This window comes from Bos indicus, chromosome 15 (genome assembly GCF_029378745.1).
Source record: "Bos indicus isolate NIAB-ARS_2022 breed Sahiwal x Tharparkar chromosome 15, NIAB-ARS_B.indTharparkar_mat_pri_1.0, whole genome shotgun sequence".
Taxonomy (NCBI): domain Eukaryota; kingdom Metazoa; phylum Chordata; class Mammalia; order Artiodactyla; family Bovidae; genus Bos; species Bos indicus.
This window is the reverse complement of record NC_091774.1, coordinates 25,531,850-25,603,938: the sequence shown is the minus strand read 5'-3', so window position 1 is coordinate 25,603,938 and position 72,089 is coordinate 25,531,850. Positions and strand designations below refer to the sequence as shown.

Genomic DNA, 72,089 nt, shown 5'->3' with positions numbered 1-72,089 from the left:
CAGGAGGAGGGAAATGGGAGAGCGGGTTCTGGTCACCCATGGCCAGAACTCACCCTGGGCACCATGGGTGGCCGCTGGATCTTGCGGGCTTCCTCCTTTGTCAGGAACGGTGCAGAGCCATGGGGTGGGGGTGTTCAGACTCAGGGCACGGGCTCCCTCAGAGCTGTCCCAGCCAGGCTGTCACATTCATGAGGGGACAGCCACTCGGGTACCCATGAGAATTGCAGGGCTTCCAGGGACACCTGGGGAGGGAGTGGCATCAGAAAGGGCCAGAGTCCCATCCTACTTGTCTCAAGAGGCTCCCAGCGGAGGAACAAGGCCAGGAAAAGGCTTGAGAGGAGACATGTGGCACTCGTGCTGTGACTTGGGACCATCAGCCACCACAGCCACCAAACGCAAGCTGAGCCCCTGGGTCTTGCCAGCACTTGAGGCTGGCTGCAGTCACTCTGCAGGCCCTCCGCCAGGCCTGGAGAGGCAGAGACTGTGTGTAAGTCTTCTAAACACTTCCCCTGACCAAATGGATCCAGTGGTTCTGAAGGGCACTGCCACTTCTGACTCATACCAGGGGCCTGTAGTGAGAGCAGAATGGACAACAGTCCATCCAAAGTAATGAGGAGAAGAGTAAAGGCTCAAATAGGCGGCTTTCTTGCCCCCAGGGTCCGTGGCATCCAACCTCCTGCTGCATTAAGCTGTGCTTCCCATTCTGCATTCTCAGCAGTGACCTTATTTTCTGACTTCCAGAAACTGCTCCAAATTTCTCATTGACCCTTGGTTCTCTTCCTTGCTTCCTAAAACTGTTATTCATTCATTCATAAAAGTACTATTTCTACCATTTCCTTGGTTGGGTGGGAAGAGAGGTGAAAAGCAAGAAGTAGTGCAGTAGTATTATTTATTGTACCCACTGGCAGTGAAGACACAGTGACTACAGGTGATCTAACATGAAATAAAGGTTTGGCTGTGTTAGATAAAGCAATAAAAAACACAATCCACAGAAGCACTAAAAGTAGTAATATAAGGCAAAAATCTTACCGTGGCAGAGAGAAGCTGGAAGTGATCTAGATTCCTCATATTCCCCAATGACAACTCAATGAATTCCATCTAATGTCTGTATAGTCAATAAGAAGTATGAACCTAAATTGATAGAATACTACCTGCCAACCTAAAATAGAAATAATTAACTCTGGAGGGAGTGGTATTCCATGTGATATCGTTCTATTGTACTTGGCCTTGCTTTTAACGTGTGTGTGTGTGTGTGTGTGTGTGTGTGTGTGTGTGAGGGCTTCCTCGTGGCTCATCGTGCAATGCAGGAGCTGCAGGAGACACAGATTCAATCCCTGGGTCAGGAAGATCCCCTGGAGGAGGAAATGGCAGCCCACTCCAGTATTCTTGCCTGGAGAATCCCATGGGTAGAGGAGCCTGGCCGACTACAGTCTATAGGGTCACAAAGAGTTGGACACAACTGTACAACTGAGCACAAATGCATATGTGTGTGCTTAATCACTCCAGTCTTCGTGACCGTATGAACTGTAGCCCACCAGACTCCTCTGTCCATGGGACTCTCCAGGCAAGAATACTGGAGTGGGAGGAGGGCCATGCCCTCCTCCAGGGGATCTTCCCAATCCAGGGATCGAACCTGTGTTTCTTACGTCTCCTGCATTGGCAGGCAGGTTCTTTACCACTAACACCACCTGGAAAGCCCGAGCACATACACACATATAAATTAATATATGTTATACATTTTTTACTTTACAGATATCTTGTTATATATATGTATATATCTTATATGTTACATTTCTTATTTCAGATTTTTTAAAATAGGATTTGTGATTTAATTTTTGTCACAGATAAATGAAGCCTGAACATATTGGTTATACTAATGACAATACATACTTACATTCACAGCAGTTTCATTGAAAATTCTACCAGGTTTACTATCCTTATTGTGGATCTCAACTGACCATAAGAAAAGAAGCAATGATGGATGTGATTTCACCCATTTCTTTATTACAGAGGAATTCTGGACCCTCACTTCTTTTACACTTTTTACTGAATGTTTTCAAACATTTTTATCAGTAGGTAGACTGGAATAACATAATTAATTCTCAGTTACCTATCGTCTGATTTTAACAATGAGTAACATTTTACTATATTCTTTCCTTGTTTTGGTGGGGGGGTGCAGAATATTTTAAAGTAAATGTCAAACAAATGAAACTTTATCTCCAAATGTGTATATGCCTCTCCTTTCTAAAACATGGCATTTCTTACTTAAAGTTAATGCCATTATCATTTTCAACAAGATTTACAGTATTGTCTTAATTCCATCAAATATTTTGTTCATATCTTGTTCAAAATTCCCCAGTTGTACCCAAAACATCTTTTACAAGGTCAAACCAGGATTCAATAATCATATGTTTTAATAATTGGATATTACATCTCTTAAGTTTAAAAAAAAAAACAACTTTATTGAGGTATAGTTGACATACAAAACTCTGTATGTATTTAATGTGTATAGTTAGGACATACTGTTGCTGAATTCTGGCCTCTGTACACTGGTACTGAATTGAATCTTGGAGACAGAGTTTTGGGTGAAGCAGAAAAGACTAGCTTTATTGCTTTGCAGGGCAAAGGGAGCCACAGCAGGCTAATGCCCTCAAAACAGTGTGTCCCAACCCAAGGAGGTTTTTTGTTTTTTAAAAAAAGTAATTTATTTTTTATTGAAGGATAATTGCTTTACAGAATTCATAGTTTGAATGTGGCTGAATTCCGGTCTCTGTCCATCAGCACAAAATTGAATCTCAGAGATAGAGTTTTTGGTGAAGCAGAAAATAACTTTACTGCTTTGCCAGGCAAAGAGGGCCACAGCAGGCTAATGCCCTCAAAGCTGTGTGTCCCAACCCAGGGTGGGGTTGAGGAATCTTACTGTATTATCTTACTGTATTATCTTACTGTACTTATCTTACTGTGGGGTTTAGGGAGCAGGGTTGTCAATAAGGATCTACGTGCAGGCAGGGCCCGCATTCCTTCCATCCAGATATCATCTGAAGACCAGCAGTGTTGGCATCAGCTGGGCCTGTGATATGCTTCTGTGGTTCTGGAGGTTATTGAACTGTGCTCTTCTCTCAGAAATGAAGAACGCTTACAAAGAAGGGTGTGTAGAAGGAGTGTTCTCAACAGAGAAAAACACCAGGTGTGAATATGAAACTAAGTAGAAAAGCAAGTCATCTGTAAAATGCAAGTCAGAGTGAATTAAAACAGATTATCATTCCCAACAAGATTTACAGTATTGTCTTAATTCCATCAAATATCCTGTTCATATTCAAAATTCCCCAGTTGTCCCCCAAACATCTTTTACAAGTTCAAACCAGGCTTCAATAAATAATCATAAATTTAATACTTGGATGAGACATCTCTTAAGTCTTTATTTTTTAAAAACAGCTATATTGAGATATAATTGATATACAAATATCTGTATGTACTTAATGTGCACAGTTTGGACATACTGTTGCTGAATTCTGGCCTCTGTACACTGGTACTGAATTGAATCTCAGAGACAGAGTTTTAGGTGAAGCAGAAAAGACTAGCTTTATTGCTTTGCAAGGCAAAGGGAGCCACAGCAGGCTAATGCCCTCAAAACAGTGTGTCCCAACCCAAGGAGGTTTTTTGTTTTAAAAAAAAATTAATTTATTTTTTATTGAAGGATAATTGCTTTACAGAATTTTTCTGTTTTCTTCCAAGGAGGTTTTGAGGAGTCTTGCAGTAATGGTTCAGGGAGCAGTTTTGCTGATAAGAATCAGGACACACGCAAGGCAAGGCCTGCATTCTTTTCATCTAGAAATCAAATGGAGACCAGCAGTGCTGGCATCAAGTGGTCTTGTGACGGGCTTCTGTGGTTCTGGAGGCTACTGAACTGGGATCTCTCAGGAATGAAGAATACTTACCAAGAAGGGTGTGTAAAAGGGAGAGTTCTTAAAAGAGGAAAATACCAGGTATGGATATGCAACTAAGCAAAAAGCTCTGTAAAAAGCAAGTCAGAGTGAATTAAAAGAGATCAGAGCATGATGGGGTCTGTTTCAACTAAACTTTATAAATTTATCGGGAACAAAATGTGTAACACTCATGAAAACATCAGCACAATCACCATAATAAACATTACTACTACTGCTAAGTCACTTCAGTCGTGTCCGATTCTGTGCGACCCCATGGACTGCAGCCTACCAGGCTCCTCCATTCATGGGATGTTCCAGGCAAGAGTAGTGGAGTGAATAAACACATCTAATCACTTCTAAAAGTTTCCTTGTGCAACTTGGCTATTTTTGTTTAGTTTGTGCGTGTGCTAACATGAGATCTGTTCTCTCAATTTTTTTTAACTGCACATTGTAGCATTAACTATAGGCATGATATTGTACAGAAGTTTTCTGGAATTCATCTAGTATAACTGAAACGTTATACTCAGTGAAGAGCTCCACATTGCTGCTGACAACCACCATTCTACTTCATAAATCTCTTTCAGTCTGGATCAGTCATCTCACAACTCCCTTGGTCTTTTTGACATTGACTTGTTGAAAATTGAGGCAGTTCTGCAGAATAACCCATCTTTCGAATTTTCTTCTTGTTTCCTCAATGTGTTAGTTACTTTGTTCCATTACCCTTCTAGAAATAGATCTGAAGGCTCCATTAGACTCTAGTTCAACATTTTGGACAGAAACAGTTCAGACCGAATCGTCAGAAGGCATGTAGTTGCCGACTCTCCCCCTTGTAGTGATTCTGAGTGGGTTCTGGTGATGGTAGACTGACTTCCCCACTATGTGGCTGCACTTTCCTCTTACATCCGGGAGATAATCTGTAGGGCAATGTTTGAACACTTTGTGAATACCTGTAATTACTTCAGCATCTATTAATGGTTATTATCTAATAGACAAATTCACTAGGAGTGTTAAAACTGGTAATTTTTTTCGAATTATTTCCACATTTATTCCCTGAAACACTTCTGCTAAGAAAAAGTTTCCTTCATCAGTTCAAGCTGTTTGGTTTCCCTGAATATAATTCACACAGGACAAGCAAGGTGAATGCAAATTCTTTAACTTTAATTATCGACATTTAGAGTAAGGTGTTTCTGCACTTCTGCCTCCAATAATGATAAATGAGATTTCTTCTCTCTCTCACTCCCTTGCCTTCTCTCCCATAAGCTTAGAGACTTTTATATATTCAACATGTTTCAAACAATTGCAGTCTTTTTTTCAGTGTTCACATTGCCCCATATTTGGCCAGTAAGAGCACCTTTGAGTTTCTTTTCACATGCCTAAAAGGAAGGGGACCTCAGTTTTCATTCCACAATTTCTGTTTATAAAAATAGTTAAGTATTACATGTGAAACTTTAACCATGGCTGCTAGAAGCCTGAAAAAAAAAAACAAAACAAAACAAAAAAAACCCCACCAGGACAGAAGTGAATTCAGAATCACCTTCCAACGTAAAAAGAAAAGTGTGTGATGTTAAGTGTAGGGGTCTCGGGGAAAAATTGTTAAGAAATTTCGGACATTGCAGGGATGGAAAAGTATTAGATGTAAGTAAATAAAAAAGCAACCACAAATAGCCTCAGGACCATTTTCAGATTGCAGATGAAATTTTGATGCAGTTATTCTTAAGCTACATCTTCCCATTTACATATCCCTGTCCACCAAAAGGGAGCAGAGAGTCAGAGAGATGGAGAGAAACAAAGAGAGGGTAAAGGGAGGGAGGGAAGAAATGTGGAGGGAGAAAGAGAAACAGAGGCAGACTAGCTTGGTTCTTCCAAAAGCTTTTAGATATGAGTAAAATTGCCACCAAGTCCATCCATCACTTGCACCCCATCTGCAAGTCCCACCTCTGCAAGTTACTTTGTCTTTACTTTAGTCCATGTCTGACTCTTAATTCCTTTGTTTTGAAAAGGCCTTTGATTTTTTTTAATGTTTTTCATACCAGTGACATCAGCAAGGACTATTTCTTCTATTTATATGGATAAAAATTTGAAGGATTATGCCACATTCCCCAGAATATCATCTACCATTTTGCTAATGGAGCAAGGCAATTGTCCCAAGCCAAAGTGATTCAAAGGGCTTCCCTGGTGACTCAGGCAGTAAAGAATCCTCCTGCAATGCAGGAGATCTGGGTTTGATCCCTGGGTCAGAAAGATATCCTGGAAAAGGGAAAGGCAACCCACTCCAGTAATCTAGCCTTGAGAAGCTCATAGGCATAGGAGGGATTTTAAGGAGCCTGGGAGGCTACAGTCCGTGGGGTCACAAGAGTCAGACATGACTTAGCAACTAAACCACAACAGCCCGAAAGTGATTCAAGACACAGGATATTTTAATGTTGATGGTTGTAGCACAAGGTACAGCTCAACTCAAAAGCAAGAAAGCCAAAAATTTAAGCCCCAATCTAAATCCGGCTACTTAATTTGAAACCAAAGATTAGTTGAAGGATTTAACAGCAAGTTGTCCACAATAAAGCTGATACTAGTAAAATATTTGGACTACAGGTCAGGAATGAGATTATGTCCAGGGGCGGGGCAAGACTGGCCGTCATGGGAGAAGATTTGTTTTTCACGTTAGTTACTTACTAAAAAATAATAATAAAGGCTAAAAGGTGAATGCTACCCATACCACTGCTTCCACAAAGCATCAGAATGACCAAATCATATTAATTACAGAAAAACCTTCAATTTCTTAACTGTTATTGCCCCTATATCTTATCCAAGGTATAAAATCTAAGAATTAGGCACAGTGACATAGATGAGATAGGAGAGGACATTTCTGTGAGGCAGAGAACATTTCAGAGGCAAGAGGGAACAATAGTACTTAACATCTTTTGCTGATGTTACTTTAAACTTGTTTTGATTTCATTGCAGCATTTGCTTCTTTAATCTGATGAGCATGGGAGTCCCAAAGAACACAAATATTCGGCTATGATGAATTTGGTTTATTAAAACCAAGCATCTTATGAGTGGAGAGAGTAGCGTGGAAGCATATACACTACCATATGTAAAATGGATAGCAAGTGGGAATTTGATGTATGACTCAAGGAGCTCAAACCGAGGCTCTGTGACAACCTAGAGGGGTGGAATGGAGTGGGAAGGAGATTCAAGAGAGAGGGGATCTGTGTATACCTATGGCTGATGCATGTTGATGTATGGCAGACACCAGCACAATATTGTAAAGCAATTATCCTTCAATTAAAAATAAGTCAATTAGTTTTGTATTCTTTTTAGTGGCTGAGTAATATTCCATTGTGTATATGTACCACAGCTTTCTAATCCATTCATCTGCTGATGGACATCTAGGTTGTTTCCATGTCCTGATATACTAACACATATATATGGAATTTACAAAGATGGTAACGATAACCCTGTATGGGAGACAGCAAAAGAGACACAGATGTATAGAACAGTCTTTTGGACTCTATGGGAGAGGGAGGGGGGGGATGATTTGGGAGAATGGCATTGAAACATGTATAATATCATATAAGAAACGAATCGCCAGTCCAGGTTCGATGCAGGATACAGGAAGCTTGGGGCTGGTGCACTGGGATGACCCAGAGGGATGGTATGGGGAGGGAGGTGGGAGGGGGGTTCAGGATTGGGAACACGTGTATACCCATGGCAGATTCATGTTGATGTATGGCAAAACTAATACAATATTGTAAAGTAATTAGCCTCTAATTAAAATAAATAAATTTAATTTAAAAAATAAGTCAATTAAAAAAATAAAACATTATACAAGCATAAAAATGTTTTTAATAAAATTAAGCATCTTGCCATATTAGAGTGGTACCATTGTATTTTGACTTCCTTTCCTTGAAATGTTACACCAACTAATATCTTAAAACAAGAGCATGAGGCATAGTGGATATCAGTGAGTGTTAGTTGTTAACATTGATTTTGATGAAAAATATAATAGGTATTAATAATAAACAAAAATAACAAATAAAAAACACTGTTGCATACTTATATTGTTCCAGACTTATTTTACTAAATACTTTAATAAATCAGTCCTAGAAAGTAGAACAGTTCAGTTCAGTCGCTCAGTCATGTCCGACTCTCTGCGACCCCATGAACTGCAGCACACCAGGCCTCCCTGTCCATCACCAACTCCCTGAGTCCCCAAACTCATGTCCATCGAGTCGGTGATGCCATCTAGCCATCTCATCCTCTGTCATCCCCTTCTCTTCCTGCCCCCAATCCCTCCCAGCATCAGAGTCTTTTCCAATGAGTCAACTCTTCACATGAGGTGGCCAAAGTACTGGAGTTTCAGCTTTAGCATCATTTTTTCCAAAGGACACCCAGGACTGATCTCCTTTAGAATGGACTGGTTGGATCTCCTTGCAGTCCAAGGGACTCTCAAGACTCTTCTCCAACACCACAGTTGAAAAGCATCAATTCTTCAGCACTCAGCTTTCTTCACAGTCCAACTCACATCCATACATGACCACTGGAAAAACCATAGCCTTGACTAGATGGACCTTTGTTGGCAAAGTAATGTCTCTGTTTTTGAATATGCTATCTAGGTTGGTCATAACTTTCCTTCCAAGGAGTAAGCGTCTTTTAATTTCATGGCTGCAATCACCACCTACCGTGATTTTGGAGCCCCAAAAATAAAGTCTGACACTGTTTCCACTGTTTCTCCATCTATTTCCCATGAAGTGATGGGACCAGACGCCATGATCTTCATTTTCTGAATGTTGAGCTTTAAGCCAACTTTTTCACTCTCCTCTTTTACTTTCATCAAGAGGCTTTTTAGTTCTTCTTTACTTTCTGCCATAAAGGTGGTGTCATCTGCATATCTGAGGTTATTGATATTTCTCCCGGCAATCTTGATTCCAGCTTGTGCTTCTTCCAGCCCAGCGTTTCTCATGATGTACTCTGCATATAAGTTAAATAAACAGGGTGACAACATACAGCCTTGACGTACTCCTTTTCCTATTTGGAACCAGTCTGTTGTTCCATGTCCAGTTCTAACTGTTGCTTCCTGACCTGCATATAGGTTTCTCAAGAGGCAGGTCAGGTGGTCTGGTATTCCCATCTCTTTCTGAATTTCCCACAGTTTATTGTGATCCACACAGTCAAAGGCTTTGGCATAGTCAATAAAGCAGAAATAGATGTTTTTCTGGAACTCTCTTGCTTTTTCCATGATCCAGCAGATGTTGGCAATTTGATCTCTGGTTCCTCTGCCTTTTCTAAATCTAGCTTGAACATCAGAAAGTTCATGGTTCACGTATTGCTGAAGCCTGGCTTGGAGAATTTTGAGCATTACTTTACTAGCATGTGAGATGAGTGCAATTGTGTGGTAGTTTAAGCATTCTTTGGCATTGCCTTTCTTTGGGATTAGAATGAAAACTTACCTTTTCCAGTCCTGTGGCCACCGCTGAGTTTCCCAAATTTGCTGGCATATTGAGTGCAGCACTTTCACAGCATCATCTTTTAGAATTTGAAATAGCTCAACTGGAATTCCATCACCTCCACTAGCTTTGTTCATAGTGATGCTTTCTAAGGCCTACTTGACTTCACATTCCAGGATGTCTGGCTCTAGGTGAGTGATCACACCATCGTGATTATCTGGGTCGTGAAGATCTTTTTTGTACAGTTCTTCTGTGTATTCCTGCCACCTCTTCTTAATATCTTCTGTTTCTGTTAGATCCATACCATTTCTGTCCTTTATCAAGCCCATCTTTGCATGAAATATTCCCTTGGTAACTCTAACTTTCTTGAAGAGATCTCTAATCTTTCCCATTCTGTTGTTTTCCTGTATTTCTTTGCATTGATTGCCGAGGAAGGCTTTCTTATCTCTCCTTGCTATTCTTTGGAACTCTGCATTCAGATGTTTATATCTTTCCTTTTCTCCTTTGCTTTTCACTTCTCTTCTTTTTACAGCTATGTGTAAGGCCTCCCTAGACAGCCATTTTCTTTTTTGCATTTCTTTTCCATGGGGATGGCCTTGATCCCTGTCTCCTGTACAATGTTATGAACCTCCGTCCATAGTTCATGAGGCACACTATCAGATCTAGTCCCTTAAATCTATTTCTCACTTCCACTGTATAATCATAAGGGATTTGATTTAGGTCATACCTGAATGGTCTATTGGTTTTCCCTACTTTCTTCAGTTTAAGTCTGAATTTGGCAATAAGGAGTTCATGATCTGAGCCACAGTCAGCTCCCAGTCTTGTTTTTGCTGACTGTATGGAGCTTCTCCATCTTTGGCTGCAAAGAATATAATCAATCTGATTTCGGTGTTGACCATCTGATGATGTCCATGTGTAGAGTCCTCTCTTGTGTTGTTGGAAAAGAGTGTTTGCTATGACCAGTGCATTCTCTTGGCAAAACTCTATTAGCCTTTGCCCTGCTTCATTCCGTATTCCAAGGCCAAATTTGCCTGCTACCCCAGGTGTTTATTGACTTCCTACTTTTGCATTCTAGTCCCCTATAATGAAAAGGACATATTTTGGGGGTGTTAGTTTTAAAAGGTCTTGGAGGTCTACTATTATGTATTTCACATACGATGAAACTGAAGTCCAGAGAGGTTAAGTAAGTTGTTCAGAGTTACAGAGCTAATAAGGGACAAAGCTGGGATTCAAATTCAGGCTGTCAGAACCCAATCTCTTAATCAATATTTGATCATGATTGCATTCATTTATAGGTAGATACAATCATCATTCATTCACTCATCCAGCAATCATACACTGAATGGCTCCTATTTCCATACAATTGTGTCAGGCGTAGTAGATACAGAGCAAAATAAGACCAGAACTCAGCTCTTAAAGTGGAATCCAGTGACTGTCTTCTTTGACAAACATCCCCAGAGCAACCCACTCAAAGTTCTGTGTTTGTCCTGCTTGTAAGATCCCGGCCAACTCTCTCAGACCTCAGGCTTTTCCTAAGGTCCAAATACCTCAAACAGACCCAGAAGGTGGATCCCCTGGACTCCCATCCAGTCCTGACCTAAGCAGAGAGGGCAGCAGAGAAGATGGAGGAGAAAAGAGGAAGCCTGCACCCTGCCTGCCATGGGGCCAGCGGAGAAAAAGTAGGGAAGGGGTGTCCTAAGCACTGTGTGGTTTGTTTGCTTCTATCTGATCTCAGTCTTCCCAGATCCTTTTTTTGAGATAATCAGTTCAGTTCAGTCACTCAGCTGTGTCTGACTCTTTGCGACCCCATGAACCACAGCACGCCAGGCCTCCCTGTCTATCACAAACTCCCAGAGTTCACTCAGACTCATGTCCATTGAGTTGGTGATGCCATCCAGCCATCTCATCCTCTGTCATCCCCTTCTCCTCCTGCCCTCAATCTTTCCCAGCATCAGGGTCTTTTAAAATGAGTCAGCTCTTTGCATCAGATAGCCAAAGTATTGGAGTTTCAGCTTCAGCATCAGTCCTTCCAATGAACACCCAGGACTGATCTCCTTTAGGATGGACTGGTTGGATCTCCTTGCAGTCCAAGGGACTCTCAAGAGTCTTCTCCAACATCACAGTTCAAAAGCATCAATTCTTCAGCACTCAGCTTTCTTTATAGTCCAACTCTCACATCCATACATGACCACTGGAATATTGAGATAATAATGTACCATTATTTCAAATTTATACATGGAAAACCAAGATCATTGACATTAAGTGCTGCATTCAATATGTTAGCAAATTTGGAAAATCCAGCAGTGACCCCAGGACTGGAAAAGATCAGTTTTCATTCCAATCCCAAAGAAGGGTAATGTCAAAGAATGTTCAAACTACTGAACAATTGAACTCATTTCACATGCTAGCAAGGTAATGCTCAAAAATTTTAAAGCTAGGCTTCAATGGTACCTGAACCAAGAACTTCTGGATGTATAAGCTGGAGTTAGAAGAGGCAGAGGAACCAGAGATCAAATTGCCAACATCCATTGGATAGAAAAAGCAAGGGAGTTCCAGAAAAATATCTACATCTGCTTCACTGATTATGCTAAAGCCTTTGATTATGTGGATCACAACAAACGGGAAATTTTTATTTTATTTTATTTTTTGGGGGGAGGGAGGGATTTTTAACGAGATGGGAATACCAAACATGGAACAATGGACTGGTTCCAAATTGGGAAAGGAGTACGTCAAGGCTGTACATTATCACTCTGCTTATTTCACTTACATTACTTATTTCACTTATTTCAAAGAGTACATCATGTGAAATGCCAGGCTGGATGAAGTTCAGGCTGGAATCAAGATTGCTGGGAAATATATCAATAACCTCAGATATGCAGATGATACCACCCTAATGGCATAAAGTGAAGAGGAACTAAAGAGCTTCTTGATGAAGGCAAAAGAGGAGAGTGAAAAAGTTGGCTTAAAACTCAACATTCAAAAAACTAATCATGGCACCCAGTCCCATCACTTCCTGGCAAATAGATGGGGAACGAATGGAAACAGTGACAGATTTTATTTTCTTGAACTCCAAAATCACTGTGGACAATGGCTGCAGTGCTGAAATTAAAAGATACTTTCTCCTTGAAAGAAAAGCTATGATAAACCTAAACAGCATATTAAAAAGCAGAGACGTCACTTTGCCAACAAAGGTCTGAAAGGTTGTCGTTGAATCACTCTAAGACGCTGGGATTCTTGGCCCCTGGAGGAGAAGAATTCAATCCAGGGCCAGAGACAAGGCCTGATCACTCAGAGCTTTTGTGTAATAAAATTTTATTAAAGTATAAAGGAGATAGAGAAAGCTTCTGACATAGGCATCAGAAGGGGGCAGAAAGAGTACCCCCTGCTAGTCTTCAGCTGGATGTTATATAGTCACTAGCAGTCTGTTAATGAAAGAAAGGAATGTCTTAAAACTCTGAATGGCACCAGGCCCCTCACCCATAAGATGCATTTTGGGATAATCTTTGCACCAAATGGTTCATCCTGGGCCATAAAATGATTAACTTGAATCTTGAAGAAGGGCAGATCACCATACAAATAATTTTGTTTACATAGATTAGAGGAACAATATCTGAGTATAACATACTGGTTTGTCAAGTAGGTTCTGAGCCAAGAGGTGGAACCGACTTGAAGACAGAGTCTGGGGTAAATGCATAGTACATTACGTAGCTTAAGACAAACATTTCCATAAGGAAAAGGCATTGGTTATCTCTAGGCTTGAGAATAGTTAACTTCAGGTGAACCCAGGTGTCATTATGGCAACACGGTATTTTAAGAGAAACCTCCTTTTAAATTTGTATAGAGAAGGAAAAAATATCGCTAGTTTGTTTCCTCCTGCCGCTTAAGAGAGATAAAAATGTCTGACACTTGCAGGCTATTTCCTCCATTTGGAGACCCCTGGCCTTCCTGCCTGTTACCCTCACAGGTCCATATAGCCAAAGCTATGGTTTTTCCAGTAGTCATTGAGACTACAAATGAGAGTTGAAACAAATAAGAGTTGAACCATAAAGAAGGCTGAGCACTGAAGAATTGGTGCTTTGGAACTGTGGTGCTGGAGAAGACTCTTGAGAGTACCTTGAACAGCAAGGAGATCAGACCAGTCAATCCTAAAGGAAGTCAACCCTAAATATTTATTGGAAGAACTGATACTGAAGCTGAAGCTCCAATACTTCGGCCATGTGATGTAAAGAGCTGGCTCATTAGAAAAGACCCTGATGCTGAGAAAGATTGACGGCAGGAGGAAAAGGGGGTGATAGTGGATGAGCTGGTTGGATGGCACCATAGACTCAATAGACATGAGTTTGGGCCAACTCTGTGGGATAGTGAAGGACAGGGAAGCCTGCAGTTCATGGGGTCACAAAGAGTCAGACATGACTGAGTGACTGTACAACAGCAACATCCGGAGAAGTAATGATTTAATTTGAATTTAAGAATATTTAACTGGCAAATGATTCTCTTTCCACTATGCCAGCTGCCTCACACTTCTCAAGATCGGGCAGTGGTTGCAGGAGTTAACTCCTACCATCTAGCAAGATCTGATTGTGTGCATTGCCCCCCAATTTTGTGTTCAGTAACATCATTGTTACAGCTTGAAATTGTTGACAGCTTGAAATCAGCTGTGGAGGGGAGTATTTACACCACAGAAATTGGCAGATGCTACAAAGCAGGGCTTGTTTGTTCCACTTGCTGGTTGTTGACTGCTGCTACTGCTGCTGCTAAGTTACTTCAGTCGTGTCCGACTCTGTGTGACCCCATAGACGGCAGCCCACCAGGCTGCCCCATCCCTGGGATTCTCCAGGCAAGAACACTGGAGTGGGTTGCCATTTCCTTCTCCAATGCAAGAAAGTGAAAAGTGAAAGTGAAGTCGCTCAGTCTTAGCGACCCCATGGACTGCAGCTCCCTCGTCCATGGGATTTTCCAGGCAGGAGTACTGGAGTGGGGTGTCATCACCTTCTCCAGATGGTTGTTGAACACTTACCCAAACACAAATGAGACTGGGTGAACCGAGAACAGGTACATGAACTCGGTCAGAAACAACTCTTAGTTGGTCTTCATGATGCAGCCAGAAAGAGTCCAATTAAGAGGAGAACCAGACAGGAAGTTACCAGGTACATGAGTCTAAAAGGACTCTAAGCCAAATATCAGCAAATTTTTCTGTAAAAGGCCAGATGGTAACTATCTTAGGTTTGCTGGTCACATATTCTTCTTTGTTTTATTTTTACAAACCTAAAAAGACGAAAACCATACTTAGGCCCCACCCCTCAGGCTGCATAAAGGTAGGCTGCCATCTGGGTTTGGCTGGTAGCCATTCATTTGTTGACTCCTAAACTAGCAGCAGATCTGCAGAAAGGCAGAACCTATTTATTTATTTCCATTCTCCTTAGAGAAAGTGCTCTTTGCAAGTGGAATGAACACTTTCATCAACTGCTTCAAGTATGGAATACTGAAACGCCACCTGCCTCCTCCCTACAGTGTATATCTAAGTGACAATGGCCTGATACCAAATAACTTTCTGAGTAGGGCAGGTCTTTTCAATCACAGAGCTCTCATTTGGCTTAGTGGGATATGCAGCCTGGGGATCAGAGCTGAATTACTCAAGACAATATAAGCAGCACTGATCATTCACTGCTTTGCCCTCAGCTGACATCTCAATATATGCTGGCCAAATCCTTAAAAAGAGCCACACACTTATTTCTCTGCCCAGGTCATACTTTGCAGGAAGGACATATTGTGTAATACATCCAAGACCCAGATAATGGAGACAGAGATAAATAGAAGAGACAAGAAACATACTCACCTGCATTTCAGAGCATTTTTATTTCATCCCTCATCATGCCTCCCCTATTCCTAGGGTAACTTCTATGCCATAAATGGAGTGACCTTCCTTGAGCACTGGAATTCCTTTTTTCATGAAGTAGAGTAGAAGTGGAGATGTAGACACTGAGCTTTATTGGATCCAGAGCAGGTGAGGATAGAGACAAACTGCTGGTAAGCAGGTCCCATGAAGGCTGCTTTTCTTGTCCTACCTGCTGGTGAAACTTCCACAAGGATTATGAGTTACCTGTCTTGGGAGCTGTTTCCCATAGTATCCCGTGGTGAGGACTCAGCCATGTGATAGGTTTAGATGAGAACTGCTACTGCTTCTGCTGCTGCGTCGCTTCAGTCGTGTCCGACTCTGTGCGACCCCATAGACGGCAGCCCACCAGGCTTCCCTGTCCCTGAGATTCTCCAGGCAAGAACACTGGAGTGGGTTGCCATTTCCTTCTCCAATGCATGAAAGTGAAAAGCGAGTGAAGTCATTCAGTTGTGTCCGGTCTTAGCAACCCCATGGACTGCAGCCTTCCAGGCTCCTCCATCCATGGGATTTTTCCAGGCAAGAGTACTGGAGTGGGGTGCCATTGCCTTCTCCAATAAGAACGGAGGAGGGATATAAACAGGGAAAACGGACAAGTGTAAGCTGCTTGACCTCAGGAAATAGAGTAGAGAGAGAATACTGTAGAATATGATTCCTAAATTGATCTTATTGCAAGATGCCAGAATGGGTATGTTAGAGTTACACTGGAAGACCATTTAAAATAGAGATTTCTGAGCATTACACAAGGAAGGTCTTATTTGGCTGGCCAGAAGTTGGACATGTCAATCAACGTCTTTTATAAGCTTCAGAGGTAGTTGTGGTACCCAGGCTGTTGGAGGAGCTGACTTTGAAAATATGCTTGCAGACACAGAGAATGGACTTGTGGAAATAGCGGGGGAACGAGAGGGTGGGACAAACTGAGAGTAGCATGGAAACATATACCTTAGCGTGTGTAAAATAGATAGTCAGTGGGAATTCGCTGTATGACTCAGGGAGTTCAAACTGGTTGGTATTGTTCAGTTGCTCAGCCGTGTCCGACTTTTTGAAACCCCATAGACTGCAGCATGCCAGGCTTCTCTGTCCTTCACTATCTCTCAGAGTTTGCTCAAAGTCAGGTCCATTGAATCGGTGACGCCATCCAACCATCTCATCCTCTGTTGTCTGTTTCTGCTTTTGTCCTCAGTCTTTCCCAGCATCAGGGTCTTTTCTAATGAGTCAACTCTTTGCATCAGGTGGCCAAAGTATTGGAGCTTCAGTTTCAGCATCAGTTATTCCAATAAATATTCAGGATTTATTTCCTTTAGCACTGACTGGTTTGATGTCCTTGCTGTTCAAGGGACTCTCAAGAGTCTTCTCCAGCACCACAATTTGAAAGCATCAGTTCTTCAGCACTCAGCGTTATTATGGTCCAACTCTCACATCCGTACATAACTACTGAAAAAAAACCATGGCTATGACAATACAGACCTTTGTTGGCAAGGTGATGTCTCTGCTTTTTAATATGCTGTCTAGGTTTGTTATAGCTTTTCTTCCAAGGAGCAAGCATCTTTTAATTGCAAGGCTGCAGTCACTGTCCACAATGATTTTGGAGCCCAAGAAAATAAAATCTGTCACTGTTTTCATTTTTTCCCCATCTATTTGAAGTGAAGTGAAGGGACCAGATGCCATGATCTTAGTTTTTTTTTTTTTTTTTTACTGTACAATATTGTATTGGTTTTGCCATACATCAACATTATACAGAGTGAAGTAAGCCAGAAAGAAAAACACCAATACAGTATACCTACGCATATATATGAGCTTAGTTTTTTGAATGTTGAGTTTTAAGCCAGCTTTGTCACTCTTCTCTTTCACTTTCATCAGGAGGCTCTTTAGTTCCTCGTCACTTTCTGCCATAAGGGTGGTGTCATCTGCATATCTGAGGTTATTGATATTTGTCCCAGCAATCTTGATTCCAGCTTGAACTTCCTCCAGCCTGGCATTTTGCATGATGTACTCTGCATATAAGTGAAATAAGTAGGGTGATGATATACAGCCTTGATGTACTCCTTTGCCAGTTTGGAACCAATTCATTGTTCCATGTCTGGTTCTAACTGTTGCTTCTTGACCTGCATACAGAAGGTCTGGTATTCCCATCTCTTTAAGAATTTTCCACAGTTTATTATGATCCACACAGTCAAAGGCTTTAGCATACTCAATGAAGCAGAAGTAGATGTTTTTTCTGGAATTCTCTTGTTTTTTCTATCATCCAATGGATGTTGGCAATTTGATCTCTGGTTCCTCTGCCTCTTCTTGCTCCAGCTTGTACATCTGGAAGTTCTTGGTTCACATACTGTGGAAGCCTAGCTTAAAGGATTTTGAATATTACCCTGCTAGCATGTGAAATGAGTGCAATTGTGCAGTAGTTTGAACATTCTTTAACATTGCTTGTCTTTGGGATTGGAATGGAAACTGACATTTTCCAGTCCTGTGGCCTGGAAAACAAGTACTCTGTGACAGCCTAGGGGAATGGGATGGAGTTGGAGGTGGGAGGGAGGTTTAGGAGGGAGAGGACATATGTATACCTATGAGTGATTCATAGTGATGTGTGGCAGAAGCCATCACATCATACTGTAAATACTGTAAAGCAATACTGTATTGCAATCATCCTCCAATTAAAAATAAATTAAAAAAATTTTTTTTTAGAAAAGAAAATACCCTTTTAGGAGAAAGCACTAAACCTCAGAGTGTGACCTACAATAGTTTATCAAGGAGTCAGGAGGTATTTGGGTAGTTCTCAAAGAAAAACATGTAAATATTTTGTACTTATATTTCATAGAGTTGAAATGAAATGCATTTCATCGTACCCCTTCTTAGGTTAGTTTGATGTTGATTTCTATCACCTGCTAAAAAAAGTCTCATCTAATGCAGAGGACTAAAGCCGTCAAAGATTTTATGTAATTGTCAGAGAGAGCACTGTAACCTCTCTGCTAAAGCAATCTACTTTTTTTTCAGAGCAGGAACAAAAGATTTCCTTCTAGTACAAACTTGATGAGTTCTATCAGTAAAGCCAAAAGAAAGATTAGAATTACTAAGATATCATTCAGCATTGCACTCCTGATAATGAAAAAAGGTACATGTCAAACAACAAAGCCAACCACAAGTTAATGACAAATATGGTTACTGCTAAATCAGAAGGAACTACTGGTAAAATTCCTTTATCAAATGATACTGTTGTGCAAACACAACGTCAATAACATAGGACGTGGATTGAAAGGTGTGTGCTAGACTACATTTTGCTTTACAATAGGTTGAAGTGATTGATATGAGGGTATAAATAAGCTCTTGGCATCTGTGCAGCATTTATAAGAAGCTGAAGCACTTGATTTTTTGCTTCTGGTTGTCACTGAAAACTCATGCTGTAGAGGAAGAATTTTCATATAAGTTACTTAGTGTGCTATGGTGTAGAATGGAAAGGAGCGTTGGGATTACTCCCATTAGGACAGCAGCTATGTGTGCAGCAAGACTTATACCTGAAGCCAATTCACATGCTGCTTACTAACAGAGAACAGTCAGGGTGTTTTTTAAAAAACAACAATATGCCTCCTAATGTTGACTCATTATGAAAGAAAATTAAGAATTCAAGACACTAACAGCTACTGTGCAACTGTGGTTGTTTCATTTTAACATGTTGAGCAAAGAAATGAACTGCTTTGGATTTCAACACTGATGTTTATTTGCTATAATATGGAAAGAACACACATCATGTAAAAAACACATAATATTACATTTACCACCTTAACTATTTTTAATGCTCATTTCAGTAGCATTAAGTATATTCACATTGCTCTCCAACAGGTCTCTAGAACTTTTGTCTTGCAACAGCAAAACTCCACACCCACTCAATACTTGTTGCCCTTCCCCCACATTGATAACCACATTTGTACTTCTTGTTTCTATGATTTTAACTACTTTAGATACTTCATATTAGCGGAATCATAACACTGTTTGTCCTTTTGTGACTGACTTATTTTGCTTAGCATAATTTCCTTGAGGTTCATCATGTTATAACATGTGACAGGGTTTCCTTTTTTCCCTAAGACTTCCATTATGTTCCATTACATGTATATACCACATTTTCTTCATTCATTCATCCATTTTTCAGTGGGCATTTGGGTTGTTTCCGTATCTTGGTTATTGTCAATCTTGCTGCAATGAACATGGGAGTGCACGTAACTCTTTGAGATCCTGATTTTAGTTCTTCTGAATATACCTAGAAGCAGAACCAGTGGGTTCCATGGTAATTTTATTTTTAACTTTTTGAGTAACCTCCATACTTTTTTCCACAATAACAGCACCATTTTACATTCCCACTAACAGTGCACAAGAGTCCCAACTTCTCTACATCCTCACGAACGTTGTTTTGATTGTGGCCCGTCTGATAGGCATGAAGTGATGTCTTATTTTGGTTTTGATTACTTTTCCCTAACGATCAGTGATGATGAACATCTTTTCATATGCTTATTGGCCATTTGTATATATTCTTTGGAGAAAACCTAATCGATTCCTTTGCTCAGTTTTTTCCTCTGTTGCATGTCACTAGCCTGGTGACTGACTACGCCAAAGCCAGTGATTAAGGTCAGCAGTTACTCTTCAAGGACTCTAGCACACTAAACCAATAGCTGATACTCAGGTGGCTCAGATGGGAAAGAATCTACCTGCAATGCAAGAGACCTGGGTTTGATCCATGGGTCAGGAAAATCCCCTGGAGAAGGGAATGGCTACCCACTGTTCTTGCCTTGAGAATTCCACTAGAATTGACTCCAGCCTCAATCCTTTGCCCATAGTTTCAATCAGGTTGTTGTATTACTATTGTTGAGTTGTAGCTCTTCCTTATATATTGTGGATATTAAGCTTTGCCAGATGTACAATTTAAAATTCTTTCATCCCATTCTGTAGGCTGTCTTTTCATGCATTTTCCCCTTTGACATGCAAGTGTCTGAGTTCATGGCACAGTCCCATTTGTGTTTATTTTCTTACTTGTGCTTTTGGTGTCATATCAAAGAAGTCATTGACAAATCCACTGTCTTAAAGAGTTTCCCCTATGTTTTCTTCTAGAAGTTTAGCAGTTTTAGGTCTTCTGTTTAGTTATTTCATAAATTTTGAGTGAATTCTTATGTACAGTATAAGGTAAGGGTCCAGCTTCATTGTGTTGTATGTGCATACCCAGTTTTCCTGACACCATTTGTTGAAAAGACTGTTCTTTCCCCATTGATTAGGCTTAGCACCCTTGTTAAAAAAATCATTTGACCATATATGCAAGGGGTTATTTCTATACTCGCTATCCTGTTCCATTGGCCTATATATCTATCTTTATGCCTGTACCATATCACATTACTTGGGCTTCCTAGGCGGCTCAGTGATAAAGAATCCACCTGCCAATGCAGGAAATGTAGGAGATGCAGGAAACCTGGGTTCAATCCCTGGGTAGCGAAGATCCCCTGGAGAAGGAAATGGCAACACATTCCAGTATTCTTGCCTGGAAAATCCCACGGGCAGAGGAATCTGGCAGGCGACAGTCCAAGGGGTTGCAGAGTTGCAGACACCTGCCTGACTAAACAACAAGAACACTACCTTCATCACTGTTACTTTGTAGTGTCATTTTGAAATCAGCAAGTCTGAGTCTTCCAACTTTGTTCTTCTTCAAGATTGTTTTGGATATTCAGGTTCCCTTGAGAGTTCATATGAATTTTAGAATTTTTTTTCTATTTTCACACACACACACACACACAAAAAACCCACTGGAATTTTTATAAGTATTGCATTGAGTCCGCAGATTGCTTTATTTGGTATGTATGAACATTCTGATAATATTAAGTCTTCCAGTCTACAAGTACGTGAATGTCTTTCCATTTATTTGTAACCTCTTTGATTTTAAAAGTATTTTTTGTATCATTTAGTGTACAAGTCTATAATCTACTTCATTAAGTTTATTCCAAAATATTTTATCCTTTTTGAGGCATAGTAAATAGGACTGCCTTCTTAATTTCTTTTTTGGGTTGGTCATTGTAAGTGTATAAAAACGCAACTGAATTTTTTTTAATCAAAGTACAGTTGATGTTCAATACTGTGTAAGTTTCACATGTGCAGCATAGTGATTCAGTTATTTTTTCTGATTATATTCCCTATAGTTTATTACAAGATGTAGAATATAATTCTCTGTGCTATACAATAAAGTCTAGTTGCCTACCTATTTATGTATAGTGGTTTTTATCTGTTAATCCCACACTCCTAATTTTTCCCTTCTTCCCTTCCTCACTCTCCCCTTTGGTAACCATAAGTTTGTTTTCTGTCTGTTTCTGTTTTGTATACAAATTTATTTGTATTATATTTTAGATTCCACATTTAAGTAAAATCACAGAGTATTTGTCTTTCTCTGCCTGACTTACTTCACTAAGTATAGTATTCTCTAGGTTTATCAATGCTATTGCAAATGGCATTATTTCATTCCATTTTTACTGCTGAGTAACAGGGCCTAGAGGAGCTATCCCATGTTGAAGGTCAGGAAGGGAGGCGGTGAGGAGATACCCCTCATCCAAGGTAAGGAGCAACAGCTGCGCTTTGCTGGAGCAGCCGTGAAGAGATACCCCACACCCAAGGTAAGAGAAACCCAAGTAAGACAGTAGGTGTTGTAAGAGGACATCAGAGGGCAAACACACTGAAACCATACTCACAGAAAACTAGTCAATCTAATCACACAAGGACCACAGCCTTGTCTAACTCAATGAAACTAAGCCATGCCCGTGGGGCAACCCAAGATGGGCAGGTCATGGTGGAGAGGTCTGACAGAATGTGGCCCACTGGAGAAGGGAATGGCAAACCACTTCAGTATTCTTGCCTTGAGAACCCCATGAACAGTATGAAAAGGCAAAATGATAGGACACTGAAAGAGAAACTCCCCAGGTCAGTAGGTGCCCAATATGCTACTGGAGATCAGTGGAGAAATAACTCCAGAAAGAATGAAGGGATGGAGCCAAAGCAAAAACAATACCCAGCTGTGGATGTGACTGGTGATAGAAGCAAGGTCCGATGCTGTAAAGAGCAATATTGCATAGGAACCTGGAATGTCAGGTCCATGAATCAAGGCAAATTGGAAGTGGTCAAACAAGAGATGGCAAGGGTGAATGTTGACATTCTAGGAATCAGCGAACTGAAATGTTCTGGATGGGTGAATTTAACTCAGATGACCATTATATCTACTACTGTGGGCAGGAATCCCTCAGAAGAAATGGAGTAGCCATCATGGTCAACAAAAGAGTCTGAAATGCAATCTCAAAAATGACAGAATGATCTCTGTTCATTTCCAAGGCAAACCATTCAATATCACAGTAATCCAAGTCTATGCCCCAACCAGTAACGCTGAAGAAGCTGAAGTTGAACGGTTCTATGAAGACCTACAAGACCTTTTAGAACTAACAACCAAAAAAGATGTCTTTTTCATTATAGGGGACTGGGATACAAAAGTAGGAAGTCAAGAAACACCTGGAGTAACAGGCAAGTTTGGCCTTGGAATATGGAATGAAGCAGGGCAAAGACTAATAGAGTTTTGCCAAGAAAATGCACTGGTCATAACAAACACCCTCTTCCAACAACACAAGAGAAGACTCTATACATGGACATCATCAGATGGTCAACACTGAAATCAGACTGATTATATTCTTTGCAGCCAAAGATGGAGAAGCTCTATACAGTCAGCAAAAACAAGACCAGGAACTGACTGTGGCTCAGACCATGAACTCCTTATTTCCAAATTCAGACTGAAATTGAAGAAAGTAGGGAAAACCACTAGGCCATTCAGGTATGACCTAAATTAAATCCCTTATGATTACACAGTGGAAGTGAGAAATAGATTTAAAGGCCTAGATCTGATAGACAGAGTGCCTGATGAACTATGGAATGAGGTTCGTGACATTATACCAGAGACAGGGATGAAGACCATCCCCATGGAAAAGAAATGCAAAAGGGCAAAATGGCTGTCTGGGGAGGCCTTACAAATAGCTGTGAAAAGAAGAGAAGCAAAGAGCAAAAGAGAAAAGGAAAGATATAAACATCTGAATGCAGAGTTCCAAAGAATAGCAAGGAGAGATAAGAAAGCCTTCCTTGGCAATCGATGCAAAGAAATACAGGAAAACAACAGAATGGGAAAGACTAGGGATCTCTTCAAGAAAATCAGAGATACCAAAGGAACATTTCATGCAAAGATGGGCTCGATAAAGGACAGAAATGGTATGGAACTAACAGAAGCAGAAGATATTAAGAAGAGGTGGCAAGAATATACAGAAGAACTGTACAAAAAAGATCTTCACAACCCAGATAAACACAGTGGTGTGATCACTGACCTAGAGCCAGACATCCCGGAATGTGAAGTCAAGTGGGCCTTAGAAAGCATCACTACGAACAAAGCTAGTGGAGGTGATGGAATTCCAGTTGAGCTATTTCAAATCCTGAAAGATGATGCTGTGAAAGTGCTGCACTCAATATGCCAGCAAATTTGGAAAACTCAGCAGTGGCCACAGGACTGGAAAAGGTCAGTTTTCATTCCAATCCCAAAGAAAGACAATGCCAAAGAATGCTCAAACTACTGCACAATTGCACTCATCTCACACGCTAGTAAAGTAATGCTCAAAATTCTCCAAGCCAGGCTTCAGCAACATGTGAACCGTAAACTTCCTGATGTTCACGCTGGTTTTAGAAAAGGCCAGAACCAGAGATGAAATTGCCGACATCCGCTGGATCATGGAAAAAGCAAGAGAGTTCCAGAAAAGCATCTATTTCTGCTTTATTGACTATGCCAAAGCCTTTAACTGTGTGGATCACAATAAACTATGGAAAATTCTGAAAGAGGTCGGAATACCAGACCACCTGATCTGCCTCTTGAGAAATTTGTATGCAGGTCAGGAAGCAACAGTTAGAACTGGACATGGAACAACAGACTGGTTCCAAATAGGAAAAGGAGTTTGTCAAAGCTGTATATTGTCACCCTGTTTATTTAACTTATATGCAGAGTACTTCATGAGAAATGCTGGACTGGAAGAAACACAAGCTGGAATCAAGATTGCCAGGAGAAATATCAATAACCTCAGATATGCAGATGACACCACCCTTATGGCAGAAAGTGAAGAGGAACTCAAAATCCTCTTGATGAAAGTGAAAGTGGAGAGTGAAAAAGTTGGCTTAAAGCTCAACATTCAGAAAATGAAGATCATGGCATCCGGTCCCATCACTTCATAGATGGGGAAACAGTGGAAACAGTGTCTGACTTTATTTTTCTGGGCTCCAAAATCACTACAGATGGTGATTGCAGCCATGAAATTAAAAGACGCTTACTCCTTGGAAGGAAAGTTATGACCAACCTAGATAGCATATTCAAAAGCAGAGACATTACTTTGCCAACAAAGGTTCGTCTAGTCAAGGCTATAGTTTTTCCTGTGGTCATGTATGGATGTGAGAGTTGGACTGTGAAGAAGGCTGAGCACCGAAGAATTGATGCTTTGCAAGTGTGGTGTTGGAGAAGACTCTTGAGAGTCCCTTGGACTGCAAGGAGATCCAACCAGTCCATCCTAAAGGAGATCAGCCTTGGGTGTTCTTTGGAAGGAATGATGCTAAAGCTGAAACTCCAGTACTTTGGCCACCTCATGCGAAGAGTTGACTCATTGGAAAAGACTCTGATGTTGGGAGGGATTGGGGGCAGGAGGAGAAGGGGACGACAGAGGATGAGATGGCTGGGTGGCATCACTGACTCGATGGACGTGAGTCTGAGTGAACTCTGGGAGTTGGTGATGGACAGGGAGGCCTGGCGTGCTGCGATTCATGGGGTGGCAAAGAGTCAGACACGACTAAGCGACTGATCTGATCTGATCTGAACAGTCCATTGTATATGTACCACATCTTCTTAATCCAATTATCTGTTGTTTCCATGTCTTGACTATAAATAATGTGGCTATAAACTTCGGGATGCATGTATCTTTTTGACTTAGAAGCTTTTTTTCCTGAGTATGTATCTAGGAGTGGGGTTGCCAGATCATATAGTAGGTCTATTTTTAGTTTTTTAAGGAATATCTATACTGTTTTCCATAGTAGCTGAACCAATTTTCATACCTATCAGCAGTGTACAAAGGTTCCCATTTCTCCACACCCACTGCAGCATTTATTATATGTAGATTTCTTTAATAATAGCTATTCTGACCATTGTGAGGTGACACCTCATTGTGTTTTTTATTTAAAAGTGCAACTGATTTTAAACGTTGATTTTGTTTCTGCAAATTTGCTGAATTTAATAGTTCAAACAGGTATTTTTGTAACATCCTTAGGATTCTAAATATAAGATCATGTCACCTGGAAACGGAAATAATTTTATTTCTTCTTTTTCAATTTCCATGCCTTTTGTTTATTTTTCTTATCTAATTGCATTAGCTAGAATATCCAGTACTATGTTGAATCTTTGCCTTGTTCCTGATTCTAGAAGCTAAGTTTTTAGTCTTTCTATGTTGACTAAAATGTGTGGGCTTTTCAAATGGAAGTAAGTATTGAAGTATTGTACTGTCAGCACAGTGCCACTAGCCACATGTGGCCACTGAACACAAAACGTGATTAGTGCAACCAAGTAAATGATTTTTCATTTAATTTAATTTTAATTTAAACAGTGACATGTGACTCACAGCTATAATACTTACAGTGCAGCTTTAGAACAAGTGAACAGACCCTTACTATTCAATGCTGATTAATCACATTTAAATTAGAGCATTGACTTTGTTGAAGTGAGAGATGGGGTAGAACACATGTTGTAGAATGACACAGACACAGTTCAGTGCAATCAGAGAAGAGTAATCATAATAAAAGTGTAAACTCTATCACCTCAGAATTAGGTTAGAGGGACTTAAGATAACTTTGTTGGTAGGACAATGATAACTCATATAAGCATTTAAGAGTGCAATGATTGGAAGAACAGATAGATTTATTTTGAAAGCTTTCTATGTGATGATTTACAACCAAAGGAAAAGACTTCTAATATGTTTCTCTTATTTAGAGAAGCCTGATTCTAAGCTGTATGGATTGACATTCATACTGATGTTACAGCACTATAATTTCACTTCCTCTCCCTAAGAAAGACAGTACAAAAAAGAAATCACCCTGGAGTAACAACATTTCCACTCTTGTATCTTCAAGTGATCTTCATAGAACCATTCAATTCCAGTTTCTTCAGCATTACTGGTTGGGGCATAGACTTGGATTGCTGTGATACTGAATGGTTTGCCTTGGAAACGAACAGAGATCATTCTGTCATTTTTGAGATTGCACCCAAATACTGCATTTCATACTCTTTTGTTGACTATGAGGGCTACTCCATTTATTCTAAGGGATTCTTGCCCACAGGAGTAGATATAATGGTCATCTGAATTAAATTCAACCATTCCAGTCCATTTTAGTTCACTGATTCCTAAAATGTCAATGTTTACTTGTGCCATCTCCTGTTTGACCACTTCTAATTTACCTTCTTTCATGGACCTAACATTCCGGGTTCCTATGCAATATTGCTCTTTTACAGCATCGGACTTTACTTCCATCACCTGTCACATCCACACCTGGGTGTTGTTTTTGCTTTGGCTCCATCTCTTCGTTCCTTCTGGAGTTATTTCTCCAATCTTTTCCAGTAGCATATTGGGCACCTACCAGCCTGGGGAGTTCATCTTTCAGTGTCCTATCTTTTTGATTTTTCATACTGTTCATGGGATTCTCAAGGCAAGACTACTGAAATGTTTTGCCATTCCCTTCTCCAGTGGACCACATTTTGTCAGAACTCTCCACCATGACCCGTCCAGCTTGGGTGGCCCTACATGGCATGGCTCATGGTTTCATTGAGCTAGACAAGGCTGTGGTCCATGTGATCAGTTTGGTTAGTTTTCTATGATTGTGGTTTTCATTCTGTCTTCCCTCTGAAGGATAAGAATAAGAAGCTTATGGAAGCTTCCTGATGGGAGAGACTGACTGTCAGGGGAAACTGGGTATTGTTCTGATGGGTGGGGCCATGCTCAGTAACTCTTTAATCCAATTTTCTGTTGATGGGTGGGGTTGTGTTCCCTCCCTGCTGTTTGACCTGAGACCAAACTATGGTGGAGGTAATGAAGATAATGGCGACCTCCTTCAAAAGGCCCCATGCATGCACTGCTGCACTCAGTGCCCTGGACCCTGCAGCAGGTGACCACCAGCCCATGCCTCTGCTGGAGACTCCGGACACTCACAGGCAAGTCTGGGTCAGTCTCTTGTGGGGGTCACTGCTCCTTTCACCTTGGTCCCAGTGCACACAGGTTTTGTTTGTGCCCTGCAAGAGTCCATTTCCCCAGTCCTGTGTAAGTTCTATAATCAAATCCCACTGGCCTCCAAAGTTAAATGCCCTGGGGGTTCTCAGTCCCTTTGCCAGATCCCAAGGTTGGGAAATCTGTTGTGGGTCCTAGAACTTTCTTAACAGTGCAATAATTTCTTTGGTATAATTGTTCTGCAGTTTGTGGGTCATCTGCTCTGCATCTCTGTGGTGGGGTTAATGGCGACCTCCAAGAGGGCTTATGCCACAGGCTATGTGACCAGGCAGCTGCACCCAGAGCCCCTGCCCCTGTGGCAGGCCACTGCTGACCCATACCTCCACAGGAGACTCAAACACAGGTCTGACTCAGTCTTCTGTGAATGATGTCCTTTTCTTCATAGGGAAATAGAGTGCAAAAGTAGGAAGTCAAGAGATATCTGGACTAACAGGCAAATTTGGCCTTGGAGTACAAAATGGAGCAGGGCAAAGGCTAATAGAGTTTTCCTAAGAGAGCACACACTGATCATAGAAACACCCTCTTCCAACAACACAAGAGAAGACTCTACACATGGACATCACCAGATGGTCAACACTGAAATCAGATTGATTATATTCTTTGCAGCCAAAGATGGAGAAGCTCTATACAGTCAGCAAAAACAAGACCAGGAGCTGACTGTGGCTCAGACCATGAACTCCTTATTTCCAAATTCAGACTGAAATTGAAGAAAGTAGGAAAAACCACTAGGTCATTCAGGTATGACCTAAATCAAATCCCTTATGATTATTCAGTGGCAGTGACAAATAGACTCAAGGGATTAAATCTGATAGACAGAGTGCCTGAAGAACTATGGATGGAGGTTCGTGACATTGTACAGGAGACAGGGATCAAGACCATCCCCAAGAAAAAGAAATGCAAAAAGGCAAAATGGTTGTCTGACAAGGCCTTACAAATAGCTGAAAAAAGAAGAGATGCTTAAGGCAAAGGAGAAGAGGAAAGACATACCCATTTTAATGCAGAGTTCCAAAGAATAGCAAGGAGAGATAAGAAAGCCTTCCTCAGTGATCAATGAAAGAAATAGAGGATAACAGTAGAATGGGAAAGACTAGAGATATCTTTAAGAAAATTAGAGATTAAAGGGAACGTTTCATGCAAAGATGGGCACAATAAAGGACAGAAATGGCATGGACCTAACAGAAGCAGAAGATATTAAGAAGAGGTGGCAAGAATATACAGAAGAACTGTACAAAAAAGATCTTCACAACCCAGATAATCACGATGATGTGATCACCAACCTAGAGCCAGACATTCTAGAATGTGAAGTCAAGTGGGCTTTAGGAAGCATCACTACGAACAAAGCTAGTGGAGGTGATAGAATTCCAGTTGAGCTATTCCAAATCCTGAAAGATGATGCTGTGAAAGTGCTGCACTCAATATGCCAGCAATCCTGGAAAACTCAGCAGTGGTCACAGGACTGGAAAAGTCAGTTTTCATTCCAATCCCAAAGAAGGACAATGCCAAAAAATGTTAAAACTATCGCACGATTACATTCATTTCACATGCTCGCAAAGTAATGCTCAAAATTCTCCAAGCCAGGCTTCAACAGTATGTGAACCAAGAACTTCCAGATGTTCAAGCTGGTTTTAGAAAAGGCAGAGGAACCAGAGATCAAGTTGCCAACATCTGTTGGATCATTAAAAAAGGAAGAGAGGTCCAGAAAAACATCTGCTTCTGCTTTGTTGATCATACCAAAGGCTTTGACTGTGTAGATCACAACAAACTGTGGAAAATTCTTAAAGAGATGGGAATACCAGACCATCTTACCTGCTTCCTGAGAAATCTGAATGCAGGTCAAGAAGCAACAGTTAGAACCGGACATGGAACAACAGACTGGCTCAAAATCAGGAAAGTAGTATGTCAAGGCTGTATATTGTCAATCTGCTTATTTAACTTCTATGCAGAGTACATCATGTGAAATGCCAGGCTGGATGAAGTTCAAGCTGAAATCAAGATTGCTGGGAGAAATATCAATAACCTCAGTTATGCAGATGACACCACCCTTACGGCAGAAAGTGTAGAACTAAAGAGCCTCTTGATGAAAGTGAGAGAGGAGAGTGAAAAAGTTGGCTTAAAATTCAACATTAAAAAAACTAGGATCATAGCATCTGGTCCCATCACTCCATGACAAGTAGGTGGAGAAAGACTGGAAACAGTGACAGACTTTATTTTCTTGGGCTCCAAAATCACTGCAGATGTTGACTGCAGCCATGAAATTAAAAGACACCTGCTCCTTGGAAGAAAAGCTGTGACCAACCTAGACAGCATATTAAAAGCAGAGACATTACTTTGCTGACAAAGGTCCGTCTAGTCAAAGCTATGATTTTTCCAGTAGTCATATATGGATGTGAGTGCTGGACCATAAAGAAAGCTGAGTGCCGAAGAATTGATGCTTTTGAACTGTGGTGTTGGAGAAGACTCTTGGAGAGTCCCTTGGACTGCAAGGAGATCCAACCAGTCCATCCTAAAGAAAATCAGTCCTGAAAATTCATTGGAAGGACTGAAGCTGAGACTCCAACACTTTGGCCACCTGATGTGAAGAACTGACGACTCATTGGAAAAGACCCTGATGCTGGGAAAGATTGAAGGCAGGAGGAGAAGGAGATGACAGAGGATGAAATGGTGGGATGACAGAGGATGAAATGTTTGGATGGCATCACCAACTCTATGAACATGAGTTTGAGTAAACTCCAGGAGTTGGTGATGGACAGGGAGGCCTGGCGTACTGCAGTCCATGGGGTCCACTAAGCCCACAACTGAGTGGCTGAACTGACTGAACCTCAAGTATATTAATAGAAAGGGAGGATAATTTTATTTTGAGAGGACAATCTAGAGAAAATCTTATAAAGTCATTTGAAGTCGTCTCAAGGAGACCTCCTCTCATACTTTTAGGATCAGCAAGAACCAGGATTGTAGGGTCTGTACATTGACATAATAATAGTAGCTGGTTTTCTCAACATGTTTGCAGGTTTGGGCTGTGATTCCTGATTCTTACTGAAATCTAGAGAACAACTGGTTAACAAATTTCAAATAATTATCTTAAGTACAAAGACTGCTATTATGATTCCACTAGGTTTTCTTCTATATTTCACATTTTCTCTAAACTTCTCTAAACTTTAATCATTTAGACTGCTCATTTCCAGGCCTTATATTTCCTAAAATTAAACTATGAATGATGACCTTTTGCTGTTCTGTCATCACACTCAGCACTGGAAACAATCCTTTAAGTTTTATTTCCTCTTCATAGCAGTATTATTCACAATATCCAAAAGATGGAAACAACCCAAATATCCCCATCAATAGATGCCTGGAAAGACAAAATGTGTATAGACATAATACAATGGAATTTTTCATCTGCAAAAATGGAAGGAAATTCTGACACATGCTACAACATGTCTGAAACTCAAAAGACATTATACTGAGAAAAATAAGCCAGAACAATGGAAAAATACTGTATAATTCCACTTGTATGAACACCCGCCTCTGCTAAGTTGCTTCAGTCGTGTCCGACTCTGTGCAACCCCACAGACAGCAGCCCACCAGGCTCCCCCGTCCCTGGGATTCTCCAGGCAAGAGCACTGGAGTGGGTTGCCATTTCTTTCTTCAATGCATGAAAGTGAAAAGTGAAAGTGAAGTTGCTCAGTTGTGTCCAACTCTTTGAGACCCCATGGACTGCAACCTACCAGGCTCCTCTGCCCATGGGATTTTCCAGGCAAGAGTATTGGAGTGAGGTGCCATTTCCTTCTCTGATATGAGCTACCTAGAATGGTTTAATTCATAGAGACAGAAAGTAGAATGGTTGTTATCTGGGGGTAAGAGCAGTTGGGGAATTATTAGTCAATGGATACAAGTTTCTGTTCGGGATGATAAAAAATATCTGGAGATCATGATGGTGGTTGCACAATATGGTGAATGTAATTAATGCCATGGAATTGTACACATAAAATGGCTTAGGTTTTAAATTTTATATTATGTTTATTTTAACAGTAACTTTTCAATTTTGTTTCCTCCTACCTTGGATTGTATTAAACCACCCTTGCAGTATAAGTGAGGTCATCTATATAGAATGGCTAGCACAGGGTATTTTTGTTATTGCTATATTTTTCCTCTAGCAAATGTAGTTTAAGAACATGTTAATCTGATTTTCAATCACATAATCAGGTGGATGGATATTATTGGTGCTATCAGCAATAGTCATGTCCCAGGCATCAATAATACCCACATTGAGATCCATGAAAATATCCCTCATGATAAGATTCTGAATATAACCATGAAAATCACTAAACATCTCTGCATTATCAAACATCCTCCTAGTGTTTTCAGTTTTCAGGATCACCTTGGTTTCTGGGCTTCGCAAGAATAGCCGTTCTATGGCCTTTTGAACATTGATGGCCCTACGGATAAAAATTTTTATGGGGAAGGGTCTCAAGTGCTGACCAAGAGTGATAACAATGGCGGTGTCCTTGTCTCCTGCTATCCGGTCAATTTCCCGTGGGATATAATTATCATCCTTTACCGAGAACAGACTTTGAGTAACAAATGGATGACCATGCTTTTTCCACTGAATCAAAGTATGTCTTTCAGCATCCAGAAGCATATGTGTTTTAAAGGGCCCAACTCCATGAAGATCAAAATCTTTTAAGGCTGATGGGTAAAAAAAAATCAATAACTCTTTTAACAAAAGGAAAATAATGATATAATTTTTAGATGTACATATTTATAAAATTCTGACCAAGATCACTTCTAACTATAAAAACATTGCTGCCTATGGGAAGAATAGAACTTTACCAAATGCATTAAAATCTTAACAAAATTGTGAAATTATTACCAGCATAGAGACAGAGGAATAAAATGTTGATATTTGAGAATGAAAAGATAAAATTTAACTTTTGATTAAAAGCCCAAATCTAAATGTTTGATGCGTTTTAAAAAATAATTAACATTAGAAAAGGAAAATGAAGACTTCTATTATAAAAATAGCCTCTGAAGGCAACTATAATTTCAAAATAAAAATAAGACACGTACTTTTTACCATTTTTGGTAAATATTGAATCCACTGACGCAGTGTTGAATCTCCCATTAGGTAAATAAGTTTTCTCTTCAAGCAGTCATTTATAGTTTTTGTTTCATTTAATTCTATCTGTTTACAAAATGCTGCAATCCACTTTCTTTTCACAGTATAACCACTGGGGAAAGGACTCTTCATGCCGAGCCGACATTTTGCTTCTATGTTCTTACTCTCTGGTGATAAGAATTCCCACAATCAGCAATTTTTATTATCACAAATTATTTCAAAGACAGTTTCCTCATTTTCTTCCTCTTTTTCCCCTTTTCCCTCCACCCTTCTCTATTGCTTTGTCTTCTTCCTAAATATTTACTTAACAAGATCATGTTAAAGGGATGACTTAAAACTTATCACTTTTGAATAATCTCAGTAATGCATGGTATTCCCTAGAATGGGGTTGAGGCTCCCCAGGTGGCACAGTGGTAAAGAATCTGCCTGCCAGTGCAGGAGATACAAGACACACAGGTTTGACCCCTGGGTTTGGAAGATCCTCTTGAGTAGAAAATGGCAATCCACTTCAGTATTCTTGCCTGGAATAGCTAATGGACAGCGGAGCCTTGAGGGCTACAATCCATAGGGTCGCAAAGAATTAGACATGACTGGATGACTGAGCATGCACACACACAGAGGGGGGTTAGATTTTTCCCTTGTGAATTTTCAGTGTTTCCCAGGGCTTCATGTTATTCCTAAGGCCATGCAGTTGTGAGACAGCTAGCCAAAATTGAGGGAGAAATGCGTGGTGGTAAAAAGCAGCAATCAGTAGCCCAACTGAATATCATTTCCATGACCCTGGCCAGGCAGGACTGGACATCTCTTCCTCAAACTACTTACTCATGGAGAAAGTTTGAACACATTTACGAAATGACTGCTGCTTCTTATTCTGTATATATCAGAGCCATGTTTTCTAGTTCACAGGAAAACTCCTTCAGTGTTTCTTCCTTGTGCCCAAAACTGAACTTAATATGCTGTGTGGTCTGATTAGTGCAGAAAAAGAGAAGAACAATATCTGCTTTTTCTGAATATTCTGCTTTGCAGTGCTTAGTCGCTCAGTCATGTCCGACTCTGTCCTCTGTCAGGCTCCTCTGTCCATGGAGATTCTCCAGGCAAGGATACTGGTGTGGGTTGCCATGCCCTCCTCCAGGGTATTTTCCCAACCCAGAGATCGAACCCAGGTCTCCTGCATTGCTGGTGGATTCTTTATCATCTGAGCCACCAGAGAAGCCCGACTATTCCACTTTAAAAGTGGCCTAAGCTGAACTCACTGACTCATATCAAAATCTTTCCATCCATGTGTAACTCAGCTATTTTTATCTTTTGCCACTTTAAAACCAATCTTGGCATACATCAACATGAATCAGCCACATCACAATATTGTAATTATCCTCCAACTAAAATAAATAAATAAGTTAAAAAGAAAAAATCTTGGGACTTCTCTGGTGGTCCAGTGGTTAAGAATCCACCTGCCAATGAGGTGACGGTAGTTCAGTCTCTGGCCCGAGAAGATGCCACGTGCCACGGAGCAACTAAGCCCAAGAGCCACAGCTACTGATTTCTTGAGCCTATAGACTGTACTCTGCAACAAGAGAAGCCACCGCAGTGAGAAGCCCATGAACTACAAGGAAGAGTAGCCCCTATTCACCACAACTGGAGAAAGCCCATGTGCAGCAACGAAGACCAGTGCAGCCAATAAATAAATAAATACACAATTTTTTTAAAGCCACATCTTTTTGTTATCTACCTACATCGCTCAGATTTGGGATATATGTTCAGGAACACACCATCTTATAAGACTTTACTAGAAATTACTATCTAGGCAAGAGGGAAACCAAGGAGGGGTGTTACACATTAATTGGCCTCAAGAGTCAAAGAACTTTCATTGGTGTAAAAGTGATGGATGGATGATGGTTGCCATGGCAGGGAAGGAATGTATCTTTCACCCATAGCCTGTGAGCTTTAGATCTGGGTTTCTGGTTTATTTATATCCCCACAGGGTTTAGCAAAGTTCTTTGCCTATAGTAGGTCCTCAATAAACATTTCTGAATACATGAGAAAAGGGCAGTGGGTAGATGTATACCCTATTGACTGTTAAAATGGAAGTAATCTGCTTCTTTGAAGTTCACTTTAATTTCAGTATAGCAGAAACATCACTTTGATAACTGAGATGGCTTTGAATTGACCACTGAAGTTTATGTGATAAAACCGAAAGAAATCCACAGGAATTTTCATTTATAGAACTTTAACTGAGATGGTTTGGCTGAAAGAGAGATTAGAAACCATCAAAGAAATTTCCAAGCTCTGTAGTTCATTTGAGACATTTTCACCAGTACCCAATTACTGGTTTTTCAGGAACAAATCCCAAGATGAAATACAAATACAAATAACCTGTACATTTTGAGAGAAGGCAGCTGAAATGAAGGGTTGCCTAGCCTTTTATAGCGGACTCAAGATGAAAATTGGTTTAAATTTATAAGAAAATAATTTCCAAGAATAAAACCCCTTCTGCAAAGCCCAAGATAATTAATACTATTTATCCCAGGAAATGAAAAATTGAAATGGTTAATATTCAATAAATATCTCTTAAAGTAAGGATGTCCATTAAATGGATAAATTTTGAACACAATAGACTTACTGCCACATGCTAAGACCTTGATGGAGGCAAAGTTCTTCATCATTTCAACCCCCACGTTGGACCTCCAAGAAACGAGAAAATAAATTAGCCTGATAACTGTTGAGACATTAAAGTAAGAATAAATCATGGGGGACTTAGAACAATCAAACCACTCTCAACTCTCTGTAAATACGTTTTTTCTTTATTTTGATATATTTTAGATATTATACAGAAAAGAAACAGGCCAGGATTCTGTAAAACTGTTCTCCTGCTAATGATAGGAATCCAGAGATCCAGAGAGTCACTCACCTTGTATGTGCAATTAATCAAGTATAAATCTCTTCGATTTTACCATCCAAATTATTTTTGACCACATTCTACCACATTTAGCACGCATAGTAATTTAGTCCTTCATGGATATTTTCTTAGGCGAGTACTTCTCTAATTCGAGTTTGCATCAGAATCATCTAGAGTGCTTGTTATAACTCAGATCACTGGGCTTCATCTTCAGAGCTTCTGATGTAAGAGTTCTGCAAACTTGAAGAGATATCTGTAGTTCTGTGGTCATAGCAGCATTATTGGCAATAGCCATGATATGGGAACAAGCTAAGTGTCTATCAATGGGTAAATAGATAAAAAAAAATATGGTTTATATGTACAATGGAATATTTCTCAGCCTTAAGAAAGTCCTGCCATTTGCAACAATATGGATGATTCTAGAGACCATTTTGCTAAATAAAATAAGCCAGATATGGAGAAGGAAATGGCAGCCCAGTATTCGTGCCTGGGAAACCATGGACAGAGGAGCCTGGTGGGCTATAGTCTATGGGGTCACACAGAGTCAGACACGACTGAAGTGACTTAGCAGCAGCAGTGTGAACTCTACTACTCATATCTCTACTTCCATGCATTGATGGACAGGGGAGGGGGGAGGGGTGTGGGGTAAGGGAGGGAGGGATAAATGGTTTGAATAGAGCAGGGTATGGAGGAAGTAAATGTGTCTTTGGGGAAGTAAAATGGAGTCGGGCAGATTATTGTCATGAACATAGCTCACTTGAGAAGCATCAGATCAGATCAGTCGCTCAGTCGTGTCCGACTCTTTGCAACCCCATGAATCGCAGCACGCCAGGCCTCCCTGTACATCAACAACTCCCGGAGTTCACTTAGACTCACATCCATCGAGTCAGTGATGCCATCCAGCCATCTCATCCTCTGTCGTCCCCTTCTCCTCCTGCCCCCAATCCCTCCAAGCATCAGAGTCTTTTCCAGTGAGTCAACTCACTGGATAGATATTCCAGCTACCTACTTGCTGGAGCTCCTTTTTCCTTCATTCACTGCATTCCAGCCTCAATGGTCCCCTTCATGTTCCTGGAAGATTCCAGTATGCTGTTGCTTCAGGTTCTAGTCCCCTTCTTGAAATAGTGTTCCCCTTAAATGCACATGGCTCACTTCCTCACTTCATTCAGGTTGCTGTTCAAGTAACCCATTCTCAGTTTGCTGCTCAAGATACTTACCTGACCATGCTTTTCATTTCGATATTTGGCAAAACTAATACAATATTGTAAAGTTTAAAAATAAAATAAAATTTTAAAAAAAGAGAGGAAAAAGAATATCATAGATGACTCCAAGAGCACAGGAGCATGCATATGAAAAATAAATAAATAAATAAAATAACATTCACTATCACATTCCGATCTTATTCTGATGACTCTATGTTACAAATCTCTTTGTTGTCTTTCTACCCCAGCCCAGAATGTTAAATTCTCAACACCTACAGCTGTGTCTGGAATATAGAAAGTGAGAACTATTTACAAATTGAATGAATGAATGTTGAAAAAAATTTGATTGGCCAAAAGGTTCGTTTGGGTTTTTCCATAAGATGTTATAGAAAAACCCAAAAGAACGTTTTAGCCAACCCAATCGTCACAGTTATTGGGTCACAGAGCTTACAGCTTGGCAGAGGATACAAAATGTTTATCTGAAATTTAATAGTGTAATGAGTATTTTGATTGGGGGAGAATAGAATACAATGGAAGGCTACGGGACTAGCAGTTTACCAAACAAAGCGGAAATGATGTTAAGATGCAGGCTTGTGAAATGCCAGAGCTGAGAGAGAGCATGGTCCTTTTGTATAATTAAAGGAGTTCAATTTGAGTGACAGAGAGCAAGGTAGCTGAAAGGTGAGATAAGGGGCTTCAGAGAGAGACAAGCCCTTGTAAACATACTAAAGAGTTTAGATGTCATCCTTAGAGGAATGGGATCATATTAAGGATTTTAGGCAAGGAAAAGTAAAACACTGGTCTGAATGCACTATGGATAGGAAGGAAACCAGGCTGTGAGCAAGGAAACATCTCTGGAGATCGTTGCAATAATCTGAGGCAAGATGATAGTTTATACAAGGACAGAGGGAACAGCCATGGAATGAAATGGCTGGGTTCAGGAAATATTTGAAAGGTACAATTCATGGGATTTGGTGAGTCATTTGATGTCAAGGGTGAGGTAGACCAAATAATGACAACATTCACTCCCTGTGGGTTTTTTGTTGCTTTGTTTGTGGTTTTTTTTTTTGTCATTGTTGTTCTGTTTTTGTTTTTGCATAGCATCTATTAACACTCTGTAGGATTGGCATCCCATGGAATATATTATAGAAAATGTTGGTCTCCAGAAAATTACTGAATGTAAAAGTGTGACAAGCCATGGAAAACTATCAGATCAGACCAGATCAGTCGTTCAGTCGTGTCCGACTCTTTGCGACCCCATGAATCACAGCACACCAGGCCTCCCTATCCATTACCAACTCCCGGAGTTCACTCAGACTCACGTCCATCGAGTCAGTGATGCCATCCAACCATCTCATCCTCTGTCGTCCCCTTCTCCTCCTGCCCCCAACCCCTCCCAGCATCAGAGTCTTTTCCAATGAGTCAACTCTTCGCATGAGGTGGCCAAAGTACTGGAGTTTCAGCTTTAGCATCATTCCTTCCAAAAAAATCCCAGGGCTGATCTCCTTCAACCTATAGAAATTGCTTCATGGATTATACTCATTTTACAAATAGTCAGGATGACTAAAAGCACAGTTGAGAAGGGGACCTGTATGGGGCTCTGCTAATATATTACCATCCCAACTGACTCTAATTATAACCTAGTCAACATTATTGACTTAAGGGAGCTTGATTATGAAAAGTTATTAAGCAGAGTTGGTCTGAACCTAAGTCTCCCTCTTTGTATCAATAATAGTATTTGAAGGCCCATTTACCTGTGGAAAAGGGCCCATTCTTTCTGTCTAATATAGGAAATATTTGCACTCCTGGTGGTCACATGGGTCAGCGCCTCACAGGGAACACGGGGAGGCTTCAAGCAGTAGAAGGCTTCCTGGTCGCGATCGTCCAGGTACTCGCACAGTTCAGCACTGGTGTGAAGGGTCAGGCCACATTTAGAGAAGACCCGGGAGGGGCCGTTAGCAAACTGGCCTGTAAAGTTCACCCTGTCGTAGCCTTGGTTCCTGGCCCTCCAGAGAGCCGACACCCCTTCACTGGGGTGGATGAGCAGGACGGACAGGGACACCTGGCCCTCCCAGAACAGGGTGAAGCTCACAAGGTAGGTGCCGTTGTTGAAGTCTGTCACCTTTCCTGAAGCACCCGCCTTCAGGCCTGGGGAAAATATCCTGGCCCTGAGGAAATCCCCGCCATATTCCTTCCTGCGTCCCAGGTGGTCCCTCATCTCCAGCAGGACGTCCAGCCGGTCCCCCCTGCAGTACGTGTCCCGAGGGCTGAGGACGGTGGCTCTGCTGTGTGTGGCGCTGGTGGTGGAGCTCACGTTGGTGAAGGGTCTGGGTGGGACCAGCTGGTCTAGCTTCTCCATGATCCTCTGTATCCTCAGCTCAGTCTCAGTTGGTGAAATTTCTGGATTTGGTGGGGCTTCCAGGTAGGTGGAATTTCTGAATATGTTCCAATGATTGAGAGAAATAGAATTTCTCAAGCTGAACAAGAACTGAAGTATTGAGGGAAAAAGGATATATTATCAGCAAATAATATGGCTTGCTTTTCAAAATAAACTATTATGGGTTAGTTATATACATCTCAATTGATATAATCACACAGATAAAAAATGGATTCTAACTAGTTTTCAGTTTTGGAATCACAGGACTAATTTCCATGAAATGTAACTTCCTTAGTTACCAGCTGATGATTTCTGTTAGAAGTCATTGGCTTAAAAATTAAATATATGAAATAATTTTATACTACCAAATGATTGGCTGGTTAAGTGTTTTCCTTCACCAACTCTTCACTTGGCTTACTTTTCTTTATGAAAATCATATAGCCATATTATAGGCAATAGGGAAAACACCATGTTTTAAAAATATGATCTTACCTAAGCTTTGCTCTTTATGGTGTTTTTGAATTGTTATGTCCACTCCTTCTTTTTCCTTCCATGCATATAATTCATTTAGTTGTAACCATACTAAATATATAGTACTAACACATATTTGCAGATAATACCATGGATTTTAAACATTTTAATATTGTTAGATAATTTTCATGATCAGTTTTAATGGTTGCATGATACTCTGTCAAGAGGATGTAAAATGAATTCTGTGGCCAGTGACACTAGACAATTGGATTATAGTTATTCACTTCCATCTGACATTACATTTGGATAGTTTCCAACTTTCCAAACATAAGATACTTCTTTGAAGGATTGCTAGGGATGGGCATATCAGATCATATATTATTGAATTATCTGTCAACTAAAGAATATAAACATTTCTATCCTTAACTGTCAAATATATATCCTCAAGATAAGAGTTTTCATTGCCACCAGCAATATGTAAGACTAGCTGGCGTGCCACACTGCAGCAAAGTATGAGTTAAGTACAATGCTCCATTACAAGGGTACTGAAAGACATCTTTAATCAACTCAGAAGTTTATTTAGCTGACAAGGAATGCATGTTTTCTGCGGGACAATGAGGTAATTGGAGGAAACATCACCACCAGTTTAAAGTCTGTTCAGGTCCCAGGAATCTCTCAGGCCTCAAGGAAGTACATTTAGCTGTAGCCTAAAATGACATGAGTAAAGCCAGGGTTGGAAACAACTCCTGTTTGTTTCTTAATTGTCGTGTTTGTGGTTTGTTCTACTTTGTTTTGCTTTTTAAGTCAATTGCTGTTTAATACTTATACAGAAAGGCTTGAAGCTCAGATGTCTTATTTCCTCTGTCATAAAGATGCAATGCAGGATATGCAAGAGACGTGGGTTCGATTGCGGGGTCAGGAAAACCCCTTGGAGTAAGAAATGGCAACCTGCTCCAGTATTCTTGCTTGGAAAACTCCACGGAGGAGCCTGTCAGGCTACAGTCCATGGGGTTGCAAAGAATCAGACATGATTGAGCGACTAAGCAGCACTGCAGCTATAGTCAAAGATTTTTCTAGAACAAGATATTTAGTTATGCCAAAACAATATATAACATCACATATATCATATTCTGCCTCCCAGTTGGCACTAGTGGTAAAGAACCTGCCTGCCAAAGCAGGAGGCATAAGAGATGTGGGTTTAATCCCTGGGTTGGGAAGATCTCCTAAATGAGGGCATGGCAACTCCATTCTCCTGGCAAGAATACTGGAGAATCCCATGGACAGAGGAGTCTGGTGGACTACAGCCCATGGGGTTGCAAAAAGTCAAACACAAATGAAGCAGCTTAGCACACATGCATCCATTTCATATTCTAATAATTGGACTGTGGGCTGACTAAGAGAGTCATATAAAATCTGTCTTCTGACTGAGAAGTTTGGATAGCTTTCTGCTCACCGAGAGAAAGGAGTTGGATATCTCAGTTAATTAAGTTTCCCTTACAAAATTCATCATTTTAAATACTGTTGGTGAAATTACAAAACGTTGTCATTAAAACTATTTGCAAAGTTGACAGGTAAAAATGGAGACTTACTATTGTTTTAAATTACATTTATTTTAATACTAGTATGTTTCAACTTTATTTTCTCTCAAATATTGTATAAGAAATAGTGTTTTCTTCTCTTCCATATAGTTTATTTCATTTGTTCAATTTTTTATTCTGATTTCATTGATTTCAATGCTTTTTAATTTCTTGGTACATCAGTACTTTATATAACAAACATTTTAACATTTCATCTCTCAGTTTTTCAGAAAAAACTTTTTACCTGCAAATGTCACTTCTTGACATTTTTAGAAGTATTTAATGTTTACTGTAAAAGTGCTGAAAAATCCCTTTGTGATATACTTCTATTGCTTCTAATCTTAGACTGTTCCCCACACTTTCATTTTCTAAATATTCAATTCTATTTTTTAAACAAAATAAAATGTTTATTTAGTGAATAAAAATACCCGCTCAGTAGAGAGCAAAATTTTGAGAAAGTATTTGTTCTATAGGAATTAGCACTATTGGAAAATCATGAAAAATATGTCATTTCAAATTATAAACAAGTACCTTTGTACTAAGTCTATCAGGTACTAAGTCAAAGAAAAAAATCAACTATTTTATTAAGGAAAAACCTAGTCAGCCAAACTAGATCCTTTAGACTACCCATAATCATTCTAATTAGATTTAGTTAAATTAGCAGATTACCTGTTTTGAATTTATTCACTTTATTGCATTATTTTCATTCCTTTTTATTACCATATATGATCGTAATTTCACAATCTGGTAAATAATCACTCTCCCCAATTTTTAATCTTAAATTGGATAACAACTTTATTACTTCTTATTAAGATTATAGCACTTTTTAAATATTTACTTTGTTTATTTATTTATTTGGCTGCATTGGGTCTTAGTTGCAGCACACAGGATCTAATTTCCTGGCCAGGGATTGAACTCATGTCTCCTGCATTGGGAGCTGTAGTCTCAGCCACTGGACCACCAAGGAAGTCTCAATTGTAGCACTTTTTAAAAAAAGAAATTTTTTTTATTTTGTACTGGGGTCTAGTCAATTAATGTTGTGATCGTTTCGGTGAAGAGCGAAAGAACTCAGCCATGAATAAACATGTATCCACTCTCCCCAAACAGCCCTCCCCTCCAAGCTGCCAGGTAACATATAGCACTTTCAAATTAACAAATTTAACATCTAATGGCTTGGGCAATATCTACCCATAGGAAAAAACTTTTTAATACCTGGGTTGCCAGTGTCCTTGATGAACTGAGTGACTTCAGGGCTGATGAAGCAGATGTGGTCAGAGCAGTCATGAAGTTGACTGTTGACAAAGTGCTCAAAGGCAGACCCAGTAATACAGTCATTGAGCCAGCTTCGAGGATCCAGTAGTGAGATGTCTGACAGCCTCAGTAGACTATACATATAACTCAAGACTACCGGAACTATCTGGTACTGACTAGAGCCACTCAGAAATTCCAGAAGCTGCCTTGGGCCTACCACCCCAACCAACCTGAAAGCTGAAGATGAGTCTCAAGGTAAATAAGTCTAAAAGCTAAACTTCGAATTAGCCTGTGTACATGAATTTATGCTTCATTCTGTGTTTTCCCTCATACCTTTCAGTGTATGTGTACAAACCAAATGGATTAAATGTTTTAAAATATTTGGATACATTTTTTGTTTATTTTTTGGAGGACAATTGCTCTACAATATTGAGTTGGCCTCTGCCACACATCAACATAAATGAGCCACAGGTGAAAACAAATCTATAATGTATTCAAACAACTGTGATTGTACATATATATCAAAAGTATTAAATAAATAGATTTAGATAAAGAACAATCAAGTTACCTGTGAAATTATTAAGAGAGTTTTACTCCAAATCATGAAACCATGCCATACTATTATTGGTTTTCTGCTCCTGACTAAACATTTTCACTTCTTTTACTCCTTATTTTCTCTCCTTTCCTCTCTTCTCCCACATCTCTTCTCTCCTCTCCTCTCCTCTCCTCCTCCTTTTCCTTCCTTCTCTTCCTCCCTACTTCATTTCTCTTTTTTCCTTCTCTCCCCTTCCTTCTTCCATAAAATACATAGTGAGTCCATGCTATGCACCCAACCTTGGGTTAACTATGGAGACATGTGGAAACATAAGCAAGACGCACCTGATCTCCCCTGAATTTTTAAGTTGGAAGACTTAGATGGAAAATTAGAAAACAAAGTAAGAAATCACAACAGTATTAAATAACATTAATAATAATAATAATAAGCAAGCATTTTCTATGAGTCGATGCTGTTCTAATTGTTTTAATTGGATTTTCTAATGTAGCCCCATGACAATCCTTTGACACTAGTAGAACTGCTTCCCCTCTTCTACAGAAAGTGAAACTGAAGCCCTGAGAAAGTTAAATAACTTGGCCAGAGATGCAGAGCTAGTAAGTGATGGGAAGTATGATTCAAATGCAGGAAGGCAGACTCTAGAACCTGTAGTCTTAACCACTAAATTGTACTACACGCTGAAGAAGTTCTTTGGTCGACAATAAGGGAATAAATTAAAAAGCTTAGTTGGTTTATTTTTTACCATGAAGTCTTTTTTTTAATATATATGTATTTTGTGCTTTTTATAAACAATTTTGACCTACTTTAGCAGTGAACATTTCATCTTGATGTGGTTACTGTGAGTTGTCTTACTAAGTTTTAGTTCATGTTTATCTTTTAGGATATAGAATCTGGTTCTGTTTTAAAATACGCTCCAAATTTTGATTACAGGACTAGAAGATATTTTGGCTACAAACTAGATTGATCAAATAAATGTTCCAAATAAATGGCTTTTCAAATGGGTTTGGCAAAGGATATAAGTGTAGTGAAGATAAATTTCATGTTTAAGCAATGGTAGAGTGTTCCCTTAGGAGAAGATGTTTAATATTGCACAACTAGCATCTCCTGTGGCAATTTTGAGATAAATAAGAGGATCTTTCAGTTTGGAAACGGATGTGCTATCTACAGCTACAGCTTTATCTAAGGTTCATATTTCAAATTCTAAAGATGACGCTTCAGATACTCTGTGTGTGTATTACATATGTTTCAAGTGGTTTCTAATTTTTTCACGTGTAAATGTGCCAAATAATCCTAGAGGGGAAAAAAGGGTTCTTTGTATATTTTTGATAACATTTATTTATCAGATGTGTCTTATGCAAATATTTTCTGTCTGCAGCTTGTCTTCTCATTCTCTTGCCTTTCATAGGGCACAAGTTTACTTTTAAAGAGGTTCAGTTTATGAATTATTTCCTTTATAGATTGTGCCTTTGGTATGATATCTAAAATGTCATCTCCATACCCAAAGTCAGTATCATTTTCTCCTGTTATCTCTTGAAATTTTATAGTTTTACATTTTACATTTAGGTCAGTGATTCATTTTTAGAAAAGTTGTCTAGGTTTTTTTTGTTTTTTGTTTTTAAACATGTTCCAGTACCATTTATTGAAAAGACTGTCTTTCCTCCATTGTCAACCATTAGTTGACTTTATATATGTGGGTCTGTTTCTGGAGTCTCTACTCTGCTCCACTGATTTGTTCATCATTCTTTCACTAATATCATTCTGTCTTGATTACTGTACTATAGTAAGTATAGTAAGCTTTATAGTAAGTCTTGAAGTCAGTCTTCTGACTCTGTTCTTTACTCTTGATTTGGTTACCCTGGGGGTTTTGCCTCTCCACACAAACTTTAGAATCAGTTTTTTCATATTTTGTATGACTGGATTTTTAAATTCTTTTGTCTATATAGAATTCAAATAAGTGGATAGAAAGATCTACTCCACTGGCTCTTTTTTTCAATTGGAAGATAATTTCTATACAATATTGTGTTGATTTCTGTCTACTGGTTCTTATGGTATAGATATTCTTAGCCTTTACTGATCTCAATAATAATAATTTTAATTTAATTAATTATTTCTGACTAATTATGAGAGGATATGATTGTATATCCAGAAAAACCAACCTAGTGAAAAGAATGAATATACAAACTTATTATTAAAAAAAGAATAATTTGAAAGACATGTTAAGTAGAACTGCAAGGGCATTTCAAAGAGATTGTTGCAAACTTGGCCCCAGACTGCTAAAAATGGCTTTCTGAGGGGGAAATGGGAATTGGGGTTTAGTGGTCACAGAGTTTCTATTTGGAGTAATAAAAATGTTTTAGAAATAGACAGTGGTGATGGTTACACAATATTATAAATATTATTAATGTCATTGTGTTATAACATTAAAATTGTTAAAATAAAGTTTTATGTTATATTTGATCACAGTTTTTACAATTAATAATTATAAAACCAATTGTAACCCCAAAGTATTGAATTATATATTTTAAATGAGTGAGTAGTATGTTATATGAGTTATACCCCAATAAAATTTTTTGCCCTCTTGAAGAATGAATGGCTTCACAGAGCTGATGACATATAGTTCTCAAAAGATAAGAGGAAGGTTACCAGATAGAAAAAAGAAAAAAAGGCTTTTTAAGGAGAGCTATTTCTTGCACTGAGATTTTTATCTTTACAGAAAAGGACTGTCTTTACTACCTGTCTCTAAACTGTGGCCATAAGTCCAGAACCATTAACCTTTCATCAAGAACAATTCTTTGGAGGGGGGAGGAGCCAAGATGGCGGAGGAGTAGGACGGGGAGAACACTTTCTCCCCCACAAATTCATCAAAAGAGCATTTAAACGTCGAGTAAATTCCACAAAACAACTTCTGAATGCCGGCAGAGGACATCAGGCACCCAGAAAAGCAATCCAACTCTTCAAAAGGAGGTAGGAAAAAATATAAAAGACAAAAAAAGAGACAAAAGAGGGAGGGACGGAGTCCCGGGAAGGGAGTCTTAAAAAGAGAGAAGTTTCCAAACACCAGGAAACCTTCTCACTGCCGAATCTGTGCCGAGCTTTGGAAGCACAGAGGGCAACATAACAGGGAGAAAAAATAAATAAACAATTAAAACTCGAAGATTGCGAGTCCTACGGTAACTCCCCCAGCGGAGAAGCAGCGCAGACACCTGCACGCGCCATTAGCAAGCTGGGGCTGGGCAGGGAGACGCAGCGCGGGCTGCATCGCTTAGAGTAAGAATCTGGCCTGAATACCCTGAGCGCTATCTGAGCGAAATAATTTGGGCTAGCAAACCAGACTGTGGGATATCTACCAAGCGAAAAGCCAGCCCCAACCTAAGACACCGCCAGGCCTGCGCACGGAACAAAGAATTGAACAGAGATAGCTGGCTGCAGACCTTCCCCCTCCGGTGATAGGCAGCCAGAGCCGGAAGGGGGCAATCGCAGCCCCAGAGAGACATTATCTATAAACCTGTAAGCAGGCTTCTTTGCTAACTAAAACTTCTTGGGGGTCTGGACGGTTCACATCTGCCTGAGAAGGTACGCCGGTTTTACACCCAGATAACCAAGTGGCGGGGAGGCGATAAGTCGCAGCACTGGCGCTCGCCAAACACCTCATCACTTGAGCTGCTCGGACCTGGGAAGAGCAACAAAACTCAGGCCCAACTGAGTCTGCGCCTCTGAGGACTACCCGAGTGCCTGAACCTGAGCGGCTTGGACCTGGGAGGTACATGCAACCCAGAGCCAGCCTCGGATTGTTCCCAGCAGAACAACCTAGAGCCCGAGCAGTGTGGGCATGGAGGCTACACGCGCCGTGAGCGGGGGCAGACTCAGTGTGGCTGAGGCAGTGCAAGCGCATGCCAGTGTTATTTGTTTGCAGCATCCCTCCCTCCCTCCCCATAGCGCAACTGAACAAAGAGAAGAAATACAGCTACACCCATCAGAACACCGACACAAGCTTCCCTAACCAGGAAACCTTGACAAGCCACCTGTACAAACCCACACACAGCGAGGAAAAGCCACAATAAAGAGAACTTCACAAACTGCCAGAATACAGAAAGGACACCCCAAACTCAGCAATTTAAACAAGATGAAGAGACAGAGGAATAGCCAGCAGATAAAGGAACAGGATAAATGCCCACCAAACCAAACAAAAGAGGAAGAGATAGGGAAACTACCTGATAAAGAATTCCAAATAATGATAGTGAAATTGATCCAAAATCTTGAAATTAAAATGGAATCACAGATAAATAGCTTGGAGACAAGGATTGAGAAGATACAAGAAAGGTTTAACAAGGACCTAGAAGAAATAAAAAAGAGTCAATATATAATGAATAATGCAATAAATGAAATTAAAAACACTCTGGAGGCAGCAAATAGTAGAATAACAGAGGCAGAAGATAGGATTAGTGAATTAGAAGATAGAATGGTAGAAATAAATGAATCAGAGAGAATAAAAGAAAAACGAATTAAAAGAAATGAGGACAATCTCAGAGACCTCCAGGACAATATTAAACGCTACAACATTCGAATCATAGGGGTTCCAGAAGAAGAAGACAAAAAGAAAGACCATGAGAAAATACTTGAGGAAATAGTTGAAAACTTCCCTAAACTGGGGAAGGAAATAATCACCCAAGTCCAAGAAACCCAGAGAATCCCAAACAGGATAAACCCAAGGCGAAACACCCCAAGACACATATTAATCAAATTAACAAAGATCAAACACAAAGAACAAATATTAAAAGCAGCAAGGGAAAAACAACAAATAACACACAAGGGAATTCCCATAAGGATAACAGCTGATCTTTCAATAGAAACTCTTCAAGCCAGGAGGGAATGGCAAGACATACTTAAAGTGATGAAAGAAAATAACCTACAGCCCAGATTATTGTACCCAGCAAGGATTTCATTCAAGTATGAAGGAGAAATCAAAAGCTTTTCAGACAAGCAAAAGCTGAGAGAATTCTGCACCACCAAACCAGCTCTCCAACAAATACTAAAGGATATTCTCTAGACAGGAAACACAAAAATGGTGTATAAATTCGAACCCCAAACAATAAAGTAAATGGCAATGGGATCATACTTATCAGTAATTACCTTAAACGTAAATGGGTTGAATGCCCCAACCAAAAGACAAAGACTGGCTGAATGGATACAAAAACAAGACCCCTACATATGTTGTCTACAGGAGACCCACCTCAAAACAGGGGACACATACAGACTGAAAGTGAAGGGTTGGAAAAAGATTTTCCATGCAAATAGGGACCAAAAGAAAGCAGGAGTAGCAATACTCATATCAGATAAAATAGACTTTAAAACAAAGGCTGTGAAAAGAGACAAAGAAGGTCACTACATAATGATCAAAGGATCAATCCAAGAAGAAGATATAACAATTATAAATATATATGCACCCAACACGGGAGCACCGCAGTATGTAAGACAATTGCTAACAAGTATGAAAGGAGAAATTAATAATAACACAATAATAGTGGGAGACTTTAATACCCCACTCACACCTATGGATAGATCAACTAAACAGAAAATTAACAAGGAAACACAAACTTTAAACAGTACAATAGACCAGTTAGACCTAATTGATATCTATAGGACATTTCATCCCAAAACAATGAATTTCACCTTTTTCTCAAGCGCACATGGAACCTTCTCCAGGATAGATCACATCCTGGGCCATAAAGCTAGCCTTGGTAAACTCCAAAAAATAGAAATCATTCCAAGCATCTTTTCTGACCACAATGCAGTAAGATTAGATCTCAATTACAGGAGAAAAACTATTAAGAATTCCAACATATGGAGGCTGAACAACACGCTGCTGAATAACCAACAAATCACAAAAGAAATCAAAAAAGAAATCAAAATTTGCATAGAAACGAATGAAAATGAAAACACAACAACCCAAAACCTGTGGGACACAGTAAAAGCAGTCCTAAGGGGAAAGTTCATAGCAATACAGGCACACCTCAAGAAACAAGAAAAAAGTCAAATAAATAACCTAACTCTACACCTAAAACAACTAGAAAAGGAAGAAATGAAGAACCCCAGGGTTAGTAGAAGGAAAGAAATCTTAAAAATTAGAGCAGAAATAAATGCAAAAGAAACAAAAGAGACCATAGCAAAAATCAACAAAGCCAAAAGCTGGTTCTTTGAAAGGATAAATAAAATTGACAAACCATTAGCCAGACTCATCAAGAAACAAAGGGAGAAAAATCAAATCAATAAAATTAGAAACGAAAATGGAGAGATCACAACAGACAACACAGAAATACAAAGGATCATAAGAGACTACTATCAGCAATTATATGCCAATAAAATGGACAACGAGGAAGAAATGGACAAATTCTTAGAAAAGTACAACTTTCCAAAACTCGACCAGGAAGAAATAGAAAACCTTAACAGACCCATCACAAGCACGGAAATTGAAACTGTAATCAAAAATCTTCCAGCAAACAAAAGCCCCGGTCCAGATGGCTTCACAGCTGAATTCTACCAAAAATTTAGAGAAGAGCTAACACCTATCCTGCTCAAACTCTTCCAGAAAATTGCAGAGGAAGGTAAACTTCCAAACTCATTCTATGAGGCCACCATCACCCTAATACCAAAACCTGACAAAGATCCCACAAAAAAAGAAAACTACAGGCCAATATCACTGATGAACATAGATGCAAAAATCCTTAACAAAATTCTAGCAATCCGAATCCAACAACACATTAAAAAGATCATACACCATGACCAAGTGGGCTTTATCCCAGGGATGCAAGGATTCTTCAATATCCGCAAATCAATCAATGTAATACACCACATTAACAAATTGAAAAATAAAAACCATATGATTATCTCAATAGATGCAGAGAAAGCCTTTGACAAAATTCAACACCCATTTATGATAAAAACTCTCCAGAAAGCAGGAATAGAAGGAACATACCTCAACATAATAAAAGCTATATATGACAAACCCACAGCAAACATTATCCTCAATGGTGAAAAATTGAAAGCATTTCCTCTAAAGTCAGGAACAAGACAAGGGTGCCCACTTTCACCATTACTATTCAACATAGTTTTGGAAGTTTTGGCCACAGCAATCAGAGCAGAAAAAGAAATAAAAGGAATCCAAATTGGAAAAGAAGAAGTAAAACTCTCACTATTTGCAGATGACATGATCCTCTACATAGAAAACCCTAAAGACTCCACTAGAAAATTACTAGAACTAATCAATGATTATAGTAAAGTTGCAGGATACAAAATCAACACACAGAAATCCCTTGCATTCCTATACACTAATAATGAGAAAACAGAAAGAGAAATTAAGGAAACAATTCCATTCACCATTGCAACGAAAAGAATAAAATACTTAGGAATATATCTACCTAAAGAAACTAAAGACCTATATATAGAAAACTATAAAACACTGGTGAAAGAAATCAAAGAGGACACTAATAGATGGAGAAATATACCATGTTCATGGATTGGAAGAATCAATACTGTGAAAATGAGTATACTACCCAAAGCAATTTATAGATTCAATGCAATCCCTATCAAGCTACCAACAGTATTCTTCACAGAGCTAGAACAAATAATTTCACAATTTGTATGGAAATACAAAAAACCTCGAATAGCCAAAGCGATCTTGAGAAAGAAAAATGGAACTGGAGGAATCAACCTACATGACTTCAGGCTCTACTACAAAGCCACAGTTATCAGGACAGTATGGTACTGGCACAAAGACAGAAATATAGATCAATGGAACAAAATAGAAAGCCCAGAGATAAATCCACGCACATATGGACACCTTATCTTTGACAAAGGAGGCAAGAATATACAATGGATTAAAGACAATCTCTTTAACAAGCGGTGCTGGGAAATCTGGTCAACCACTTGTAAAAGAATGAAACTAGAACACTTTCTAACACCATATACAAAAATAAACTCAAAATGGATTAAAGATCTCAACGTAAGACCAGAAACTATAAAACTCCTAGAGGAGAACATAGGCAAAACACTCTCTGACATACATCACAGCAGGATCCTCTATGACCCACCTCCCAGAATATCGGAAATAAAAGCAAAAATAAACAAATGGGACCTAATTAAACTTAAAAGCTTCTGCACATCAAAGGAAACTATTAGCAAGGTGAAAAGACAGCCTTCAGAATGGGAGAAAATAATAGCAAATGAAGCAACTGACAAACAACTAATCTCAAAAATATACAAGCAACTCCTACAGCTCAACTCCAGAAAAATAAATGACCCAATCAAAAAATGGGCCAAAGATCTAAATAGACATTTCTCCAAAGAAGACATACAGAGGGCTAACAAACACATGAAAAGATGCTCAACATCACTCATTATCAGAGAAATGCAAATCAAAACCACTATGAGGTACCATTTCACACCAGTCAGAATGGCTGCGATCCAAAAGTCTACAAATAATAAATGCTGGAGAGGGTGTGGAGAAAAGGGAACCCTCTTACACTGTTGGTGGGAATGCAAACTAGTACAGCCACTATGGAGAACAGTGTGGAGATTCCTTAAAAACCTGGAAATAGAACTGCCTTATGTTCCAGCAATCCCACTGCTGGGCATACACACTGAGGAAACCAGAAGGGAAAGAGACACGTGTACCCCAATGTTCATCGCAGCACTGTTTATAATAGCCAGGACATGGAAGCAACCTAGATGTCCATCAGCAGATGAATGGATAAGAAAGCTATGGTACCTATACACAATGGAGTATTACTCAGCCATTAAAAAGAATACATTTGAATCAGTTCTAATGAGGTGGATGAAACTGGAGCCTATTATACAGAGTGAAGTAAGCCAGAAGGAAAAACACCAATACAGTATACTAACACATATATATGGAATTTAGAAAGATGGTAACGATAACCCTGTATACGAGACAGCAAAAGAGACACTGATGTATAGAACAGTCTTATGGACTCTGTGGGAGAGGGAGAGGGTTGGAAGATTTGGGAGAATGGCATTGAATTATTAATAAAATTAAAAAAAAATAAAAATAAAAATAAAAACAACCCCAAAAAATAAATAAATATATAAAGTTATTACAAAAAAAAAAAAAGAACAATTCTTTGAGTCAAGAAGGCAATTAGTGTCAAAAAAGAAAAGAAAAAAAACCAAAAAGTCTAACCTAAATATTTAAAGGACTTGGAGGAGCTCAGGGGAACAAACTAATAAGGAGAATCAGCCATCTTGGTTTCCTTCTTTCTGACAATCAGTTCAGTTCAGTCGCTCAGTCGTGTCCAACTCTTTGCACCCCCATGAATCGCAGCACGCCAGGCCTCCCTGTCCATCACCAACTCCTGGAGTTCACTGAGACTCACGTCCATTGAGTCAGTGATGCCATCCAGCCATCTCATCCTCTGTCGTCCCCTTCTCCTCCTGCCCCCAATCCCTCCCAGCATCAGAGTCTTTTCCAATGAGTCAACTCTTCGCATGAGGTGGCCAAAGTACTGGAGTTTCAGCTTTAGCATCATTCTTTCCAAAGAAATCCCAGGGCTGATCTTCAGAATGGACTGGTTGGATCTCCTGGCAGTCCAAGGGACTCTCAAGAGTCTTCTCCAACAACCACAGTTCAAAAGCATCAATTCTTCGGTGCTCAGCCTTCTTCACAGTCCAACTCTCACATCCATACATGACCACAGGAAAAACCATAGCCTTGACTAGACGGACCTTTGTTGGCAAAGTAATGTCTCTGCTTTTCAATATGATATCTAGGTTGGTCATAACTTTCCTTCCAAGGAGTAAGCATCTTTTAATTTCATGGCTGCAGTCACCATCTGCAGTGATTTTGGAGCCAAAAAGAAATAAAGTCTGACACTGTTTCCCCATCTATTTCCCATGAAGTGATGGGACCAGATGCCATGATCTTCATTTTCTGAATATTGAGCTTTAAGCCAACTTTTTCACTCTCCTCTATCACTTTCATCAATGGTCTTCATTAATTTTAACTATGCAATCATGCTTCCTGATTTCTTTACAAAAACAAATATCCAATAGTTCTTATGATGTAAAGATCCCAATAACAACTAAATAAAAGAAGAGTCTAGGCTAATAAATGATAAAGGTATTGTGGAAGATTTTGAAGAATTGGAACTAACTCTTCTTGGGACTTCCAGAGTGGACTTTCCATTGATTACTCAGGGTCAAGTTGTGTTTATTCATGGTTTTATTGGTGATGGCCTTTCTGATCAGTGTGGGGTAATAACTCATAGTTTTGATTTGCATTTCTCAGCTAATTAGTGATGCTGAGCATCTTTTTCATGGTGCTTTTCTGAATGTCTCTGAGGGACATTGTCACAACTGAAGCAGTGTTGGGGGGTGAGGAGGCTGAAATGTTGCTGCTAACATCTAGTGGGTAGAGGTCAAGGTGTGTCTTCTGACAATGCACAGGACAGCCCCCAACAACAAATAATTACTGGCCCAGTTGAGAGTTCTACAATTGAGAGACCTGCCCCACAAAAAAATACCTAAGAGTAGGAATTATAAAGGTGTATGGTAAGTGCATCTTTAACTTTACCAGAAACAACCAAATTGTTTTCTAGAACATGTGTATTTTTGACATTCTCACCAGCAATGAAAGTGCCATGTCTTTACCAGCAGTTGAAATTGCAGAGTTTTCATTTTTTGTATTTTTTTTTTTTTGCCATTCTAGTAGGTACATAGGATCAGCTCATCAGAGTTTTAATTTGGATGTCTTTAGTGCCAAATCACATGGATTATATATTTTTATTTTGCTTACTTGCCATCCATTATATCTTTTTGGTGAAGGATCTATTCAAGTTTGGGGGCCTAATTTTTAATTGAATTATTTGCTTTCTTACTGTTGAATTTTGAGAGTTCTTTTTATACAATTGTCCCATGGACAATGTGGAGGTTGGGGGACCAACTCTCCACACAGTCAAAAATCCGAGTATAACTTACAGTCAGCTCTACTTACACTATGTGTCAGGTATACTAGAAGTATAACTCATAGTCATTTACAAACAGTAAATGCAACTCCTCCATACACTTGATTCCACATCCATGGATTCAATCAGCGGCAGATCCTGTAGAACTGGCATGTTTATTGTTGAAAACAATCCACATGTAAGTGGACCTGTGCTGTTCAAACTCATGTTAATCAAGTGTTCACTGTATTTTATAGATACAAGTGCTTTGTTGAATGTATAATTTGCAAATATTTTCTCCCATTCCTTTCCTTGTCATTTCATTCTCTCAACAGTATCTTTTGGAAAGAAAAATGTTTTAACTTTGATGAAGTCCCATATTATTATTTTTTTAATTTTATGGATCATGTTTTTAGCATTGTATCTAAGAAATCTGACTAACCACAGGAGGTTAAGATAATTTGCTTCCTTAAAACTTTTATGGGTTTAACACTTTATGATCCACTTGAGTTAATTTTTGTATAATTTGTGAGGTTTAGGTTGATATTCATTTTATTACCATACAGATGGCTGATGATTCTAACCACATTATAAAACTATCATTTTTCCATTGAACTTCCTTTCTACATTCCTCAAAAGTCAGGTCACCTTATTTGTGTGGCTACATTCCTGGACTTTCTATTCTGTTTTACTCACCTTTGTGTCTATTCCTTCATTAATTCTGTACTGTGTCAACTACTGTATCTTTATAATGAGTCTTGAATTATTTTAGTGTGGCTTCCAACTCTATTCTTCTTTTTAAAACTTGCTTTGTCTGTGCTACTTCCTTTGCTTTTCCGTATAAATTTTAGAATTATCTTATCTAGATCAACAAAAATTCCTGTGAAGATTTTGTTTCAAATCATGTTAAATCTATAGTTTGATGACAGTTATATTGAGTCTTCCAATCCATGAACACTGTATGTGTTCAACACTGTATGAACATTTTTATGTATATAATATTTTTTTCAGTATTTTAAAGTTTCAGACTATAAATTCTGCCTTATTTGGTTGGGATTTTATCTCAGGATTTCATTTTTTAATCGCTTGTAAATGGCATTATGTAGATTGATGCTTTTGAACTGTGGTGTTGGAGAAGACTCTTGAGAGTCCCTTGGACTGCAAGGAGATCCAACCAGTCCATCCTAAAGGAGATCAGTCCGGAATATTCATTGGAGGGACTGATGCTGAAGCTGAAACTAATACTTTGGCCACCTGATGCAAAGAGCTGACTCATTTGAAAAGACCCTGATGCTGGGAAAGATTGAAGGCAGGAGGAGAAAGGGACGACAGAGGATGAGATGGTTGGATGGCATCCCGACTCAATGGACGTGGTTTGGGTGGACTCCAGGAGTTGGCGATGGACAGGGAGGCCTGGCGTGCTGCGGTTCATGGGGTCACAAAGAGTCTGACACGACTGAGCGACTGAACTGAACTGAAATAGCATTATGTGGGTTTTTATATCTGATTTTTCACTGCTAAAATTATGGTGTACAGAAAAAAACTGAATTTTGTGTTACCCTTATAGCCTATGACCTTGATAAAATTACGTAATAGTTCTGGGAGCATTTTTGTCGGCTCTTCAGGATTTTCTATGTGGCCGATCAAGTCACCTGGGACAAATAGAGCAAATAGGTTCGGTTTTATCCCCTCATTTCCAGTGTATGTGCTTTACTTCCTCTTTCTTCTCTTGCTACAATGGCCAGCCCTTCCAGTATGATGTTAAACAGAAGTGGTGAAAATGGACATCCTTGCCTTCTTTACAGTCTCGGGGATTAAGAATCCTTTTCACCATTAAGAATTATGTTAGCTCTATATTTGCTATGGATGTACTTTAATGGGTTAAAGAGGTTCTCTTTCATTCCTAGCTTGCTAAAGGTTTTGTCATAAATGACATGTGAATCTTATCAAATGTTTTCTGTATAAATTGATATGATCAAGTATTTTTTTCTTCTGTAGCCTGTTGACATGGTTGAATATTTTGATTGATTTTTAAAAACATTAAACCAGCAATTGTATTCCTGGGATAAAATCCAGTTAGTTATGGTCTATTAGTCTTGTTCTATATTGCTAGGTTTGATTTGTTAATATTTTGTTGAGGATGTTTGCGCCTATGTTCATAAAGCATATTGGTCTGTTATTTTATTTCCTTGTACTCTTTGGGCATCAGTATAATGTTGGCCTAATAACATAATTTAGGGATTTTCCTTTCTCTTCTATCCTTTAGAAAAAGAGACTGCGTAAAATTAGTGTTCTTTATTTTTTAAGTATGTGATAGAATTTTACCATGTAAAATGACTATCTGGGCCTAGATGTTTCTATTTTGGAAGAGTTTTAACTATTCAGAACATCTATTTATTCTTGGTGACTTTTGGTAGTTTATGTCATTAAGGTATTCATCCATTTTATCTAAGTTGCCAAATTTACATTCATAGAGTAGCTTGTGGTTTTCCATTATTATCTTTAATGTCTGTAATTTCCTTAATAATGTCTCTTTTGCCAATGCTAATATTGGTTATTTATACCTACTCTTTCTTTTTTCAATATCAGTTTGGCTAAAGTTTGATCAATTCTATTAATCATTTTAAAGAACCAACTTTTGTTCTATTGATTTTCTCCATTGTATTTGTTTCCAATTTTAATGATTTCTACTGTAATATTCATTATTTCCTTATTTCTGCTTTCTCTTCTTGTTCTTTAAGGTGGAAATTAGATTATTGATTTTGTACCTTTCTTCTTTTTTAAAATAACCACTTAATTTATAAATGAGTTATACATGAAAGAAAAAAAGAACAAATTCAAAAGTATAGTTGTTGACTCCTGCATTGCTCTTCTTTCACTTATAAATTTCACTCTACTACCTTAGCTGTACTGGAAACACAACAAATATTAATGTTATATTGCCATTTTTGTTTAGTTCAAAATGTTCTCTCATGTCCCTTGAAGCTTATTCTTTGATTCATGGATTATGGAGAATTGTGTCACTTAATTTCCAAATGCTGAGAGATTTACCAGTTATTGTTCTGTTACTGATTTCCAGTATAATTTCATTATGGTCAGAGAACAAACTTTGTGTAATTTCAGTCACTTTAAAGTCTATTAAGGTTTATTTTATGACTTTAGATATGTTCTATCTTGGTGAATGTTTTATGTGCACTGAAAATATATATTCTGCTATTGCTGGGTGAAATGTTCTGTAAATGTCAAACAGATTCAGTTAATTGTATTCTTTAGTTCTTCTATATTTTTGCTGACTGTTTTAGATTCCTAGGGCTGCCATTACAAATTGTCACTAATTTGGTGGCTTAAAACAACATAAATGTATTCTCTCACAGTTATGAAGGCCAGAATTCTAAAATCAAGATGTCAACAGATACGATTCCTTCTGGGGGTTCTGAAGGAGCGTATACTCCATGCCTCTCTCCTAGCTTCTGGTGGATGCTGGCAGTCCTTGGTATTCTTGGCCTACAGAAGCATCACTGCCATCTCTGCCATCAGATTCACCTTCCCCTTGTGCATCCTCTCCCTTCTTCTCTTTTAAAAGGACACTTGTCATGGGCTTTAGGGTCCACCCAGGATGATTGCATCTCAAGATTAAAATCAAAGATGCAATTAAAGTTGCTAATCAGCTGACCTTAAAATAGGGAATACTGCATTATATTGAATTACCTAGGTGGGCCAAATGTAACAAGGGTCCTCAAAAGTAAAACAGGGGAAAAAAAAAAAAAAAAAGGAGGAAGGCAAAGGAGGGAGGACCAGACAGCCGGCTAAGAAGAACTTGGCCCAAAGTTGCTGGCTTTCACTGATGGAGGAGCCAAGAAAAGCAGACAAATTCTAGAAGCTAGAAAAGGCAAGGGCATGTACTCTCCCACAGAGTGTCCAGAAAGGTGTACATACTGTCAACACCTTGACTTTAGCCCAGTTGAACCTCATTCTGGAATTTTGACCTCAAGAAACCTAACATAAAATACATTTGTATGGTGTAAGCCACCAAGTTGGTGATAATATGTCACAGCAGTGGTTATAATACAGTTATAACTACTGTCTTAAAGTTTTTGATGACTTCAACAGCTATGTGTCTAAGAGTTAGTAACTTTGCTTATTCTCCTGAAAGTTACAGTTTTCCGGGTTCCTCATATGCTAAATCGTTTTGGCTCAGATACTGGATATTTTAACTATTGTGCTATGAGGTTCGGGTCTTGTTAAACCCTAAAGATAATGTTGATTTTTTTTTTAACCAGGCAATCAAACCTAGTTAGGGTAAACCCATAACTTCCAACCTACTTTTTACAAGCCCTAGTTTCAAGGTCTGTTCAGTTCTGTAAGCCTTTGCCTGTACTGTTTGAATCTGTCCCATGCATCTAACATCCAGTGGCCACCCTGGGACCTGGGCAATGTCCAGCCTGTAGTTCAATTCCCCCAAGCCTTTAGCATGCTATTTAGGGTAAGAGTGACACGGGCTAACCTCCGCTTTGTGGGATAACCCTTTTGAGCTTTGTCTTCTCTGCCCACTCTATGGAATCCCTACTTTTGGCCCTTCAGCCAGGCAAATGGGGCAAGAAGAAGGTTTCGTAGCCTGCATGAGAAACTTAACATGTTTCCCTATAACTCCTGTAGCACCTGAATCAGGCAGGAGCATTTGAACAAGGCCCAGGTGGCTCAGTGGTAAAGAATCTGCCTGACAGGCAGGAGACGTGGGTTTGATCCCTGAGTCTGGGACATCTCCTGGAGTAGGAAAATGGCACTCCAGCATTTTTGCCTGGGAAATCCCACGGACAAAGGAGCCTTGGGGGGCTACCGTCCATGGACTCACAAAGAACTGGGCACATCTTAGCTACTAAACAACAACAATAACTGATAAAGGCAATCTAAGTACCTCATGAGGATCTACTCTTAAGGGATATGCACTTCGGGCAAGATTCAGGTTGCAATGAGATGTTTAATCTGAACAGTAGTATAGCAGTGAGCGAACAAAAACTATTTTTAGACAACTGTAAATTCACACATATATAAAAATAACAATAGAATAAAGTAAATACAAAAAAATAAGAATAACAGAGAGACCTCATGTATCCTTTACCCAGTTTCAACAATAGCACCTTGTAAAACTGTAGTAAAATGTCACAACCAGCATATTGACACTGAATATAATCAAGATGGGGCTCCCCTGGTGGCTCAGATATTAAAGAACCTGCCTGCAATACAGGAGACCTAGGTTGGATCCCAGGTCAGGAAGATCCCCTGGAGAAGGGAATGGCTAACAACTCCAGTATTCTTGCCTGGAGAATTGATGGACAGAGGAGCCTGTCAGGCTACAGTCATAGGGTCACAAAGAGTAGGACATGACTGAGAGACTAACACTCAGATAATCAAGATACAGAATATTTCCATCACCATCTGCCTCCTTCATATAGCCCTTTTTAGTCACACAAGTCCCTCCCATTCCCACCCCTTCTTAATCCATTATCCTTTATTCTCCCTTCCTCCATTGTTTGAAGAATATTGTGTAGTGAAATCACATAATATATGAGCCATAAATATGAGCTAGGGGAAACAATTTTGTGCCTGACCCTTAAAATGAGTCATAGAAAGGGGAATGTCTCTTTAAGATAGATAGTAGTAGTAGGGCGGGGATCAGGATTCAGCACTCAATTTCTCCTACCCAGTTGCCTCATTCCTTTGACAACCTGTTTCAAAGATACTTATTTCAAATATAAATATTAAGGATATATATTTTTTTTCAAGTGTATATTAGAGATAAATATAGAGTAAATACAAATGCATATTAAATATAAATACTTAATTTAAATGCATTTATATTTCCCATATATAGGCCCTAATATATACTGTATTTTTCAGAAGACTCTAAGATCTTCTGAAAGATTTTAGAGTCTTCTAAGATATGTCTAACCAAATTTCACTAATATCACTACATAATCCTCCTATCATCCATCATGTTCTAATGATTGGTAGCTTCTATTCAACTCATTGACTGAAAATTTTGAAGAAATTGGCTTATATAGTCTTCATCATTAAAAATCCTGATAACCTCCAAGCAGCCCTCAACATCCAGGAGGCAACTCCTCCAATAACTGAATTTTTTTGTTCCTAAACTTTAAAAATCTAAAAAAGTCGTCAGGGACTTCCTGGTGGTCTAGAGGCTAAGACTCCTTTCTCCCAATGCAGGGGCGTGGGTTCGATTCCTGGTCAGGGAACTAAATCCAAGATCCTGCATACCACAACGAAGACTTGGTACAGCCAAATAAATAAATTTTTTTTTTTAATTCTTATTTTAAAAAAAAAGATCCAGTGCTTCCCTGGTGGCTCAGTGGTAAAGAATCCACCCGCCAATGCAGGAGACATGTTTGATCCCTGTTCCAGGAAGATCCCACATGCCGCAGGGCAGCTTAGCCCATGCGCCACAACTAAGCCTGTGCCCTAGAGCCCAGGGACCTGCAGCTACTGAGCCCTGAAATCCACATGTCCCAGAGCCCATGCTCAGCAAGAAGAGAAGCCACCATGATGAGAAGCCCATGTACTGCAACTAGAGAGCAGCCACCGCTCACCTCAGACAGAGAAAAGCCCACACAGTAACAAAAACCCAGTACAGCCAAAAATAAATTAATTAATTAAAAAAAATTTTAATCCAAATAAATTTTTTTAAGTAGTCATATAGCAATTCAACTTTCTGTTACCCTTCCCTACTTAATTTTTTTTCCCCACATTTTTTTCCTCTACTTCCTATTTACTTCTGTTAACTTCTTTCCATAGGAATTTAAATGTATTCACGTATCTCCCATATTATACAAAGAACTGCTATACTAAAACTTTTGCTTATTCCCTAAACCTACCCAGTTAAACTTCTCGGGAGTTCTTGTCAGTCTCTTTCTCTCCTCCCACTCACTTCACAGACCAGTGCTCTTTTTGTTCCTTGGGGCAATAGCTTTAGCAACATTTTTTTTTTTCTTTTCTTAAATTTGTATTGTGGTATAGTAGATTTACATTGTGTTAGTTTCAGGTGTACAGCAAAGTGAATCAGTTATACATATACATATATCCAGAGCTGACTCATTTGAAAAGACCCTGATGCTGGGAAAGATTGAGGGCGGGAGGAGAAGGGGACGACAAAGGATGAGATGGCTGGATGGCATCACCGACTCAATGGACATGAGTTTGGGTAAACTCCGGGAGTTGGTGATGGACAGGGAGGCCTGGCATGCTGCGGTTCATGGGGTTGCAAAGAGTCGGACATGACTGAGCGACTGAACTGAACTGAACTGTTTCTTAGGTTCTTTTCCCATATAGACCATTACAGAGTACTGAGTAGAGTTTCTTGTGCTGTATAGTAGGCCCTTTCCTTTTCACTCTGTAGCTCACCCAAGGAATTGTCACCCACATCAATAAGCTAAGCTGCCATTTATATTCTGCTGCTGCTGCTAAGTCGCTTCAATCATGTCCAACTCTGTGCGACCCCATAGACAGCAGCCCATCAGGCTCCCCCGTCCCTGGGATTCTCCAGGCAAGAGCACTGCAGTGGGTTGCCATTTCCTTCTCCAAAGCATGAAAGTGAAAAGTGAAAGTGAAGTTGCTCAGTCGTGTCTGATTCTTAGCGACCCCATGGACTGCAGCCTACCAGGCTCCTCCATCCATGGGATTTGCCAGGCAAGAGTACTGGAGTGGGGTGCCACTAAATCCATTTTTCTAAACAACATCTTTCTTAGCTTCAGCTTTGTATATTCAAGTCTACTGAAGCAACTTCTCCCTTTAGATGACCTAAAAGCACCTCCAACATAGACTGTTCATATCTAAACTTGTCTTTTTTCTTCCAAAACTATTTCTCTTACTCTATTCTATACTTCAACGAATGGCATCACCAGCTGGGCAGTTGTTATCTGGAATAATTCCTACTTAATTCCACATCCTCACCCTTGCCCCACAGTCAATTTATTCCTGTCAATTCTAACTCAAATTCCTTGACTTTTTTCCATCCTCATTGTTATACCTTATTTCAGGTCACCATTATATCTCACCAAGACCACTGAGCAGTCCTCATTTTGTAATTTAAAGAAATTTATTTGTTAAGCACCTACTATGTGCCAACAACTGTTCTGGGCACTTGGGATATACCAACAAATAAATAATGATAAAAATCCTTCTCTTATGGAGGTCACCTTACAGCAGGCCAAGAGAGACAATAATCAATGAACAGAGTAAATAAATAAATTATATAGTATTTTAGAAAGTGAAAAGTATTATCGTTATTTTTTAAAGTCAGAGTAAGGGAAATGCTAAGTGGTGGGGTGGGGGTCATTTCTAGTGCTAAATAAAGATGACATTTGAGCAAAGACCTGAAGGCAGAGCACTAGCTACATGAAAACTTGGAGGAAGAATAAGCAGAGGAATTGGCCAGTGCAAGAATACCTAGATCCTTTTTTATGAAAGGTCCTAAATCCTTTCATAAAAAACCCTGACTAAGACACTGAGCCAGGAAGTCTGAACCCCGCCATGTTTCCCCTGAAGTTGGGAGCATGGCATTTTTCTTTTAGAAATACAATCTCAGGATCTTGAACACAAAGATTATGTCCTATATTTCTGTATCCCTAATACCCAGTTCAGCCCTGACACACAATCTATACCCAACAAAGGTTTGTTGAATGAATGATTGGATCAGGCTGAGACTGGAGGCAGGGAAATTAATGAGGGGACTATTTCAACACCATAGATGAGAAATGACAAAGGACTTGACTAAATCAAGACTCTGGGGATGGAGATAAAAGGATAGATACAAGAGAAACAGGAGGTAGAATTTAGGAGATTCGTGACTGATTGCTTGTGCAGAGAGAATTGGTTTAGTTGACTAATGGGCTGAGGCAACACAGGAGACATAGGAGAAAGCACAGAGAATTTGTTTCCATATGATTCTGTTTTGCCAAGGAGGGAGGCAAGGAAGAAGATAACCTCTGTGTGCTTTTCTCTGTGTTGGTAACACTAGTGAAACTGAGGTGCAGATAACCAAGGAATGAATTCAAGAGTGAGGCACAGAAAAGATCTCAGATCTGGAAATACAAAGGCAGTGATTCTCAAACTTCAGTGAGTGTGAGAATCAGCTGGGGGACTTGTTGAAACTTTATCATTCTGTTCATTTTTATTGGGGTACAGTTGTCTTCTGGTCTAAAGTAAAGTTATTCATTTATTTATTTATTTATATATATATATATATATATATTCTTTTTCAGATTCTTTTTCATTATAGGTTATTACAAGATATTGAATAAAGTTCCCTGTTCTATATAGTAGGTCCTGCTGTTTTTCTATTTGGCGGGGGGGCTGTGCTGCACAGCATGTGCTATCTTTAGCTCCCCAAGCAGAAATCAGTTCCCTGTTGTGGAATCAGAGTCTGAACCACTGGATCACCAAGGTCCCTCTATTTTGTATACAGTAGTGTGTATCTGTTAATCCTAAACTCCTAATTTACCCCTCCCCCATCCCTACTTTCCCTTTAGTAACCATAAGATTGTTTTCCAAGTCTGTGAGTCTATTTCTGTTCTGAAAATAACCTCACTTGTATCATTTATTATATTCCACAAATAAGTGATATCATACAACATTTGTCTTTCTCTGACTTGCTGAAGTGAACTTAGTATGATAAACTCTAGCTCCATCCATGTTGCTGCAAATGGCATTATTTCATTCTTTTATATGGCTGGGTAATATCCCACTGAGTATGTATTCCACATCTTCTTTATCCATTCCTCTGTTGATGGACACTTCGGTTGCTTCCATGTCTTGGCTGTTGTAGACAGTGCTGTTATGAACATTGGTGTACTTGTATCTTTTCTGATTAGATTTTTCAAAACTTCATTTTAGGCTCAAGTCCAGAGATTTGTTTTTAGCAACTTTGGAGTAGGGCTCAGGAATCTGCATTTTACACACACATGCACAAACATGGGCATTTCAGTGTAGATTGTCCAGGCCTCACTTTAAGAAACACAAATATTTGTGGATGGGACCTGAGCATATGAATTAAAGAGTACAAGCATGAACAAGAAGAAGATTGATGGAAGAAATCTAGAAGACACATATTTACAGAGAGGGTTCACAGAGAGATGGAAGAAATCTAGAAGACACATATTTACAGACAGGGTTCACAGAGAGGAAGTTTCTGAGCTGTGGTTTGAGAGCTCTACAGTTTACCAGTTTCCATCATTGTCTGAACGTCCTAGATTTGTGGTCCTTCTCATTTGGAGGTGAGGGTCTGTATTAGACCAAGGTGGAATAGATAACTTTGAAAAGAAGCTCGGCTCAAATTTAGAAGACGCTTGAATGGTTAAGGAGTTGATCTCTTCAGCACTACCCTCTGAAAGCCATTGGTGAAAGTTTTTGATCAGGACAAGAAGATGATGAAAACAGAATTTTTGAAAGATCAGATTTGTACTGAATGGTTGAGAAGAGGAAAAAGTAAAGCAAAATCAGTTCTTAAAAAGACTGAGGAAAAGGAAAATCAAGAAACATGAACTGAACTATGTAAAGAATTGCAACAGACCACGCAGAAGTGCCGCGGAGAGGAGCTACCCCACGCCCAAGGTCAGGGGTGGCGACCGAGAGTGCCAGGCTGTGTGCGTGTAGGAGGGCCGAGAGGAACTACTCCACGTTCAAGGTCAGGAGGGGCAACATCATCCAAAGTAAAGAGCAGCTATGAAGAGACACCCCACGTCCAAGGTAAGAGAAACCCAAGTAAGACGGTAGGTTTTGCAAGAGGGCATCAGAGGGCAGACCTGAAACCATACTCACAGAAAACTAGCCAATCTAATCACACAGACCACAGCCTTGTCTAACTCAATGAAACCAAGCCGTGCCGTCTGGGGCCACTCAAGACGGAGGGGTCATGGTGGAGAGGTCTGACAGAATGTGGTCCACTGGAGAAGGGAATGGCAAACCACTTCAGTATTCTTGCCTTGAGAACCCCATGAACAGTATGAAAAGGCAAAATGATAGGATACTGAAAGAGGAACTCCCCAGGTCAGTAGGTGCCCAATATGCTACTGGATATCAATGGAGAAATAACTCCAGAAAGAATGAAGGGATGGAGCCAAAGCAAAAACAATACCCAGTTGTGAATGTGACTGGTGATAGAAGCAAGGTCCAATGCTGTAAAGAGCAATATTGCATAGGAACCTGGAATGTTAGGTCCATGAGTCAAGGCAAATTGGAAGTGGTCAAACAAGAGATGACAAGAGTGAATGTCGACATTCTAGGAATCAGTGGCTAAATGGACTGGAACGGGTGAATTTAACTCAGATGACCATTATATCTACTACTGCAGGCAGGAATCCCTCAGAAGAAATGGAGTGGCCATCATGCTCAACAAAAGAGTCTGAAATGCAGTATTTGGATGCAATCTCAAAAACAACAGAATGATCTCTGTTCATTTCCAAGGCAAACCATTCAATATCATGATGATCCAAGCCTATGCCCCAAGCAGTAAGGCTGAAAAACCTGAAGTTGAACGGTTCTGTGAAGACCTACAAGACCTTTTAGAACTAACATCCAAAAAAGATGTCCTTTTCATTATAGGGGACTGGAATGCAAAAGTAGGAAGTCAAGAAACACCTGGAGTAACAGGCAAATTTGGCCTTGGAGTACGGAATGAAGCAGGGCAAAGGATAACAGACTTTTGCCAAGAGAACGCACTGGTCATAGTAAACACCCTCTTCCAACAACACAAGAGAAGATTCTACATATGGATATCACCAGATGGTCAACACCGAAATCAGATTGATTATGTTCTTTGCAGCCAAAGATGGAGAAGCTCTATACAGTCAGCAAAAACAAGACTGGGAGCTGACTGTGGCTCAGATCATGAACTCCTTATTGCCAAATTCAGACTGAAATTGAAGAAAGTAGGGAAAAGTAAAGTAGGTCATTCAGGTATGACCTAAATCAAATCCCTTATGATTATACAGTGGAAGTGAGAAATAGGTTTAAGGGACTAGATCTGATAGACAGAGTACCTGAAGAACTACGGACAGAGGTTCGTGACATTGTACAGAAGACAGGGATCAAGACCATCCCCATGGAAAAGAAATGCAAAAAAGAAAATGGCTGTCTGAGGAGGCCTTACAAATAGCTGTGAAAAGAAGAGAAGTGAAAAGCAAAGGAGAAAAGAAAAAATATAAACATCTGAATGCAGAGTTCCAAAGAATAGCAAGGATAGATAAGAAAGCCTTCCTCAGCAATCAGTGCAAAGAAATAGAGGAAAACAATAGAATGGGAAAGACTAGAGACCTCTTCAAGAAAATTAGAGATACCAAGGGAACATTTCATGCAAAGATAGGCTCAATAAAGGACAGAAATGGTATGGACTTAACAGAAGCAGAAGATATTAAGAAGAGATGGCAAGAATACATAGAAGAACTGTACAAAAAAGATCTTCACGACCCAGATAATCATGACGATGTGATCACTTACCTAGAGCCAGACATCCTGGAATGTGAAGTCAAGTGGCCTTAAAAGCATCACTATGAACAAAGCTAGTGGAGGTAAGGAATTCCAGTTGAGCTATTTCAAATCCTGAAAAATGATGTGAAAGTGCTACACTCAATATGCCAGCAAATTTGGAAAACTCAGCAGTGGCCACAGGACTAGAAAAGGTCAGTTTTCATTCCAATCCCAAAGAAAGGCAATGCCAAAGAATGTTCAAACTACCGCACAATTGCACTCATCTCACACGCTAGTAAAGTAATGCTCAAAATTCTCCAAGCCAGGCTTCAGCAATATGTGAACCGTGAACTTCCAGATGTTCAAGCTGGAATTTAGATAAGGCCGAGGGACCAGAGATCAAATTGCCAACATCCACTGGATCATCGAAAAAGCAAGAGAGTTCCAAAAAACATCTATTTCTGCTTTATTAACTATGCCAAAGCCTTTGACTGTGTGGATCATAATAAACTGAGGAAAACTCTGAAAGAGATGGGAATACCAGATCACCTGACCTTCCTCTTGAGAAACCTATATGCAAGTCAGGAAGCAACAGTTAGAACTGGACATGGAACAACAGACTGGTTTCAAATAGGAAAAAGAGTACGTCAAAGCTGTATATTATCACCCTGCTTATTTAACTTATATGCAGAGTACATCATGAGAAACGCTGGGCTGGAAGAAGCACAAGCTGGAATCAAGGTTGCCAGGAGAAATATCAATAACCTCAGATATGCAGATGACACCACCCTTATGGCAGAAAGTGAAGAGGAACTCAAAAGCCTCTTGAAGAAAGTGAAAGAGGAGAGTGAAAAAATTGGCTTAAAGCTCAACATTCAGAAAACTAAAACCATGGCATCTGGTCCCATCACTTCATGGGAAATAGATAGGGAAACAGTGGAAACAATGTCAGATTTTATTTTTGGGGCTCCAAAATCACTGCAGATGGTGACTGCAGCCATGAAATTAAAAGACGCTTACTCCTTGGAAGGAAAGTTATGACCAATCTAGATGTCATATTCAAAAGCAGAGACATTACTTTGCTAACAAAGGTCCATCTAGGCAAGGCTATGGTTTTTCCAGTAGTCACATATGGATATGAGAGTTGGACTGTGAAGAAAGCTGAGCGCTGAAGAATTGATGCTTTTGAACTGTGGTGTTGGAGAAGACTTTTGAGTCCCTTGGACTGCAAGGAGATCCAACCAGTCCATTCTAAAGGAGATCAGTCCTGGGTGTTCTTTGGAAGGAATGATGCTAAAGCTGAAACTCCAGTACTTTGGCCACCTCATGTGAAGAGTTGATTCATTGGAAAAGACCCTGAGGCTGGGAGGGATTGTGGGCAGGAGGAAAAGGGGACGACAGAGGATGAGATGGCTGGATGGCATCACCGACTCGATGCACATGAGTTTGGATGAATTCTGGGAGTTGGTGATGGACAAGGAGGTCTGGCGTGCTGTGATTCATGGGATTGGAAAGAGTCGGACACAACTGAGTGACTGAACTGAACTGATGTAAAGAATTGGGGGGAAAAAAAACTGAAAAAGGCAAGGACTGACATGGAGATAATTGGATTGGAGGCTCAGAGGCCAAGGTTGGAGAAAATGCTTAGGCAGAATGGTTAGCAGTGCCAAACACTACATAGAGGCTGCAATCTACCTGTCACTCAAAAAATAAGAATAATAGAATGCATATTGTTAAAGGAATTACTGCTTAACAAAGGATGACCTTGAGATGGTACAGGGAGGGAGGTGGCGGGGGGTGGGTTCAGGATGGGGAACACGTGTACGCCCGTGGTGGATTCACGTTGATGTGTGGCAGAACCAATACAATATTGTAAAGTAAAAAAAAAAAAAAAAAAAAAAGGATCCTCTCACCCACATCTATTGCTAAGATTACATGCTTTTAACATTTAATTCTTGCGTTAATCCCAGTGAACATTCCAACATTCCATTGTGACCTTTTCTGAAATGCTGAAAAAGGAAACAATACCTACCTTTGTATGGTCTTTGAGAGAGAAGGAAATGACCCAGAAAGCTAATATGAACATCCACATCAGCAGTAATTTATGAGCTATGGCATTTGGAAACAAAGCGAGGAGCCTATAAGAGAGGACAGGAAAAACAGTCACATGTTGAATCAAATAAACATGACATTGCTCTGCATACCTAGCTTCCTCCTCAGTACTTTTCCAGAATAGCTTATGTTCTAGACAGCTGCCCTTTTCTGGGTTTCCAGGATGTTCCATCGTAGGTTCTATTAGAAATCAGAAACAACTGTCCTCCCCAAAGAAAAGAACTGAACTAGGTGAAGCAGGATAGAACTCCTGGTTCCTAACTCTCAGATGAATTTTTCATTTGAGTCATATCAGGGATCTCACATTAATGGCTTAGCAGTTGTTGCAGCAGCAGCAGCAGGTGTAGTGAGGTTTTACAGCTGTTTACCCTAAGAAACAGGTTTTTTTTTCTGATGCCCTCTAATGAATTCTGGTCTCTAAATCTCTCTCTCTCACACACACACACACACACACACACACACGCATGCACGCACACACACACGCATATATGCATTATCTGGTATCCTGTCTCCCTGAAGCAGGTGAGGCTTCCTTCTAAATCTCCCTTTTGCTTTCTTAGGCAGCTTATTCCACCTCAGGTTTTTAATCGCCTCATGTTGAAGTAGTTTAGAAACATTGCCATAAAGGGCAAGAGTATATTCTTTAGAGAAGGTCACTGTTGAGTGGCCAGAATTTTAGTTTGTTTTGCAAACATAGAATGCCAAAAGTATGTGGCAAAGAGCTAAATTATGGCAACACTTCCCAAACTTCTTTTGCCTGAGACACACAGTAAGATCATATTAAATCTCATTTCAGGGCACACACACACATGTATACACACACATATCACAAGTTTCATAAACAATGCTTATTTGTACTGCATCCATTGTACTATGATATTTTCTAGTTATTATATTTATTCTATGTGACTATTTCATTTTAAAAGTATTTTTTTCATGCCCCAATAAAACTCATTTTCATCCCCTACGGGGTGGCACCATTTGAAAATCCCTGATGGGTCTATGGTTCTCCCTCCTGTTTCTGCCATTATACCTACAAATAAGAGTTGGACAGTACCTATGAATGAATGTCTTCTCCATCATATTCTCATATTCTCTCACAGGAATTACAGCCGTCCAGACTTTCTTCAGATAAAGCAGTCTTTGCGTTTATTTCGGGACTGGACTTTGCCTATAAGCTTCATTGATCAAAAGCTGAAATGCCATTGGTGGCTCAAGTGTGACTCATAGGATCACAGCCCTGCCCCTGCTCACTTCACAGAGCCAGAGAAAGAAGCCAGGAGGAGGAGGAAATTCATTTTAGAAAACAGACACATCTAATCCCAGCCCATGGTCACCTCTTACTGCAGTCTTACACTTTTTACGTATTTACATAATGAATTTCCCTTGCTTATGCCCTCATTTCCCTGTCACGTGGAATTAGTTACTTACACAATAACAGAAGTATCTGAAAAACTGGAAAGAAGGAAAATAGCCTTTGACCACAGTTGCTGAATGACTAAGATTTGATTTGACTGGTTCTTCTCAACATTCAGGTTGTATTCTTTGTAAAGTCTTCCCCTTGCTCTAAGCAACTACATCGATTGAGCAATCCAACAATGATGATCTAGATTAAATCTCAGGCTGTAAAAGGAGGAGGCATAGGTCTTAATCACACCGTAGCCTGCCTCTGTAACAGGATAGGGGAGCATCCAAAAGAGAAAATTCTATGGACAGAGCCCATAGAATGGACTCCATGCTAAAATTCTATTGGCAAAGATTCAGACACGTCTGAGCGACTGAGTATGCATGCACACTTGCATAACGATAACTACAGAGATGAATATCTAGGTAGAGATGTGTATATAGGTGTTGTTCTTTAGGCACTAAGTCATGTCTGACTCTGCAACCCTATGGACTGTAGCCCATCAGGATCCTCTGTCCATGGATTTCCTGGACAAGAATACTAGAGTGGCTTGCCATTTCCTTCTCCAAAAGATCTTCCCAAGCCAGGAGTTGAACCCAGGTCTCCTGCGTTTGCAGGTGGATTCTTTACCAGTGAACCACCAGGGAAGCCCATATATAGATAGACATATGTTTATTTCACATACATACTATGATGTACACATAACATTTGTGTGTTTGCATCTGTATTAATCTATACATATAACTGTATGGCTATCAGGACTGTGATCACAGCATGTAGGAGACTGGCACAGAGATTGAGTAGATAATTTCTAAAGGAATATATTGAAAGAAAAGAGATCTAGATCCTGCCAATCCTTCCCTGCCCCTTCTAAGGCATATTTCTGTCTATTGCCTTGTACTACTCAAATTCTGACAATGATAATAGTGCATCCAGGATTCTTAAAGTAAACCCTAACAGCCTTCTCTCATGTAGAAATAAGTGAAAACACTTGGCTCCCTAAATTTTTGATGATAAATGTATGCTCCGAGCCACAGCATAATTCCCACAGTCCCTTAGATAATAGCATAGTAAACAGACAAATGCTTTGTACCCCTAAAATATGTAATTAACTCATTTTGTTTATATAAGAGTTGCTGAGCTAGTTGGGATAGTTACTACCACCCTGAGACACAGAGAGGATCTACAAAACTGGCCTGAGGTCACCGCGTCAGCAACTGAGCTGCAGTTAGAGCTGAGGTGAGGCTAACTGAGGCTAGCCTCTGAGCTGAGGCTAGAGCTCCCAGCCCTGGACTTGTGCAAGCCCGCACTCCACAGGAATGGGTGTGGTGGGTTCAGCGTGTGTCTCCACATCACAGAGACCAATTTGAAAGGAAAGAAGTGTAATGAAGGAGAACTATTTTTGGTTGATATAACAAAGCCTTGGCTTTTGCTTCTCAAATTAAAATTACTTTGCTCAATGGCAGGGATGGTATGAAGCCACATTCGAGGCGAAGAGGGTACTTATATACTTCAAAAGTACACTTTTCCTATAGTGTTAATTTTACTCAATGATTTGGTGGGTGAGGGGGGATTAAAAATATTTAATTGGAAAATAACTTAGACAATTTTGTCAATTTAAACTTTAGCATACCCCAAGGGAAATGCAACACTGGCATAAAAAGAAAAGATGGCCAAGGAATCTTACCCCCTTAGTGGGGTCTTTTTCACTCACATCCAGAAGTCCTGGAAGCTTAAATTCCCTTCTAGTCTGCTTTTGGAATACATTCACAGAGAAATTTGAGCTAAATGCAGAAAAACTCCCCTGGCACACACTCAGGAAACTATGACAATGTGTCAGCGTGTTGCCAGCACTCTGGTGGGAGAGGCGGCCTTGACCTCATAAACATAAACATCCAGTCTGGCAACAGTGGGAGAAGGGGATGAACATTTGCCCTCGCCAGAACATTAAGAACCCATTCCTGATATTTCCATCCATTTGGACAGACCTTAATGATTTTTTATAAAAAGGTACCCAGTCTCCTCAACTTCTTCCTGTTCGAGAAGGCCTGGCTTGGTGTGGTGCTGCCTAGACAACGTAGGTAAGC

The 72,089-nt window shown here is 39.6% G+C and overlaps 1 protein-coding gene across 1 annotated transcript; it reads right to left on the bottom strand.

Moving 5' to 3' along the window:
* Nucleotides 1-30,862: 30,862 nt before the first annotated feature.
* LOC109570021 (NXPE family member 2) lies at nt 30,863-69,810 on the bottom strand. Its single transcript, XM_019975849.2, has 6 exons — nt 69,655-69,810; nt 68,518-68,623; nt 38,579-39,312; nt 35,347-35,408; nt 32,678-32,893; nt 30,863-32,296 (listed from the first exon to the last, which is right to left on the bottom strand). The coding sequence occupies exons 1-6, from the start codon at nt 69,678-69,680 to the stop codon at nt 31,761-31,763; spliced, it is 1,680 nt and encodes a 559-aa protein (XP_019831408.2). The 5' UTR covers nt 69,681-69,810; the 3' UTR covers nt 30,863-31,760.
* Nucleotides 69,811-72,089: the final 2,279 nt, after the last annotated feature.

Bases quoted from the DNA above. Each gene is read 5' to 3' on its own strand.
- LOC109570021 (XM_019975849.2), bottom strand. From the start codon at position 69,680: ATGATGGAGAAGACATTCATTCATAG. The intron at 39,313-68,517 runs GTAGGTATTGTT...TCAATACTTCAG, and splicing joins CTCTCAAAGACCATACAAAG to TTCTTGTTCAGCTTGAGAAA. The intron at 32,297-32,677 runs GTACGTGTCTTA...TTTACCCATCAG, and splicing joins TTTACCAAAAATGGTAAAAA to CCTTAAAAGATTTTGATCTT.